Raw genomic sequence first — 72089 nt, 5'->3', positions numbered from 1 at the left:
ATTTAGACATTTTTTCTACATTGTCAATTTCCAGTTATTTATTTATTTTTTTAAATCCCTTCAACTAACAAAAGCCAGGTCCTTTATGACATCATCCAGAAAGCGACATAATGGGTTTGATTTTAGTGGCAAGTTGACTATCAGCAAACATCAGCCGTGCTAAACATAATTAGCATTAGCATCAACCTATTAGCATGGTGTTAGTAGGATAGTCTCAACCTAAATCGGTATGACAATATCAATAATCTCAAAAGCTGATTCAAAATCTCAAAATTAAAGTTTTGTTATTATGGGATTCATCACATAAAGACTGTCCTATTAGATGAGCAACTGCAACATTCTGCACCATATCGGCATTGTCCGTCGTCTATATTTCTTAATCTGATCATTTAAAACATTTGCAGAATTAGTACGTAGTAGGCTGACCAATTTTAATGGTCTCAATACTCTCTCCATTTTACAAAGATGGGGATATCTGAGATGCGATAAGTAGAGAATTTCCGATATACTCAAAATTATGTACATAAACGGCTCAGGGTGTGATTTCTTTTGCATTACACCAAATATTGCGATTATTGGTGTTCAAATGATGATGTTTTTACACACACCAGTTTATTGATAAAAGGCCAATTGTTTGGAAACAGGTTACAGACAGCAAATTTCGCAAATGTTTTTATGCATTTTCAACAACAGAATTGCACAAAAATTGGATGGAAACTTAGGAATTGACACATAATTTCTTGCATTTCTTTTTGCTCTTTCCCTTTCTCCCCAGTCACTGTGGTTTGGAATATAATTTTGCTCATGGAGTTCTTGTCAAACAAACAAATTTCAAAGAGCTGATGAAAATTTAATTACCGCATTTGTCAAAAATCAGTCACTGAGCTCAGTTTGTTGTTTGAGTCATTTCTGGTTCAGTCAGTAGTAAAATCACTAGCTAATGCCTGTAAATGGTGAAATTTTCCCATTTAAAACAATTACTGTCCACATAGACAAAGACAGGACTTGGCTTATTAGCTTTAGCATTTTCCTCAAGCATGTCTCCGGTCCAATCCTGTTCTAGTAAAGGCTCTGTGTTCGGGCCTGGACTCTCCACGGATTGGCAAGGGAACAGACAGAACCAACATGGCTTTGAACGCAGCGGTAGGGTGGGCCGGCTGCGCCAGAACCGGGCCTCTCCTTTTCTCTCATTGTGTCTCTCTCTTGTTCCTGTCCTACTTTTCAGCCATCTGAACAAGAGCTCAGCTAATACAACATCGGTTGACCCAAATCTACAGGGGTCCATCAGGTGATATACATGAAGACAATTACAAAGATTTCCCCAAGTGAAACGTAGTTTGTTATAGAGTGACATATGGAGCAAGGTGCAATTTCACAGCTGAATGTCGACACAGAGGTGTCAGGTTGTCTGGAAACGGAAAACGTCTCAAAATGCAAATGAGATTTTAGCAAACACCTGTACAGACATTTTACAATTGGGGGAATAAATTGATGTGTTATATTTCTAATGGAGGGCTCTATGATTTCTGCGAGGCAGAACCGTGGAATTCAGTCATAAAAATGCCACAAAATTGTGGTTTATGAACCTGCTCTGTGTTTCTTTGTGAATGAGCGGCACAGTTTCATGCATGATACTCATGGTGTCCTCCTTATAAGCAAAGTACACAAGTTGTGTAAAGCCTCCGAACCAGCAGGGGGCCCCCTTGCTCTCAAAGATGATTTAATGACTAGGGTTGTGTGAATAATAGAAATTTAGTTTCATTGTTGACTTTGGCTTCCATTATGAAAACGCGATGCTGCATTCTGTGCGGCATACTAAAAATGAGTTGAAAACATTTTGAGCTGTGAAAGAAGCGCTTTTCCCCAGGTGGCTTTCTGTGCACATGACTAAATTATTATTATTATTTATATTGTATATTTTTTCCTATTGTATTAGTCCTATTGTTTGCAATATGTTTTATTGATTTATTGTATTTATTGTTTTAACTTAAAAACTAGCTCAAATAAATAGCACAAATATCGGAAAAATGCAAATTATCCTCCATATTAACAGTAAAACTTCATTGTGCAGCCCTGACCAACAAGGAAGTGTTGACATTTTAATTTGTTTACAATCCTTTTGAATCCAGAAAAAAAAGTCAAAAAAAAAAAAAAAATATCTGGTGGGAAAATTGATTTAAAGAGCCCAGCTAATTGTACTATATATCTAAATAATGTGTGTGTCCATGTTTAAGGGATGGCGATGTAACAAAACAATGCACGCTTGGTAGATTTTGTTAATGTATGTTAGCAAATACAACAAGCTAACATACTTAAAAATAGGGGTGTCACGGTACGTGTACCTAACTGAAACGGTTCACATGGCAAATTCCAAATGGAAGTGATCATCCCTATCCCCTTGGAGTGAACAGGGCACGTGCGTGCCATTATGTAATCATTTGGAATGCACTTGGTAAAGGGAGAGGCGTAATTTCCTCATTATCTTCAGCTGGGACACTCCTGTGACAACGCAGCACGGTGTGCTTCAGCAGATGTTGCTGTTTTATTAGCATAGCATAATGGCACGCATGTGCCCTGTTCACTCCAAAGTCCCCACTCCAAGGGGATAGGGATGATCACTTCCATTTGGAATTTGCCCCGTGAAGCGTACGGTTCGATACGCGTACCGTTACACCCCTACTTTAAAACGATCTTGACAGCAAAAACCAAAACGCCCGTAAAGGCACAGTATCTGACTGTTAACACTACATACAGACAGTATGGGGGAGGGCTGATCAGTTCTCCACTTTGTCAGTTCTCCATTGCTTGAAGAGTTGACTTTCAAAATATATAGTTAGTTTTGGCACACAACAGCTCGTTGTTGTCTCCTGAGAGAGTGCTGATGGGAAACAAAGGCTCAGCTGGACACTGGGTGGAGATGACGTGTTTGTTGAGCTCGCTTTGCCTGCTGCGTGTCAGTTTGTGTCTGGGCCGTCATTTTATTGCCCCCATCCCCCATGACAGAGTAAACGCCACAGTATGAATGTCACCGCTGGCCACCAGCCCTTTGCCGTGTACGTGTGTTTTTCCAACGAGGGTGTGTTTGTGCCAAAACACCCGGCGTCCCTCTTGATTGAATTTTCACTGCCACTTATGCGTCTCAGCATGGCTTTCTTCCAGATACAATTGACAATGTCTCACTCTTCCTTTAGAGAAGAGCCCAAACATCCCTATCCTTCACCCCTCCTTCATCCTCCTCTTTTTTGCCTTTCCGTTCTCTTACAGTATTGAGAGATGCTTTCGGTCTCATCGGATTGTTTTAATTCATGTCCTACTTCTGCCTAGTTGAAGTATGCAGAAATCCTCCAAATGTAGTGGAATGGCCTACTTCCAGTGAATATAATATAGAAAGAATATGAAGTCCTCCCTCATTGGATCAGAATGTGTTTTTGCAGTATATTGATCTGTACTTGGCTGGATTCATTGAGAATAAAGCTAGTAATAACTGCATTTAAAAGGTATTCAAATGCATTTTTATATATATATATTATATTTCTTACAATTGTTCAAAAGTTTAGAATCTTATCACCAAGGCTTCATTTATTTAATTGAAAATACAGTAAAAATGGTAATAATGTGCAGTTTCATTTCAGTTTTTTTTTCTATTACTCCATTTCTATTTCTTCTAGTCATTATTCCAGTCTTCAGTTTCACATGATCCTTGAGAAATCAGAATGATATAGATTTGATGCTCAAGAAATGTTGAAAACAGTTGTGCTGCTTAATATTTTTTGTGGAAACTGTGATACATTTTTTAGGATTATTTGACTAATAAAAAAGCTCAAAAGAACAGCACTTCTTTGAAATAAAAATCTTTGTAACATTATAGGGGTCTTTACTGTCACATTTGATTAATTTAAATGTGTACTTGCTGAATAAAAGTATTAATTTATAAAAAAATAATAATAATTTTTGTATGTACACCAATCAGGAATAACATAATGACCACTGACAGGTGAAGTGAACAACACTGATTATCTCTTCATCACGGCACCTGTTATTGGGTGGGATATATTAGGCAGCAAGTGAACATTTTGACCTCAAAGCTGATGTGTTAGAAGCAGGAAAAATGGGCAAGCATAAGGATTTGAGCGAGTTTGACAAAGGCCAAATTGTGATGGCTAGACGACTGGGTTAGAGCATCTCCAAAACTGCACCTCTTGAGGGGTGTTCCCGGTCTGTAGAGGTCAGTATCTATCAAAAGTGCTTCATGGAAGGAACAGTGCAAGGGATATTTTTCCGAGTCATTGCAATGGCAAAAAGTGTTCCAATTTATCTGAATTCACCTTTATCTATTCAAGTTATAGAGCCTCAGCCTTTGCAGTCTACACTTTGCCACATGTACTGTTGGGTAATAGTTAGGGTTGGGTATCATTTGAATTTTATCGATTCGATTCTGATTCTACTTATCGATTCCCAGTTTCGATTCCAATGTGATTAAATAATGTTATCAAACATTTATCCTGTGTCTCCTTTTTGCAAACCATTTATTTGAGCTGAATACATGAATAAAAATCAACAGGCTACATAAAAACTTGACTCTTTAAGAGCTGTTTGTGTGCAAAATAGAACATGATTCTGGATAAATTGAGGTTTTCTTTTTTTTCCCAATAGAAGTTGTGGTTCTGTCATGATTCTGAAGAAAAAAATATTAGACAACTAAACAAAATCACATGTAATTTATGAATGACTCACTCAGGATGCACTTGTTTCATTACTGGATGAATCAGCGTTCTTGAACGAATCTCTTGTATGTTTCAAAGACAAATACATTTTAACAGATCCTTTTCGCCACCTACTGGCATAACAATGTAATGATAAATCTTCATTTGAAGCGTCAAATTACTTTCAAAAGGAGATTTTCTCTATTTTATTCACTATCGTACAAACGTATATTGTATAAACTTTTATAAAGTGTTTGACTTTTATAAAGTCAATATTATACTTAGCTTTTTTGGCTTTTGATTGCAAATGTAGCGAAACTTTGGAGCGCTTAGATTAGCGAGCAAGGTCCTGGCAGATCGCTAGGTCACACCGGTTCTCACAGATGGAGAAAAAAAAAAAAAAAGCGCATAGGAATCGATAGGCAGAATCGAAATTTTTATTTGACAAGTATCCGATTCCTGACCTTAAGCATCCGATTCTGGAATCGGAATCAATTTTCGATTCCCAATTCCCAACCCTAGTAAGACTACACACGTACAAAAGGACGAAATATGCATTTTTGAACTAGGGGGCGCTGTGGAGCCGGTGAGGCACATTGCTCCAGAAATGCAATATCAAATCTAAAGATGTCCTAAGACAAATTAAACTGTTAACTTTCATGAGTTTTTAACCATGGTAAGCACCTCAAAACAGTGTGTGAACATTTAAAACTCGCATTTTCCATCCAACATGGCTGACTTCCTGTTGCACAGAGTCAGATAAAACCAAATAAATTTACTTCTAAATGACGTCATCAATGACCATACTGAATTTTGTCCACTTCAAAAAACTTCATCCTGATCACAGCCTGCATTTGGTGGCACTATAGAGCCCTTTGACCACAACCAAACCATTATAACTTTCAAATTTTTCAATTTCATGAGTTTTTGAGCATGGCAAAGGCCTCAAAAATGGGCATATTCTCTCTCTCTATATATAATATTAGCAAAAACATGTCAAAATATATAGAGTGTTAGTACCATAGATGCTTGAACTGAGGAACTGGAGAACTGAGGAAGAGAGTGTGCATTGAGCAATCACAGTGTGCACAGTGGCCATAAAGGGGGCGCTCATGAGCATCCTTCTGAAACCAAAAATGACAAACAGGACATGATGGACATGTGCAAACAGAGGCCATTATATAGCCATTAACTAGTAAAAGTCCACGGAAATGGTGTTTGCAACTCATTTCCTTTTCAAAAATGTATGAAAATGGCCATTACAAACTAGGACAGAGGTAAAATAAGGTGACCTCAACTGAAAGGGAAAGAGTTATTACATTTTGATGAAAGATTTTTCATTGGAATAACATGCAACAATGACTCATTCTCAATATGACTCATTCATTTAACACAAAGGGAACATTTTAGTTGTCCTTTTAAAGCTAATATAACAGCGCAAACTTAAACTAGTGTTCCCAAAACAGCTGGTGTCAAATAAAGACAAAAGCAAAAAACAGCCTCTTACAAAGTGCCTATATTCCTCCACAACTGGGAGATACACAGAGAAAGTTGTTGATAATGTTAGTATTGTTAATGCTAGAATGTATGGCTATCACTTAAAGCAAAGGGAAACATTTTCTGTTGAAACAACATAGCGCTCATGCCGAAAGATGCTTAAAATACAGCGACAAGTCGACTAAAGGCAACAACATAAATATGTATGGTTATAGTAGCAAAGTGGATGAAATTAAAGACTTCTCAATGTAGATTTTTACTGTGGTAACTGTCTAACAGCTAGCACAACACATTATTAGCACACTAACGGTAAGTGTATATTTCAGCTTTGATACTAACCACTGCTCATGTTTTGGCAACATAACAATGATTTAGTTCTGAAATCATTGGGAGTGAATGAAATACTCCTTTAACATTCATGGTGATGTGATGACATATTCTAACAACATTAATATTGCAACATCCTGTAAAACACAGGGTCCCTTTGTGACATCAAGTATTCAATGTACATGAATGGCAAGTTAAAAATCATTCAAGCATTTACTGAAAGCCCTATTCATATTTTTACTCCTGCAGCTGTTCCTGAAATACAATGAAATCAATGCTAATTTCGTTTCCACATCCTACACAAATGAAACATCTTGTAGATTCCTCTAAATGCATCAGTGTTTGAGTCACTCATGAGTCAAATGAGTGTAACTTCTTAAAATGCAAAACAATCAGCAAATTAAATTTCCAGACCCACACAGAATGTACATTTTCACATTTTCTGATTCTCAGGAAAAACCTCTTCATTAGATTTACATTTGCCAAACAAAAAAAAAAAGTTAAAAAAGTGAATTCAAAGAATTGCATTTTGCAAATGAGACAATTATACTGAGGAAATGCACACACACACAAATTACAATAGACGTTTAAATTCTGTTATTTCAGGGTCAGTTGAATTCGGCAAATTTATTTAAATATTTTAATATAATATTTTAAAAAAATATTTAAAACCAAACTGGAAAATTTAATTATAATGAGAAAACAAATAAATAATATATATAAATGATGTTTGAATTCTGGTAATTATACACCATATGCATATTTCTTCCTTCATTTAATTTGAGGTCAATCAGATAAAATGCATGGAAGCTTGTTTCTGACATTTTTTTTTTTTTTTTTAATCTCACAATTCAAACTTTTTCCCCCACACAATTCTGAGTTTACATCTCACAAATTCTGAAGTGAGAATTGATATAAGATAAGATATACATTTATATGAACTGATATAATAAGATATAAAACTATATTTTTTTTTTCAGAATTGCGAGAAACAAAGTCTGAATCTCAGAACTGTGACCCTCAGTAACACTGTCCTCATACCTCCATCATAAGAACTTCTCACCCTGTCCATCTCCAGTATGTTCTTCAGCCTCACACCAGCCAGTCCTGACCTGACCCAGCGTCTGTCGGTTTGAGGGCCATATTTAACCTGTGACGTTCTCCGTCCGATAGCTGCTGTTCCTGGTCCAGTCTCCGAGCTGTCAGCCAGATTCCTCACCACACTTTGAGTTGCTCCACAGACTGTCAGTCACATCTGAAGTTTTACTCTCCCTTCGGCTTATGAGAACAAGCTGATCTTTCTTAAGGACATCTGTACTAGGTTATTCAGAAAATGACTAGTTTAAGTTCTGACTATAAAAGGTGACATCATGACATTTGGTTTCAAAACACTCAAGAATCAAGTAAGTGAATTGTTAGGTGAACTATTTCATGAAAAGTTATGGGTTTACACAATTTGACTTGTGGTATGATTGCCATCATTTTTTAATTGTATGTAATTGGTCCAGTATTGGATATTTAATAGTGCTGCGCATTTATCATATTTTTACATTTAGATTCACCTTTTGCAACACTGACTTAAAATTCATATAAAAATAAATACACATTTTAAAATTACCTACTTTGTTTTTTAATTTTAGATTATTTTTTTAGATTATATATATATATTTTTAAATTTAGATAAAATTTTATAGAATTATTACTCCCACTATCATTTTTGGGCCATAATATATAAACTTTGCATAAAGAAATGATAAACTGTTTTAGACATGTTCCTGTGACATGACAGCCAACAACAAGCTGCTTGACTTGCCATATTCTCCTCTACAAACCTGCTTCAGCTCTGCACACATCTGAAGTGCTTCTGAATGAGAAATAACATGATCTCAACCTCATCTGCAAAGGTCCAGTCAGTGGACACTCTGCCTACATTCAAATAGGATTAAAGTAAACATCTTTTTGACCTTAGACATCCTACAGCTCTTAATCAAGTCAAAGTTATATTAAAAGTCTTAAGGTAAATCACATGAGTCCCATTAAACTACGGCTGCAGCAATTAATCAATAAAAGCGATCATGAAAATAATCGACAGTATCGATTAAATCTGGTCTGTGCGCTGTGCATGGAAAATATCTGCAGTCACGTCACTTTACAGTGGCTTCTGGAAGAAATATGTATGACCCAAGTTATCCTAAACATGAGACTGTGTCATATTAATTACTCGCCCTCATGTCGTTCCAAACCTGCAAGACCTCCGTTCATCTTCAGAACACAAATTAAGATATTTTTGATGACTTACGAGAGCTGTCTGACCCTCCATAGACCCTCCATAGGGTTTGAAACAACATGACATGAGTAATTAATGACAGAATTTTCATTTTTGGTTGAACTATCCCTTTAAGAGATTATACAAATTGTTATTGAATGAATTGAATGAATGTGTTTGTTACGCGTACCAGAGGGCTTTTTAAATCATGTTTAATTTAGTGGTTTTAACTTTTGCTTTTCAGCAATTTTAAAGCAATTTGACTAACTTGAGGTTATGCTGAGTATTTAAAAGGATAGTCCACTCAAAATTATATTTCTGTCATCATTTACTCACCCTCGTTCAAACCCGTATTTCCTTTTTCTATGTAACGCAACAAGAGGTGAATTTCTGAAAAATATGCCGGGCAGTCTTTTTAATACAGTGAAAGTGAATGAGGACTGGGGTTGTCAAGCTCCAAAATGAAACAAGGGTATGTAAATGATGACAGAATTTCCATTTTTGGTGAATCAATTCCTTTCACAAGATTTCCGAGTACTTGCTGATTTCCCCCGAGATGACGTGGGATTAAAAACACTGATAGAGCCCCTGCTTAGTGACCTCACAGAGCCTCTACATTTCAGAGATCCCACCATGACAGTTCAAATCCCACAGATCCTCGCACTACTCCCTCTCAGAATGGCCTCATTCAGGACACCCCATCAAATCTTTAGCTTCAGTAGCAAATTACTAAACAAACAGATCAGTCTCTGAACGGTTAGACTCACAATTGATGCCTACGATTATCTCTGTGAATAGGGGTGAAAACAACAATTTAACGCAATTAACAATTATAAAATCAAGGTCAAATATTAACACTCAGCAAGTGCCACATGAGTGTAAAACAAGCTTCATGGTAAGTAAATAAACAATGCAAACAGCAATACAGTTGGTTTAGGTGTATGTATGTATGTATGTATATATATATACATACATACATACATACATACATATACACACATATATATATATATATATATATAATGTTTTTGGGGGTTTTTTTTGCCAAATTTCTTTTAATTTTTTTTTTGCCATTGGTAGGTGTGGCAAAAAGTTGATTTTAAGCCCTAAAAGAAATGAATCATGAAATCTGAAGTGTTTCTCTTCAATATGATTCAATTGTACATTTTTATATTTTGATGAAAAAGTTCAAAGAAAAAAACAAAACAAATGCATTTTATGTGATAAACATGCACAATAAGAATATGAATGTGTAAAAAACTAAATTTGTATTTTATGGGTACAAACATATTAGCTGTATTATAATTTAATAAGATGTATATTATATTATATTATAGTTTCTGCTTTTGATTTGGCCATATAACTATACTGACAAAAATTTTCATGATTTGTCTTTTATTTTATGTTGACTTTAAATTCTAATACTTGTGCATTTCACAGAATTTTAATTTGAAGTATATATTTATAATAAACACACACAAACACATATTTTATTTACAGTTTATAATTATACAGTAGTTTCTGTGTGGCTTGTGGCCAAGAAACTACACTGGCAAGCTCTTTTGATTTGTCTGGCGTATCTGAGTGTCCATATGCATGGCCTGACAATCAGTATGAACACTAACACCAAGATTAGAGCCAGAGAACATGAATGACACTGATCTCAGGAAATTAAAGTCATCACAGAATGACCCGTCCAATCTAGAAAAGCCCTCTCTGACCTGCGCAACCCTTCCTGATTTTCTCCCTCCTCTCGCTGACTTTTCAATCCCTTCATTCCCTACTCTCTCTCACTTTCTCTCTCTCTGGACCAGTCCTCCCCACAATCCCTTTTGCCCTCTTGGTGACCTCTCTCTGCCTGTGGACAGACCACTTAACATTGCTTCCCCACCTGTGGAGCGGCGGAGGGAGCGGGTCGCACTTCAAAGCTCTGTGCAGTGATTGAGCACTGATTGCTGTGGGCCACTCGACTCATTTCATCTCATCTCATCTCATCTCAAGGACTAAAACTTTTGGAGAATGAGGTGGGAGGCAGATGGAATGCTGCGGAAAAACAGAAAGCTTCTGCCTTTGATGGGATAAGCTTCCTGTTTGAGCAACACTGAAATGGTCCTGACAAGATTTACGTAGTCAAACAATCAAAAAAAGGGCAACATATTACAGTTCTCCACAAGTTAAATCCAGAATACAACTATATTTAAGCTGCTTTCATGTTGATGCTCTAAATATAGTCTAGTCTAAAAATGCAGAGGTTGTTATGCTTTTTTTAAACATTTTCCCTCACTCTTGATTACATTTACATTTGTTATTGGCAGATACTTTGCTACTACAGGGACTTCCCTACTAAAGTGCATACAATGTGTTTATACCAATTAATAGTTCACCCAAAATGAAATTTGTCTTGGGGGGCCAAGTTTGACTATGCAAAGGCAGGGAGAAATGACTAGAATTGAAATTAAATCAAATTGCTTCAGAAGACTTAGAATACAGCAGACAAATATGTATGGACTAACATTTATGGTACACTTATGGTTCATTTTGGGACTTGAAAACATTGTGCATGTGCACCCCGATTTGTGCACTGAAAGATTCATTGTTCTTTCAGGAACTGTTCACTAAAAGGTTCACTGGTTTCCCCTGTCCACGTCCCACTAGTTGTGACCCACCAACCTTGAAACCTCAAAAACCATACAAAAAAGCATCAAAGTCTGTGATCTCTTTTAACATATTAATTAATTTTAAGTCAGATTACAGAGCCGATCTCCAGACTGATCTCAGTAAAGTGCTTACAACATAGACAGAATTCCATGTAAAAAATGATCGGTTGCCAAACATTGTCCCCTGGTGCCCCGTAGGACACAGGCCCTCAGTGGCTTCAACGGCCCGGGGTGTCTGCTTTGGTGTCTTGCCCTGATCATCCCATCTGTCTCCAAATCATCCTCCTTTCTCTGTTTCAGACAAATAAAAAGATGGAGTCTTGCAGACTGGGTCAATAGGGGCATGTCTGATTGTATGACAGCATCTGAAACAATCAGGTCAAGGTCATACGTGTTCATGTGTGCCGCCTACTTTTGAAGCACAACATTTAATAAGATGAAACAACCGAAAGAAAGGTCGTCCGCCTGAAAGAGTGCCGCTTGTCTGCCGTGAAAGTGAAATGCAACTTTACGTTTGTGAGGTCATGTGTCGCATTTATCGCATCTCAGAGGAACCTGTTTGGCCTTTTCTAAATTTCCCCTCAAGGATCAATAAAATATCTCCCTGTCTATTTATTATTTCCTCATGCTTTGAGTTTAACCTTAGGTCCCTAGTAAGATTTATGACTGTCAACTCAGAATGTAGATCAATATTATAAGTTTGCATGAGCCTAGTTGTATTACAGCATCAGAAATTAATAATAATGTTAAAATAATAACTTACATACATACACACACACACACACACATATCAATAAACGCTCTAAGACAAAACAAATGTTTGCACATTGCAAGTCTACCTTCGAACGTGTGAAAGTTTCCTGTTACAGACAAGCTGTTAATAAGAAAAGAAAATATTTTTCAAAGGATTCAGTGCGCCTAGACGTGTCAGCAAGTCAGCTGGCGATCTTGTGGGTGTGTTTGATCCTAAAACAATCGGACAAGTGCGTGATAGCCTGAATTGAAACTTCCTCCTCCTGACTGACATTCTTAAGAAACTACAAGCAGACAATATAAGCTCAATATAAGACTTCACTCAGAAGTCAAATGTCAAAAATCAAAGATACGGTACTCGATTTGACAAACATACTCTTTTGGCCTACAAACATTACAAAGCCACAATATCCCATAAATAAAATGACGATTAAACGTGCAGTCAGTAAGTTTTTGAACCTGCTGATGAACCATAAAAACATTGACAGCCAATCAGAATCCATCCTGCTTTAAAGTGCATTTAAAGCATTTAAAGCAGCAGACGACAAAACTGCAGTGCATACTTATAATGACCAGAAACGTATCGTGCGTTGGTGTGGACCCTGCTATAATAATCGTTGTAGTGTTAGTCTTAATGTAAACGGGCCTTTAAAGTGTTATACAAGAAAACAGTTAATTGTTATTTATTAGTATTACAACTCTGGTCATGTGAACTCAAAATACCTGCTCTGTGTGGATAAAAACAGGAGTTTTTCTTGGAAACAGATCTGAATAGAGCAGTGATTCTCATCCAACAATATTTTGAACCATTCAACAGTATAAACAGCATATATTTCATACCTCCGGAATGAAAACAAAGATGCTCTGTTTCCATTTAAGGAGTAAAATTTAACTTTTCGTACCTTAATTTATTTTAAATCATTATAAGTCATCTTGAAGCCCTCTAGAAGTTACAACCACATGGTTGAAAACCACTAATCTAGAGTATCCAACTCATAATATTACTGATATTTCCATAATCGTTGTGCATTTCTTAACGTTTAAAACGACTGAGTGCACCTTTAAGCTTAATAAAAGAAAAAATACTGAGCCCAACAGCCCGGCTCAGGGCCTAAACGCACCATTGGTGGATAGCTAGTGGATTGTTTACAGGTACCTTCAGCCCACAGCACCTATAAAGTAGGCTATATATTAAAAGCATCTATAAGTTGAATAACCAAACGCACATAAACCAAGGCATGCTGATTTCTGCTTGAGATTTGTGCATACAGAGGCAGTGAACAAGAAAGCATCCACCATCATCCTTCTTCTCACATCAAATATTATATATTTGGTCATTATTTTGTAATCCATAAACGGATTTTCTGTTCAGCCTGTTACGCAACAGTCCCAGCCCGTACTGATATATAGCCATATAATGTGTCTACAGACAAAGAAAATTCAATCCCCAATCATATCGTAATGCATTTGATGATGATGCGCTGAAAAGACGCCCTTACCTCAAATCCACCAAAATAATCGGCTATTTATTATCCCACCCAAGTTTCTTTGTTCAAACCGGACTCGATTGGGCAAATAAATAAATAAAAACACTGTATACCCGCAAGATGCGTTTTATAGCGGTCCAGGCACGTACAGAAGACAGGTGCACCTGGATCTCCTCTTATTGCACACGGATGCTCCTTATGCCAGCAGGCTATTATTTAAGACGCGTCTTACCGTTCCTCAGTCAGTCCTTAGTGTATTCCTCATCGTCCATATAGCAGTCCGTTCGAGAATGGCTTTAAAATCATATGCCCAGCCCGCTGTATTCTTTCACATCCTCATGTCATTCACTGATGCAGCAGTGGCACCGAAGACACGCCCACTTCATCTCTTACCCCCTCTTGAATGACGTAAAGGAGCAACAGACTCCGCCCACAGCCCACTCTCACGCCTATTGAATAACGTTGTAAATGAGCTACAGACTCCGCCCACCGTGGAAAACAGCTGCCTGTTAGGATTGCTATCAGGGTCTGTGGTGTCACAAACTTTTTTAAGACACGACTGAAAAGACGATTTTGTTTTGTACGAAAACAAAAGGCTATCAGAACATACTATTAATTATTCACATTTATTACATAGCCTAATATGAATAATATCGATAAGCGGTTTTCCCACAGTTTTTTTTTTTTTTTTTGCTTTATTTAGCATGTTTTTTATATGTTGTTCATTACCTTTTTATATTCAATGCACATAATAATATTAACATTTTACAAAACTAGTACACATAATATAATTTGAATACATTTTATGATATTTCTTTGAATAACTTCTTACTCGATTTTCATTTCCTCAGTAAGACATTTATTTTAATGGATGACTTTTATTAAATGTCAATCAATAATAAGAGGCTGGTACTTGGCGTTAGTTGGTAAATATTTTACTGTGCAGTATTATTTATTATTTTATTATTAGTATTATTCAGTTGTGTTATCAGATTCTAATTAAAAATGTTCAACAATAGGTTCCTGTTGGATAGTTGTTTTATTGTTATTATTATTATTATTATTGTTATTGTTGTTACAGTTTAATTTTTTTGTTGGCCTATTTTATTATTATATTTATTACTTTTTATATTTTAGATTCTTCTTCGTCTTGTATATTTTAGATTCTTGTTGTTGATTTAATCTTTTTGTTATTTTATTATTATTTATCACTTTTACATTTTATATTATTATAATTATTGTTGTTGTTGTTGTTTATTTTATTTTATTATTATATTTATTATTTTTATGTTTTATAATATTCTTATTCTTATTGTTGTTGTTTTAATCTTTTGTTATTTTATTTTTATTGAGGGGTCTATTTTGTATTTATTACATTTATTTGTTTATTTATTATTATTATTATTATTATTATTATTACTAGACATTCAAAATATAGTAAGTCATCTGTAAACAAAACAAATAAACAAACAAATAAACAAATAAATAAATACATTTCCCTTCGGCAATATGGGCATTGATCATAACGCTACGAAACTGAATTTAACAGGAAGTTTAGATTTTATTTTTTTTAATTTTGAGTTTAGATGTTGAAAAGAAAAAAACAAAAACATAAGACTCTACTAGAAACAATGGAGAGCCTATTGTTCGGTCTGGTGTATCAGCAATAGCACACACTTTGCCGCCCTCTGCTGCACATTTATCTTCATAGGTTTGCACAGAGCTCACTACAGACTGTGGATTTACACCCTGGGAATCAGAATCCTCCAAAACATATTTTTATTTGAAATCCCTATATCAAATATTGTAGCTGTCTACAACATTATCATTTTTATTTTATTTTCATTCCATTTCTTTTAAATACTCTATACTATAGAGTTTAAATACATCGAAATATGGCAAGGTATCACTATGATCCAACAAGAATATTTAGTTTTACTGTATACCTTAGGCCTCTTAGTTCACGATCTGTATATTGATGAGGCCAAAACAGATTCACAGGAGCTGAAGTCCTCTGGAAAAGAAATGAGAAAAACACACGAGACAACAATAACATGCAACATACATTTCCTAAATCTGGAATGTATGAAGTTAATGTATGAAGCCTTGTTTGAAATAAACTCATATCACATCTCATGTAGTTTGTCAAAAGAAATCCGAAGCGTGAGAGGCTATAAAGGGAGATTCTACACTTAAACCGGACTTAAGACCCAAGCATGAGCTCTGGACTTGTAAGACTTCCTTCAACAGGAAAGTGACCCAAAATAGCGAGTAAAAACAACTGCACTGAAGTGGCTTTGAACCAGAAGGTTAGCATGTCCTTAATCCTGTTTTTGGAGTGGCCTGAAAATCCTGCTCACATTTTACTCAGTCAGAGCAAATTTGCCAAAAAGAATGAGCAAATTTTCTTTAAGAAGTTTTTTACAAGATGTTCAACAGAGAGACTCAGGGATGTATTTGCTGACAACTATCAGGCTAAATTTGGAAATAACATATAAACCAATGTGATGAACTGTACAGAGAATTACGGGAATGTCTTTTACCCACTGCATTTTTAAGTTCTTTATTTATTAAAATATTTATGTATTTATTTATTATACTTTTTACTTCAAAAAACGCATTTAATGTAAAATAAAAGTAAAGTCACATTCAATGTCTTCCGTGTTTTTTCTTTCATGTTTTTCCCATACGGTCAGGTAACTAAGTCAACCAAAGAACACTTTTATTTATTTATTAATTATTATTAATCTATTATTATTAATATAATAATAATTGATATTTTATCACTCTAAGTAATTTAGTATACATTATGAGATACTTTGCATTTATGACTGTTAAATAATCTATTTATATAATTTATATGATCACAATTTAAAGATTTTACCAGTAACAAGTCAACCTAATGAAAAGGGTTTTACAGTGGGCTACCAATTTTTAATAATAATAATAAATTGTATTAATAATAATATTATTGAATTGTATTAGTGTTGTTATTATTATTATATTTTTTATTAATTATTAATAACCACCACCACCAACAACAACAACAACAGCAATAATAATAATAATAATAATAATAATAATAATTATTATTATTATTATCATTATTATTATAGCACTGTATATGAAGGTGTTTACTTTTAGAAATAGTTTGTATTGGTTACTGTTAAATATTTTCAGATTTTATTACCAACAACAGCAAAACTATAATTATATTTTACTACTGTATATAATACTGTATACGTTTATATTATGAAATACTTTGCCCTGATTACTGTTTTTCACAGACAAATGAACCTTGAACATAATGTTAGTATGAGTGTTAATAACTTACTTCATGAAGACTGAATAATTTAGCGTTTGCGCATAACCTTGTCCTTTATATGGAATGCGGAATGAAGCAGAGGAATGGGGTGGACCCCGGAGGCCTGTTGACCAATCCCCTCCAAAGCAACTTGTTGGGCAACTTTTGTTATTTAGACGCTCTTTGTCATTGGCAGCGCAGGACTGACCCATTTCAGTGAATGAACTGTGTGTGAGTGTGTGTGTGGCGAATAGATGCGCTGGACAACATCGCGAACAATGAACGCTGGTTCGACGCTCGTTATTTTATCATTATGCTGTTTCAGTTTTATTCGATCCAGATCGCCGTCGCTGTCCTGTACCAGCGGGCATTTCTTACTAAAAAATCAGTGCGTTTTATGTCATCCCACCTGCACGGAGTGTAAGGGTCATGAGCTATTCGAGTGCACCGCTTGCGGTTTAGGTAAGTGATAGTTCACTATTATATTCTGCAGTTTAAAACTGAAGTATCATTGGATCAAACAGGTGTCTCCATTGGCACAATTTTTTTATCCCCAGTGCCAGTGCGCATGCGCACTAGAACAACTCTTTTTATAATGAGGTGATGTTTTCAGAATGTTACCACAACTTATGACATTTGAACTAAGTTATAAGAGTAAAAACGTATATTTGGAGTTGTTTGTGAGTAAGAAGACTTGTCGCTAGCACTGCTGTGAGTAAACAGGACGCTATACTCGATATTTAATTAAAAATGTAAGTCAAAATACATCTTAAAGTGTTTTTGCGTTGTTTTGGCCATTGGGTGGTACGATTCTGTGGCAGCATTGTGCAGGTTCACAAAGGGGAGACAATTGGGAAGGCAAACCTCCCAGTCCTCCATGCACAGCTGCTGCAGTGAAACAATGAAGCTGCTCTCCCTATTTATCAACGTCACAAAGACTGCTTTACCTCAAAAGAGAGTTTGTTTAGTGACCTCAAACATGAAAGTGTCTTGCGCACTTTTAATTACAGGAAGAGTTGAAATTAAGGTCCACTCTGTAAATGAATCTATTATGATTCTGAGCAGTAATCGATGACACTGAGGAAGTTTAAGAGTAGACTAGACTTTAAACTGCCAAACATGGGAGTGGGGAAAGGTGAGGCCACTTCCTTTCCAGCATTGTGAAAGATGATAATGTTTCTGGTTGGAGGTAGTTAAAAAATACCTCAAGTTATGCGAGGTAGCTATTGGCATTTTCTTTAGCCTCAGTCCCAGCAATCCATTTCGGATTGAAAAGCATTCTGTGACCTAAATGTTCCCATTAAGGTATTAAAACGGTATTTCCAAATGCTGTCTCTATGTTATTCTTGGTTATTTAGAATCTTAGTTTTTAGTTTTTGTCAAACATCATAAGAGTCTGATAGCTTCCCCCTTAACAGTTGATGGTAGCCACTGATTTCCATAGTATGACAAAATACTATGGAAGTCAATGGCTACCGTCAACTGTTTACCAAAATATCATCTTGTGTGTTCAACAGAAGGATGAAACTCATACAGGTTTGGAACAAGTGGAGTGTGAGTAAATGTTAACAGATTTTTCTTTTTTGCGTGAACTGTCCCTTTAAATCTGCGACCATTAAGTGCAGGAAGTTTTCCATTCTTTGTTTCATCAGATAAATCAGTGCATCATTTGGGTATTTGAAGAGCACTTCCTAATGTTGGAATTTTTCAGTGTGAACACATTACTTGCACTATTTCTACTACAAAACGAGTGTACAAAAAGTGTAAAGTGCGCATATTGGGACATGCTTTATCGGTATGCTTTTGTTATGGCATTTCTTTTTCAGTGGTTCCAATGGCAAAGAATGCTGGGTAGTTAAAGGGTCAGTTCAACCAGAAATGTAAATCTTTTCCATGAAAAAGCTCCAAAGTAACAAAGCATTACAATGTTTAGTGTTCCATGTAGATTATTCCAAGTCTCCGGAACAGATCGTAATTTAAATCATTATTCACCAATCTTTGCCATCCATTGTTGCTAATGAATAACAGCATATGAGTTTGGAATGACATGAGGGTGAGTAAATAAATAATAACAGAATTTAAATTTTTGGCTGAACTATTCCTTTAGTAGTACAGAATGAATAAGCAAACACTGGTCTTTAGCAAACCAAGCCACTCTTTTGAATTCTGTTTAGTAGGCGTTCATGGTTGCCATCCCTCCTTTTCAACCATCTCAAAGAAGAGCGCTGTAAATCTTAATCTCTCTCTCCACAGCCCGAGGCCTTGCATCTACCAGTGTGTGACAACTATAACATTGCCAAAAGTGCCCGTTCACTCTCTATAGCCCTGGTTTATGTGTCCCGGTCTAGGCAAAACCTGTCAGCCAGATCCCTGCTACTGTTTCTATTTAAAGAAGAGTTCATGATAGACACAAGCAGATGTTGATATCCGAGTTTCAGTTTTAGTGATTGTTTGTGGAAAGAGTAAGCATTTAATGCGGCTTCTAATCTCTCACTGCATTTATTTCACAAAACCTGCTAAGAACATGTCCTGGTTTTATTTCATGTCAAAATCATTTTCTTCAATCAGTGCATAAAGAAAGTGAAACCTATTTTTAAGATTTCAAAGATATGATGCATTAAACATATTTCTCAGCATAAGTTCTCATTACCCTAATGTGGGGTTTGAGAAGTTTGGAGTCAATATGTATGTCTCTGTGTGTGTGTGTGTATCTTTTTTTATGTTTTTGAAAAAAGTATTTTACTGTATATTTAAAAAGGCAGCATTTATTTGTCCAAAAAATATGGTAAAACCAGTAAAATTGTGAAATATATGAAATATTATTACAATTTAAATATATTAAATAATATATTAAAAGGCAATTTATTCCTGTGATGCAAAGCTGAATTTTCAGCATTGATCCTTCAAGGCAAGGCAAGGCAAGGCAAGGCAAGTTTATTTATATAGCACATTTCATACACAGTGGTAATTCAAAGTGCTTTACATAAAAGAAAGTGAAATAGACATTAAAATCAATAAAAACATGGAAATAAAAAATAATAAAAACTTCAGAAATCTTTCTAATACGCTGATCAGCTGCTGAAGAAAACATATAATTATTATATCAGCATTGAAAATAGTTGTGCTGCTTAATAATTTTTGTAGAAACTTGCCTATTAAACTTGAAACTTGATATTTTATTTTCTTCTAAGGATTCTTTGATAAATAAAAATACAAAAGAAAAGCAGTTATTTGAAATGTTTATTAATGAATTATTTGTTTTAAATACATTTTTTAAAGTATTAGGCGCCCATGCTAAATAAAATGATTAATTTCTTAAATAAATTATATATATATATATATATATATATATATATATATGTATATGCAATGTTTTTAAACCGCAAAATATTTATACAACACTGAGAATCCTTGTAATACCTATGTCATACCCATGTCATGATACAAATTTGATACATGATACACACACACACTTCTAAGCAATTCATATTCAGACATGAATCTATCCTCTGATCAGTGTAACTGGATTATTATTCAAATAAAGGTCATTTGGATCACGAGTCCACATGTTAAATGTATTTTGTGTGTGATTTCAGATGAGGAGGGGAAGGAGCGTTTCCTGTATCAGGGCCACTGCAGGCTACACTGCCCACGAGAGTTTTATCCAGACCGAGAGCAGTACACCTGTCTTCCATGCATGCCTAACTGTGAGATCTGTGCTGACGCCAACGTTTGTGCTAAGTGCAGAGAAGGCTACAATCTTCAGAGCGGCATCTGTCTGACAGTCTTGTGTGGAGTTGGTGAGTCTGTCTTTCTATAAAATATACTGACAGGCCGGTTTAGATGACAGAATAGAGCACTGCAGCGATGGTGAATTTTTGTAGGCCAACCTGAAGTTAGCATCACCCTGGTTCCCTCGACAAATATTTAACAGGATTTTCCATTGCCTTTTGGATTTTGTGAAAGAGTGAGTTTCAAGTTTCAAGGTTTTGGCCTACAAAAATGTGTAATCCCTGCAGAACTTTATGCATGTAACTACACAATAGAGCGGGCCATGTTTTCAAGATGCAATTTTATAGCATAGTATTATTTCTCTAAATGTACTTACTCTTCTTGTACATGCTCAAAACTATCTACTTTGTCTTCACTTAAAGAGTGAACTCACAGACATCTGCTTGAACCACAGGTCAGGTTCAGGACCCGGATACACTAGAATGTATAGACTGTGGTATTGGCTGTAAAACATGCTCCACAGGTAAATAACACAATTCAGTGCAATTCATGAATGTAATATTATGACTGATTATTCATTAATACTCACTAATACTGTTGTGTGTCCACAACAGATGGTCCAGAGGTTTGTCACAGCTGCACAGATGGCTACTTCTTGTAAGTTTCCATTGTATTTAAGAAATCGGTCTATTCCCGCTGCTATAATATTTAATTTTAAATGAAAATGTGCTGAAAATGTACTCACTCTCCGGCTAACCAAGATGTAGAGGAGTTTGTTTCTTCATCAGAACAGATTTGGAGAAATTTAGCATTCCATCACTTGCTCACCAATGGATCCTCTGCAGTGAATGGGTGCCGTCAGAATGAGAGTCCAAACAGCTGATAAAAACACTGGAGAAAACAAAATTATGAACAGAGGACTCATATTTTAGTAGGAAGCAATGGGTTGAAGCTAAAAACGTCTTAATGATGGATTCGTTTCTTATAAACACGCAACTTTTCACTTCACAAGACATTAACTGATGGACTGGAGAGGTGTGGATTATTGTGATGTTTTTATCAGCTGTTTAGACTCTCATTCTGACGGCACCCATTCACTGCTGAGGATCCATTGGTGAGCAAGTGATGTAATGCTACATTTCTCAGAATCTATTCAGATGAAGAAACAAACTCATCTACATTTTGGATGGCCTGAGGGTGAGAAAAATTTCAGAAAATTTTAATTTTTAGCTGAATTACGCCTTTAAGCTGTGTTGAGGTATTTTGGAGCGTATTGCAGAGATGCTATGAAGAGAACAGAGGTTTGATTGTGTGTTGCTCCCTGTGTTGTGGCCTCCAGCTATTGTGTGCATCAGATTTCACTTTCAGTTAAGTCTCACGGCCGGTTACCTGAGATCCACGCTGCTCGACATAGAAGTACCTCTTATGAGTTTTTCCCTCTACTCACTCAATCTGTCTTCTTTCTCTCTCTCTCCTCACTAATCTCCTCCTCGCTCGGTTGAAACTGAAGGACTTTCTTTGCTCAGAGGGTTGGAGTGTCTTGTACGAGAGTCCTGACTAATGAATGTCCACTCAGAAAGGAAAAGAGCAATGTTAATCCCCCCCGAACATTCCTCATGCTTTCATTGTGCTTGCGCCATTGCCATGGAAGCTGTTGTCCGCCGTCTCCCTCAAACATTTTGCTTAAGTCTTGAGTTCCAAAGTGAGGCACCTCTGTGTCTCAGACGGAGCACTTGATCAGCCATGCTTATCAACTGCTTAACTACAACAAGTGTTTAACATAGCGCAAACATGTGGTTTTATTAAATTTATCTTTACATTATGATTTATCTTAATTCTTTTTGTGATTTTAATACCTGCAAAATTTTGAAGACATTTACTTATTCTTCTTACTTATATTGCTACAATTTTTCACATTTTAGAATGATAATAAAGCCATCAAAACTATGAAATAACAAACAATATAACCAAAAATGCAAGTCAAAATTTAATATTTATCTCAAAAGTTCAAATAAATATAAATTTTAGTTTCATAAAGAAATTCATACATAAATGCTACTAATTTTAAGTTTATGCATATGCCTGTACAGTACATAAAGAGATTCGTTTTTTTAATCTTCAGAAATATACATTTAGTCAAATGTGCAAATGTTAATATATGAATAAATATTAATAGTGTATTAAATGCTTTTATATGATTTATTTTTCTTTATTATAAGGTTGATATTTAATATAATATGATATTGAAATTATTGGAAAAATTATTTTCCTGGAATATGTATATACGCTACTGTTCTACAGTTTTGGGGTTAGAAAGTTTTTTAATGGCTTTGAAAAAAAATATTTTTTTTTACATTTAAATTTATTCTTTTAACATTTATTTAACAGCATTTTTTTGCATGCATAAAACTGTAATATTGCAAAATATTACTACAATTTAAGATAAGATATGTTTATATTTTCATATATTTTAAAAAGTAATTTATTTATAAATTTTCAACATCATTATTCCAGTCTTCAGTGTCACATGATCCTTCAGAAATCATTCTAATATACTATATTCTAATATATTTGCAGCAGAAGAAATCTTTATTATCAATGTTGAAGATATTTAAGTTCCCTTCCAGGAACTCGAGCTGCGTCGAAACGCTAGGGGAACGTTTTCAGCGTGACCGCACTCTGAATCACATGTGTAATCTGTCCAATGGAAGAGCGAGACGTCAAGGGCGGGTGACGTAATCGACCAGGAAGCATAAAAGCACGTGCGGTGGAACTGTCTTTTGCTTTTTGTCATCCAGCAACCGCTACTCTGTGTGTGTGTGTCTGTCGATTTGTGTTGTGAGTCTTATTTAGTGTTGTTTGTCCCTCCCAATCACTTGAAATAAGCTCCACAATGTGTGCAAGCACTTTGGCTAGAGCAGATCGCATTACAGGCTGTATGTTCCTCCCTGCAAACGCTACATCACTGCTGGGGATACACACAGTCCGTGTGAGGTCTGCTTGAGAGCAGAGCACGCATAGTCAGCTCTCGAGGGAGGTGACTGCCCGCTTTGTGAGCGTTTGTCACTGCGTATGCTTGCTCTCGGAAGGCTCTCTTTGAGGAGGAAGCTTTCACTAGCGTTCCTCGCGGTACCGGTCCTGCTTCTGCCAAAGAAAAAGAAAAAAAAAAGGCGGAGCGGCAGCTGCGCTCGTGGGAATCGCACATGACTGAAGACGGGCGAGCCCCTATCTTCTTCCTTTCCCATCAGATCCAGCGCCCACTCTCCGGGATCGGAAGCCCGCCCCGGGGTTTCTTCCCCCCAGAGAGAGGGCTCGACGCTCCGCCTGTCTTCCTCTGAGGAGGTGGACGTGGAAAACGTTGATGAGCTTTGTAAAGCTGCAGTGTTTGCACAAGCATATTATGAATGACGACATCATTATATTCGCGCTGTCAGCTCTAAAGAAAAGGGGCTGATTGTGCTTCTCCCCGCCGTACGATCTCGCGGTCCCGCCGCTGCTGAGGCACGGCGGCGAGTGAGATCATGGGGATCGCAACATGGATCTGGCGGACGGGTTGGAGACGGGTTCGCCCTATTTCCTCCTGCATTCCCCAGATCTAGCGCTCTCGTTCGGGGCTGGAAGCCCGCAGTGCTTCCCCCTTTGAGTGAGAGCTCGCTGTTGCAGCCGTCAATTCCGTCCTCGTCAGGTACCAGGAGGCCTGTAAACAAGCTGTTCCAGTGGTTCCTGAGCTGGATCTGCGGACCATATTTCAGTCTAAGAGGTCCTCGGCCAAGAAGCCCTGACGAGCGTGGCCGAGGGCTTACGAGGACAGGCCCCTCTGGGGAAGAGCGGGTTACACCGCATTACACGGTGTCCGTCTCTCCTCAGTGCCCTCAGGAGATCACTCTGCCAACCCTGCCATAGTTCCAGGGCGCAGCTGGCTCCAGCGAGTGCTTTTCTCAGTCACTTCCGCCCGGAAACGTAGTGGAGTGGAGAAGCTCGCCACTCCTGCGGGAGTCTCTAGAGCCTGAATGCCAAGAAAAGTGTGCTTTCTCCAGTACAGAGAACCACTTATCTAGGCGTGGTGTGGGATTGGACCACGATGCAGGCACGCATGTCCCCTGCTCGGATTGAGTCGATCCTCATGTCAGTCAAGAGAGTGAAAGAAGGCCTGTCACTCACTGTCAAGTAGTTTCAAAAACTGCTAGGTCTGATGGCAGCTGCGTCCAACGTGATATCTATTGGCCTGCTGTACATGAAACCCCTACAGTGGTGGCTCAGAACCAAGGGGTTCTCCCCGAGGGGAAACCCACTTCGCATTCAAGGTCATGTGGCGATGCCTACGTGTCTTAGACATGTGGAGACGTCCTAGGTTCTTGTCTCAGGGCCTGGTACTGGGAGCTCCTGGTCGCTGCGTAATGCTAGCAGGGATTGTAGGTGGGGGGAGTGAATGTCCAGCGCTCTCTCCACCCTCAATACCACGACTGAGGTGCCCTTGAGCAAGGCACCGAACCCCCAACTGCTCCCCGGGCGCTGCAGCATAAAATGGCTGCCCACTGCTCCGGGTGTATGTTCACGGTGTCTGTGTGTGTGTTCACTGCTGTGTGTGTGCACGTTGGATGGGTTAAATGCAGAGCACGAATTCCGAGTATGGGTCACCATACTTGGCTGAATGTTTAAAAAAAAAAATTAAAAAATCCCTCACCGGTTGGGGAGCGGTCAAGAGTGGCCACCCTGCCCGCGGTCTGTGGAGTGGTCGCCATCTCAGATGGCACATCAACTGCCTGGAGATGCTGGCCGTGTTTCGAGCACTCAAACACTCTCTCGCAGACCTAAGAGACCACCATGTGTTGGTGCGCAAGAGAGCAGACATCCTGTCGAGGCAGGGGCCGAGGCCCGGGGTCATCCAGCTCCACTGGGGCTGAATGCTATGGTACAGACTTGGCCGAGGCTTCGTCTGTACGCCTTTCCCCCGATCGCTCTGTCCCGGGAGTTCTGGTGAGAGTGCGCCGGGACGAGGTCAGTCTACTACTGGTAGCACCGTTCTGGCCAGGCCGAGTATGGTTCTCAGACCTGATTTCTCTCCTCGATGGCTCTCCATGGGAGATTCCTGTCAGGAGAGATCTCCTCTCACAGGCGGGGGGCACTATCGTCCAACCCTCGCCTGCAGCTGTGGAAGCTGTTGGTGTGCCCTCTGAGGAGGCACAGCTCATAGCTTCCGGTCTCTCAACCGAGGTTGCTGAGATCATCCTCCAATCCAGAGCTCCCTCTATGAGGAAACTGTATGCCCTGAAGTGGAAACTTTTCACTTCATGGTGTGGCGATCGCCACCTCGACCCAGTTAACTGCCCGATTGGTACTCTCCCCCTTCTCGGGGATCAAGACTCACTTCTCAGAAGTTGGCCTTTGGGAGGCAGGCCCGCCCACTCGTGGCCCTTTTTCTCTCGACCTTGTTGTGCTCCTGAGGGATACACACAGGGCAGGGACTTGGAAGTCTGGAGGCGTGGGCATCTCGTTCCCCTTTTCGACGCAGCTCAAGTTCCTGTAAGGGAACGTCTCAGGTTACGTATGTAACCCTGGTTCCCTGAAGTGAACGAGACGCTTCGTCTCGAGGCCATACTTCCGGCATCCCTGCGAGTGGTTGCTTCATTCCTAGAAGCAAACGCCGGTTCCACCACACATGCCTATATGCTTCCTGGTCGATTACGTCACCCGCCCGTGACGTCTCGCCCTTCCATTGGACAGATTACACATGTGATTCAGAGCGCGGTCACGCTGAAAATGCTCCCCTAGCATTTCGACGCAGCGTCTCGTTCCCTTCTGGGAACCAAGGGTTCCCAAACTTTTGAATGTGGTTATTTTAATAATTTCAGATATTTTTTTGTCTTGTGGACTATATGTAAACATCTTTTATTGAAAATATCTTACTCAGGACAGTACTAAATAAAAAATAACATGCATTTTGCATGATCTCTCTTATTTTGTTAAAATTATTCACATTTTCACAGATTCTGAAAGGGGTTCCGAAACTTTTGCATGCCACTGTAGCACAATTTGACAAATGTGCTATAATGCTTATTATCTTTAAGAATATGTGCCATAGAGGTTCCAAAGAACCACTGTTGAGCACCATTTTTGTTGAAGCAATAAAGTGCTATATGGCACTTCTTGTGGTTCTTACATTGCACCATTTGACAAAGGTGCTATATAGCACTTTAAGTGGTTCCCCTATGATTATGAGCCAATGGACCACTTTTAGTGCTATTTAGTACCATTTTTGTTTAGAGTGTAGCATAAATTCTAACACACAATATTAATTAATAGCTTCTTGAAATGCTGTTTTTTTGTAATGTAAATGGAGCTTAATTGGCAGTGAGGTTATCAAATATGATCTGAATCCAGGACCGAACTACTGAGTCCAGTCTGTTTTTCCAACTATTTTTAATGGTCAGGGGAAATAAACTAAATATCTGTCCATATTGTGCCTGAAATGTCAATCTGTCTGTATTAATGTCTTGTCAAGCAGCTCTGATGATAGTGTTATAATGCTTCCAGCTGCCATTCCTTAAATAGTCCCAGTTGTATATAGCAACACAGCAGGAAGTGCCTGGCAGGAGTTTCCTTCTTTGATAAGGAGAGACCAAGGAGCCATTAAATGATCTTTTAATCTGTCCCTCATTTCCTCTCTTCCTCTCTTCCTTTAATATGAAAGCTCTCTTATAACTTGACTGAATAATTATCAGTCAGTCCTCATAAACACTGCAGTCAATCAGAAGATTGATTGGTTGATTTAAAGATTGTGTTCTTCTCAAAATGGTCTATACAATAGTTTTAAGATTTTCAATTTAAGAATTTAAAATCAACTACTTTAAACTATGATCTCCCAATATGCTTTCATTTCTATTGTCATATGAAAGCTGAATGGCTGAATAACTGCAGTAACACTGCTGCAGGCAGGTGCGCTGTCGTTTTGGGATGGTGTTCATTTCTCTGGTGTGGTTTGGCTTCTCTGGTTACTCTTTCTGTCAAAGCACTGAAACCTACCGCCCCAGGCTCACATAATCTCAGTCTGCATTATATTCCTCACCCTGAAGGAGGACCTTGTGAATCAGAGCGTCTTTGATTCAAAGGTAAGTCTACAAAGACATTGCTGCTCTGAAGCTGCTCCAAAGTCTTTGTAAGCAAGTTTTCAAACAGGTTCGAGTGATAGGAAAGATAATGATATTGGTACAAGTTAATAGTGAGGCAACACATTTTTCACCAAACACTTTTGTGCACTGTATTTGAGTGTGTTATATATTCAAACCTTACAGTTCAATCAGCCGCTAAGTTCACTAACTTCACTGTGTTGAATTCAAATTAATTAATTAATGTTTCAAAATTATTTTGCAAATTGAACGTTTCCAAAGCACGTGTTAACATTTGTGCAAAATTGAAATGAACAAATTGACACAATTGTGGCACTGTTAATAAATGACCTGATTTAGAGTATGCAAACAAAATGTCAAGATGTTTCCTTTCTTCCTCTGAGCTGATTATTCAATCACATGACTTGTTACAGTTACATGACTTTCAATGCCTTTTTTCAGCGCAAACCAGTGTTATTTTTGTATAATTAAAATACTATTCTGGGTTTGTTAGTATTTTGAATAGATTTTTATATTTATTTTATTTTATATGAATTTCAGTTCAGTCATGACAACTCTCAGAGTGATAATTTCAACCAGCATTTATTGGCATGGACATGAAATATACATATGCTTGATTTGGGCGGACGAGATCTGCTACGCTGCTGCTGTAGAGCAAAAACAATAAATAGTTCAGCTTAGTCAAAATGCAAGCAAGATGGTTGCTGCAAGAAATGTAGAACCCCCTAGCAGATCTCTACAGGTGGTGCTGGGGAGGCGGAGGGGTAACATAAGTTTAATTAGCGATTAGTGATTAGTTAGAGTTTCATGTCTGAACTATGTATTTTTGGATATTTTAGTACATCAAATTAAGCTAAATGAACATGTTTTCTTGGCAACTCAGCAACTTTTTCATATTTTATTTATTTAAATTAACATTTATTTCATTTAACACATTTTATTTAGTTTGTTAGTTAGCTATTTATAGTTCGCAACTCTGTTGCGAACACACCAAATTTCTATGTAAGCTAGGCACAAATTATGCGACTTGTAATTTTTAACGCTTACCAAAAGAAGGCAATAAACATAGTTTATAAAAAAACAATATGGTTACCAATTATCCTAGCTGGACAATCTCAGTAAAGTACGCAAGATTTCGGTCATCTTCTGCATTCCCCACAACCGCACTCACAACTGAGCTGCAAGATCGCGCAAAGCCACATGTTTTCGACATTACCTTCTTACAAAATTCTTCTAGTGAACACAAAAAAGCTTAAATAGCTTCAAAGTTCTGTAATGGCTCATCCATGCATGTTTATTCTATAAAACTGCCCTCAAGGGATATGTTGAAGTCCTGCTTAAAGCAGAGCAATCAGTGTTTAGCTTCAATATGTGACAAGCCTATTGTTTGTTATCTCTGTGTGTAGATACAGACAGCAGTGTCGTCAGCACTGTCCCCAGAGGACCTATGAGGACCGCGGTAGAGGACTGTGCATCAGCTGCCCGGAGCCATGTGTGGACTGCTGGAGCGATAGCCTGTGCCTCACTTGCCAGTTCGGATACTTCCTGAACAGTGCGCTACTTCCTCGCTAAAGTTCACACTCATTTTCCTGTCTGATAGCCATAGCTGTTTCAGTCACAGTACTTTGGCTGGTTAAGTCTAGCCTAAAGCTACAATTTAAAATTAATACCTCTTTAAAGTCATTTTGATTTATCCAGTTTTAGAGAGCTATATCATCTAGAGATGCTTGTGAAGAAACCCTGAAGATCAAAACTCCAATGGGTCATTTATAATGAAACTTAAAGGGATAGTTCACCCAAAAATGAAAATTTTGTCATTAATTACTCACCCTCATGTCGATTAAAAATATCTTAATTTGTGTTCCGAAGATGAACAAAGGTCTTATAGGTTAGGAACAACATGTGTAATTAATGTGTAACATTAACATGAGTAATTAATGACAGAAGTTTTAATTTTTGGGTGAACTATCCCTTTAAATGTTTTTCTGACATAGAAATGCCAATACATTTATTCATATTTAACTATAGAATATTAAATATTTATATACTTTGAATATAATGTTTAAAGGTGAAGCTTTTTCTGCAATAGTTGCATCACAATACATAACTGCAAACCAACCAACAAATAAATAAACAAGTAAAAAAATAAATAGTTTCCCTTGCCATTGGTTGACCAAACGGATTGCCTTTTTCGGCAGGAAAAAAAACACTTCTAAAAATTGTGAGAAAAAAAGTCAGAATTCTGAGATTAAACTCACAATTCTTTGTTTATATCTTGCAAGTCTGACAAACAAAGTCAAAATTGTGAGATAAAAGGTCTGAATTGTGAGAAAAAAGTCACAATTGCCATTTAATCTTTTTTTTAATTTACCTTTTAAATGGCTTCCATACTTTGAATTTAAATTGAGGGAAAATTCATTTATTGTCCATTCATTTACTGAAAGATTAAAAAATGTATATAAAAATGTATATATGGCTTCATAATTTGATTGAATCATTTATGTAATAGTAAGTAATTATGTAAATAAGGAAAAAAAGGTTGGAAACGCCTGACAGAGCACTGCATGTACTTCACAGAAATTATATTGTTCACAGCAGCACTTTTCCCCTCACTAATTTGAATGGGAAATAGAAATGGGATGCAAATATAGTCAATGCAAAAAATCTGCACAGGTTAGTGCTGTGATTCTGAATCTGAGAAGTTCATTCATGCAAATTGATGTTCAAGTTTTTGGGATTATACACACCTATTTATTCTTGAATATTACTATGTTAAAATACAATGAAATATCACAACTGTTTTATCATCTGTGAACAGCTACTGTTCAAACATTTGGGGTCGGAAAGATTTTTAAATGTTTTTTTTTAAAGAAGTCTCTTATGCTCATTATTATTTTATGATGTAAATCATAACACTACAATTTTTTTTTGCCTGATAAAGATGGCACCTGTGTGAAGGAGTGCCCAGCAGACACATTTAAAGACTCCAGAGGCTGGAGCTGTCAACCCTGTCACAGCTCCTGTCTGACCTGCCACGGCCCTGGAGTGAGAGACTGTGACCGATGCAGTGGCTGGAGCCGCCCAGTTTATGGGAAGTGCCCGGTGATCAACTGCCCGGAAGGCCAATATGTTGATGGTGAGAAAGAGCTCCTGCCATTTAATATGAGAGAAAAAGTCTAAACTCTGTTGCTTATGTCTGTTATAGTTGGTGTAATACTGTGCTCTGTTGGACATCTGGTAGTATTACACTTAAAACGCTGGTGATAATTTAGCAGGCATTTTCTATTTTTTTTTACGCTGAAAATGTATAATAGTTTTTGGGGACTGTAAACATTTTACTTAATATATAATTTTTTTTTTTTTATATATAATTTTAACACAAGAAATTATTAAGATTTAAGTTAGGAATTCATCTAATTAGTCATTAATATTTTCTGTTAGTAAGAGCTAAGAGTTATTATAACCTTGTGTTTTTTTAAGGGGAAAGTCGCACTTGCCGTTACTGTGATATATCCTGCTTGACATGTTACGGTCCCAAGGCTCAGAATTGCATCACATGTGCTAACGGTAATGTATAGGTTAGCTTTCCTTTCCCTCCCAACTGAGAAACAGACGGCCAAAGTTCTCCTTTTAATTAAATCCTGCTTCAAAAGCACTTAATGAATAAATAAGACATTTCCCTACTTAATAAGTTCTTCGCACCTCTGTTTGCTTTCTCAACAGGATACATGTTGGAGCAGGAGGCCGTGTGTGTAGATCGCTGTCCTCTGGGTTTCTATGCGAACAGCTCCAGTCTTCTGTGTGAGAGGTGTTCTGCTAACTGCGAGGCCTGTGAGAGCAGAGACGAGTGTGTGAGCTGTATGACGGACACTTACCAGCTCTATCTGTTCCAGGGCAGCTGCTGGTCAGAGTGTCCAGAGTGAGTCACTATGGCTGGAACTTCCGAAACGTGCAGTGGCCCAAGAAAGATTTGGACAGTTATAATATATCTATAATATAATATAATCAAATATTTATATGTTATGGATCCTAAATATTGAAGCGATTTTAGATTTGACTTTGAAGCATTTAATATTGTTGAAATATTTACTATGCACACTACAAAGTGTAGTCCATTACTGATTCCAGATTACATGACAAAAACTGTAGTTAGCAACGTAAGTCATTACATTACACATTTTAGTTAATATAATCAGACTACTTTTGGATTACTTTTAGATTACTTTTGACCTAACTTATTCATAACATTATGTTAAAAAGATATGTCATACCATATTGCTATAAAGATCTAAAGAGAAAAAATTATATTCCATTTGTTATTATTAACAACATGAAGTGCATCAAACACTACATTACATCAAGGTTTCCCAAACTGGGGTTCGTAATGTACTGTATATATAGATGTAAGAAAACGTCTCAGGTTACGCATGTAACCATGGTTCCCCCGAAGGGAACGAAACGTTGCGTCGAAATGCTATGGGAACGCCTCCCGCCTGACCGCGCTCTGAATTACATGTGTAATCTGTAAAATGGATGGGCGAGACGTCACGGGTGGGTGACGTAATTGGCCAGGAAGCATGAAAGCACGTGCGGTGGAACCGGCGTCAGCTTCAGGAATGAAGCAACCGCTCACAGGGATGCCGGAAGTATGACCCCGAGACGCAGCATCTCGTTCCCTTCAGGGAACCATGGTTACATGCATAACCTGAGACGTTCCCCTTCAGGAACTCGAGCTGTGTCAAAACGCTATGGGAACGAGATGCCCACACTGCCGGACTTCCAAATCCCAGCCCAGTGTGGATGGAGCACAGCTAGGGCGAGAGAAAAAAGGGGCCACGAGTGGCTAAGTGGGCGGGGCCTGCGTCTCGAAGGCCAACTTCTGAGAAGTGAGTCTTGGTCCCCAAGAGAGAGGAGAGCAGAGGACTCTAGGCTATTGAAAGCATCCTCATCCACCACAGGCATAAGCTCTCTGGCCTCATGCTCCGGCGAGCGGAGGCCTCTAAAACTCTCTAAGCGAGAGGAGACCTGATGACACTCGCCGAAACAGTCGAGCTCTCGGAGCTGAGACCTCTGCATACCGACTCTCTAAATCGAAAGGAGGTCTACGACGCTCCACACGCTGGACAACCTGTAAGGAGACTCACCTAGAGCCTACCCCTCACATAACTGTCCAAGCGGAGCTCTGGCGAGCAGAGGTCTCTAAAACTCTCTAAGCGAGAGGAGACCTGACGACACTCACCAAACCAGTCGAGCTCTTGGAGCAGAGACCTCTGCATACCGACTCTCTAAATTGAGAGGAGGTCTACTACGCTCCACACACTGGACATCCTGTAAGGAGACTCACCTAGAGCCTACTTCTCACAGAATGTATATGTATATATACATCTAACTTCTCCTAGTTAGATGAAATACATCATTTAATTCCTCAAAATTTAATGCAGAAAGACAACCAGACAAATAAACACGGTCTGATATGAAAAGGATTCATAAAATGAACGAGAATGACATAATGAGTCACCTCGGCAACGCGAGCTGCAACAGCGAGCTGCAACAGCGAGCTCTCACTCAAAGGGGGAAGAACCGCACCGCGCCCCAAGTGAGAGCGCTAGATCTGGGGAATGCAGGTGGAGATAGGGCGAACCTGTCTCCAACCCGTCCGCCAGATCCATGTGCGATCAGCAGCGGCGGGACCAAAACCGCGAGATCATACGGCGGGGAGAAGCACAATCAGCCCCCTTTTTTTTTTTTTTTTTGAGCTGACAGTGCGAACTCCATTCATAATAGGCTTGTGCAAACAATGATTGTGCAAACACTGCAGCCTACAAAGCTCATCGACATCCTTCATGTACATGAATCTTCACGTCCATGAGGAAAACAGGTGGAGCATCGAGCCCTCTCTCTGGGGGAAGAAACCGCGGGACAGGCTTCCGATCCCAGAGAGCAGGCGCTGGATCTGATGGGAAAGGAAGAAGATAGGGGCTCGCCCGTCTTCATTCCCTCCACCTGATCCATCTGCGATTCCCACGAGCGCAGCCGCCTCTCTGCCTCGGTGAAAGCGGGGCCGGCACTGTGAAGAATGCTGGTGAAAGCTCCCTCCTCAAAGAGAGCCCTCTGAGATCAAGCATACGCAGTGACAAAGAGCTCGAGAGCTGACTCTGCGTATTCTGCTCTCAAGCAGATAACACACGGACTGTGTGTATCCCCAGCAGTGATGTAACGTTTGCAGGGAGGAACACACAATGATCTGCTTTTGCCCAAGTGCTTTCTTTTCTCAGCACTCTTAGCTATGTGGAGTTTATTAGATGTGTACTGGGACAAACAACACAAAATAAGACTCATAACACAGAATGACAGACACACACAGAGTAGCGGTTGCTGAATGACAAAAAGCTGATGCTCCACCGCACGTGCTTTTATGCTTCCATTATATCCATTGGACAGATTACACATGTAATTCAGAGAGCGGTCACGCTGGAGCAATTCCCATAGCATTTCGACGCAGCTTGAGTTCCTGAGGGGGAACCTAGCAATACAACATACATTGTTTTTAGTCCTGGAATTCCTGTGAATATGTTAATGAATGCAAGAAAGAAACAAACTTGTTTGTCTTGGGTTTCTTGCAGAGGTTATTTTGAGACTGAACTGGGGACATGCGAACCCTGCGATAAACTCTGTTTGACCTGTGACGGCACAAGCACGCAGTGCCTTTCATGTCAAGAAGGCCTTCATCTGGCCAACGGCCAGTGCAGACAAAACTGCGGCCCCATGAGCTACGTGGCAGAAGACGGCACATGCAGACGCTGTGCTCCTCACTGTGACGTGTGCACAGATTTTTCCACCTGTACAAGTGAGTGATTGAGACAACAGATCATTTAAACGAGTAGTAACAGATACATCCAAATGAGCACTGAAAACCTATCAGTGACACTTTAATGAAATTATATTGAACTCATCTTCCCTCTTATATTATCTTGTGTACTATCTATTAATGTGGAATTATGTGTACAGATCAGTTAGAACACATTTGGATTGCTTTAGAATTTCAGTGGAAATTAGATTACATTGAATTTGTAATCTAATAACTTTGTTTAACTATTTAATTTCAGGGTGCAGTTTTCTCTATTTGCTCTTGAACGGAGCATGCAAGGCGGTCTGTCCGAAGGGTTACTTTGAAGACTTGGATCAGGGCATCTGTGTGAGCTGCCATCCCACCTGTGCCACCTGTTCTGGTCCTCTTTCTGATGATTGTGAGACGTGTTCTGCCCTCAACCCAAAACTCTACGAGGGCACGTGCTTGGAAGAGTGCCCAGCGGGAACTTATTACCAGACCTCTGATAAGGAATGCCAAGGTGAAGTATTAGCTGTAGTTATACTACTAACACACCAAACCAGTTCAATCCTGGTTAGTGTAAATTCTACCTTAAGCTCTAAGTATGCTTCAGTTTTATGTATAATCTAGGGTATGCGCATAGTGTGTGGCATGTTTATTTTGTAATCGGAATAGTATGCACGTAGCCTAATTTTTCTAATTGTGCATACTTTGCACCAAGGGTTTTCCTAGGGGGCGCCAATACCCATTGCAGAGGGACACAAGCATCTAAATTCAGAAGAGTACACTCTTAGCCGTGTGACATAAATTTTATTGTCAGCATAGTATGCACAATCAGATTCTTCCAACAGCACATACTCGGTATGCTCAGTACGCACATATGCTTTGATTTTTTTTTTTGCTCTAATAAGTTTGTCCACTTGGTGGCAATACTGACCTGACTCATTGTTTCACAGTTAAAAAAGAAATGGATAAGACTACTGAAGATGCATCAACAACAGGCACCCCACAATGCTGTGCACTTGTGTTAGGGGATTTAGAACAAATATAAGTACAAACGAATACACGGACACTTTGCTCATAACTTCCGGAGAGAAATAGTGCAGACACTGGACGAAAGTTGGACAAAACAAAGATTAAACTTTCTAGTGCCCATGCACACTTTAATGCAAACTTTCAAATGGAGTAGGCTATACTTCAAAAGGTTATGTGCTCGGCTGTACGTGTACAATAATAATTTGTGTCAAATCTGAAGTACACTGGTTATTTGATGATTTATTTGGTTATTTATTTGCAATAACTGAACACAGTTAGATAATTGTGATAATTTATCTGTCCCATATTTGGCTCCATAGAGTGTCACCAGACCTGTGCACGCTGTGAGGGTCCAGAACCCACCCAGTGTCTGCAGTGTGAAAAGGGTCTGGTTTTGGATCCCAACACCATGATGTGTGGAGTTACCGGGGATTCGGACTGCCCACCTAGAACATTCCTTCAAAACAACCAGTTCACTTGCCAAGCATGTCATCGACTCTGCCAGTCCTGCGAAGGGCCAGGCCCCTCTGACTGCCAGACCTGTGCTCTGCCCAACTATCTCCACAGTACGAATGATTGTATACTTCTACTGTTAAGAAAATAATGACATTGATTGTGATGTTTATAATATGGATTTAAAGTGTTCATCAGTTGTGGTTTGGCTTTTAATCCCTCCTTTGGATCTAAAGTATAGTAGAAAGGAAAAACATGGTCTTTTGTTATAGAGGTTGTACAAGTAACTGGTTTAATGGGAACCTGTTTGTGTTCCAGATGGTTCGTGCGTGAGCAAATGTCCCATAGGAACTTACAGTGCCCATGAGGAGGCTGACGGTGTAGAGCTGGGTTTCTGTATGCCCTGTGATCATGTGTGTGCCACCTGTAGCGGGGCGTCTCCCAGAGACTGTCTGAGCTGTGCACCAGGCTACCTTCATCTGCTCTCTCATCTCTGTGTTAGCCACTGTCCCACTGGGTAAGATATTCCTGCACAGACAAATTTCATCCAGCCTTTGGTAATTAAGAGCTTAGTTAATGGGAAAGCACCAGCAAAACATTGTTTGATTAAACTGTAGCTTCCCAAACTTCTCAGAAATTAAAGTAGTTAAAGACCTGAGTTACTTTGACAAGGGTCAAATTGTTATGGCCAGATGAAACGGTAAGGTTTGTGGGATGTTCCTGGAAAGCAGGCAAAATAACCTACCAACAGTGGTCCAAGGTGCGACACACCCCAATCTGGAAACAGGGTATTGAGCAGCCAAAGCTACAATAGGCATATGAGCATCAGAACTGCAACTTGGAGGTGGGGAAGAAAGTTGCCTGTTCCAATGATTCCCATTTACATTTATATCAAGTGGATGGCTGTGCAAATGTGCACTGTTTACCTGGGGAACTAATGTAACCAGGATGAACTTTGGAAAGACGACTGGTGGAAGGAGTGTGAGGCTCTTTACAACATTCTGATGGGAAACCTTGGGTTTGGCCATACATGTGTATGTCAATTTTGATATGTGCCACCTACCTAACCATTGTATATCCCTTCATGGAAATTTTATTCTATGAGGGGAGTGTCCTCTTTCAGAAGGATATTGTGCCCTGTCCCTCTGCATAGGATCAGGAATCAATTGAGGAACACGATGAAGTAATGTTGTCCTGGCCTCCAAATTCCCCAGATCTCAATCCGATTGAGCATCTATGGGATGTGCTGGACCAACAGTTCTGATCCATGGTGGCTTCACCTTACAACTTCTAAGACTTAAAGGAAATGTTGATTATGTCTTGATGATAACACATGACAGGACTTTCCTGTAGCTCAAACAGTAGAGCATGATGCCAAGGTCATGGGTTCGATTCCCAGGGAAAGCAAGAACTGATAAAATGTAAATGTGTAGCTTGAAAGCAAAATTAGCTGTCAAATGCATGACAAAAGGATTTGCGTTCACTTTATCAGAGCTGTGCCCTAGCATGGTGTTTCTATCTCATTTCCAAGTAATTTACTGCCTTCTTTTCACTGTCTGTATATAATAACAAGACATACATTTCTTTCACTTGATGTGTCTACCTCAGGTACTACAGCACAGGGGAGCGCTGCGAGAAGTGTGACCGTTCCTGTGAGCAGTGCTCGGGCCCAGGGCCGGACACCTGCAGGGTGTGCACACCTCCTCTGCTGGACCTGCAGGGCACCAGGCAGTGTGTAGATCAATGTCCGCAGCGCTTTTATGAGAGTGAGCACAGCTGCAGACAGTGCCACACCAGCTGCAAATCCTGCACAGGTATTTCTGTTATATCATTTTCACATTTTATGAGCTTCCGTAACACCAGTTACGCAACATCAAATACACCATATCATCATTCTTACCATTATACGGCCTCCTTTGTTTGATCACAAAATGTTATATTCACCAGTCAGCAAACGGAACCAAATCTATCTGTCTGCAATAACGTTTCATTCTGCTAAAATGCATGCTATTGAAAGAGCTATGAAATACTTAGCCACCAAGGAGGTATATAATATATCTCTAAGGAAGTTGCTTGGGTGACACAGGATTCCTGGAAGAACAAAATTTGAAGTCTAGTAATTAGTAGGTAATGTGCCACTAGTGTTAACTGACCGTTCGCAAAGACCTTGATTGACAGGCGATCTGACCAATCAGAACGCGGATATTATGTACCGCCGCTGCTATCCGCCATCTTGCCTGACATCTATGGCCGGTCTCCATAGATTACTCCGTGTTAAAACGGGGTAAAGAAAATCGACTGAATTGAAACTTTTTCAGTATAACTAAATATAAATATGCACGGAGGGTTAAGCAATGCTGTTGTTGGCTGCCACAGTAATGCCAATAAGCTAAGGTAGTGGTTCTCAAAGTGGTTCTCTAGTGGTACGTGAGCTTGCTATAGTGGTACGCAGAGGAATCTCTGAATTAAATATAAATTAGACTGCGTGTCCACCAAAGCGTTTTTTTTTTTTTTTTTGAGGCTAGTGAACTTTTCCGATCGTTTTAAATCGGAGCGTTTTTTTCATGCTGAGTGCTTGGGTGTTTTTTTCTCGGCGCCGAGATTTGAAGAATGTTCATCTTTGGGTAAAACTTAGCGCTCATCACTGTCACTTTTTAGTCAGCTAACCAATCATAGTGGAGGAGGGGAGGGACTAACACCATCACACCCTGCTTGTACTAGCCTACGACTGAACAACAATGGAGAAGTTAATATTGCTTGTCTCCGAGTATTTATGTTTTTACCAGATGGAATTGCTGGAATACCATAATACTGTTGTGAAAAATAATGCTTGGAGAAACATTTCATTCGCGATGCGTCTGCCATATTACTTCAGCGGATATTCCATATCATAGCAACCACAGCGTCTCAACCAGAGCCGGCGCCAGGGCACCTCCATCAGGGGGGCATTTAAATTTCTAGGGGGGGCACAAATCACAGTGGGGGGGGGGGGGTGCAATCTGTGATCGCGTGCAGTTGCTGACACTCGCTAAAGCGTGCAATCGCTTTCGAAATCGATCGCGTTCAGCGAGGAGGGGAGAGGATGGAAAGTGGGGGGGCACAGTAACTCGTTTAGGGGGGCTCGGCCCGCGAATACCCTCCCTTGGCACCGGCCCTGGTCTCAACGGAAAAAAAACAAACAAAAATACGCTGCCCTTTTAAGCGCTCACGCGTTTTCAGCTGGCTTTGGTGGACACTGGACACGTGGCATGATTGTAATTACTTGCAGCTACACATACATGTTATTATAATTTTTTTTTAATCAATTTTATTTAAAAGTTAAATAAAACCTGTACTGTACTTAAAGATTAAATTAAAATGTATTGTAGCTACTTAAGAGTTGTTAATAAAAACTGTAAGTTACTGTATTTAATGGTAAGAACGATACATTTTCATTTAATCTTTAAGTACAGTTGTTTAACACTGAAGTACAGTACAGTTTTTATTTAACTTTTAGGTACAATATATTTTAATTTAATAATTACGTTTTTTTTAATTTAACTGGAAGTAAGCACGGTGCAGTGTTAATGTTCAAACTGTGTATATACAATGTTTTAATTGGCTGACAATAATAAATATTATTAGGAATAAAACTTTTTTTTAAAACTGTGCAAAGTGCTATACTGTATTTTAATGTTGATCATAATGGTGGTACTTGGAAAGCCAAATATTTTCTGAGGTGGTACTTGGTGTAAAAAGTTTGAGAACCACTGAGCTAAGGTATTCCTTTAGAGTACTTGTTTTGCGTACATGAAAACCTGTCATGTCCGGTGCTGTATGCATGGCTTGCAGCGCTTAAATTAAAATACTGAGGGTGAAATAATAAAATGTTAAAACGTGTGCTCTTATTCTGTGGACAAAATCCCATGAACTTCACCCCGAATGGGAGCTTTATGCACATGTGCGCTCATCTGTTTACAATGCAGCTAACCTCGCGTCGCTTCATGTCATCTTCCCACTCAAACAATGACAGGTCTTTTACTGCAAAAAGACGGCCATTGCGACTGTCACGGTGCACACAGCAGGGGAAGAATGAGGAACACGAGACGAGGAGTAAACTCAAAATAACAGTCTTTAATATCCAAACAGGGCAAGACAAGGCAGGGCAGACACATAGGAACACCGGGAGTAGTGAGTAGACCAGACGAAAACTAACTGAACAGGCAGGACCTAAATACACAGGCTAATTACAGATAACTAAAACACAGCTGAACATAATTATAAATCACACTTAACAAGGACAGGAAACAAACCAAATAAGGACACAAGAGGCGGGAACACATGACACACACGACACAGGACTGACATGGGGCGGGCGCTCTGGAGGAACAGACAGATCAGAGACCAAGGAGGAGCTGGGAGCTCAGGAAGCTATGGCAGGTGGTCCTTGTGGCCTTGGCCTCGGTCCCCTCGGCCCGGCCACTACAGCCGGAACCCTTCTACCCCCACCAAAAAAAAAATTAATGTGGCAGCTATGGGGTATCAGGAGCCCTCCGGGTCTGTCCTCAGGAACAGGGGCCTTCACTGGGCTAGGCTCAGGAGCTGAGGTCCTTAACTGGGCATGGTGTGGAATCCAAAACCCCTCCTTGGGCTGGACGTAGAGTCAGAGGCCCTCACAGGGTGGACTCAGCAACCGCTTCCAGATCCGCAACCAGTGAAGCAGACGAGTCTCCCTGGACATGACTGACTTGACAAGAAATGAAAACTGTTCCTGAGGACTGGACAAGACTTAAAACCATGTCTCTCTGCGACTCGACGCGACACAATTAAAGAAGACTTGAGACTCGACTTGGACTTGAGCCCTGCGACTCGGAAAGACTTTATGATCAGATCAGCGTCGTTATCACTCTAGACGGGTGCAGCGTGCTTGTGCTTGACTGGCAATAAGCCAGAGACTGTGTTCAGGGAGCACTTGATATACAGTATATGCTATTATAAATTAATGGAGTAATAGCATAACTTACGACAAAAGAACCGATACACGGAAAAAAAAAATGGCATGATTCGTCTAATAGCTATCTCCGCTCGTGAAAAGTGCTGCCCTGCCTGTTTCATCGCCGCCCAGCAGACACATGGAGCGGGCATGAGAAACAAGAGGTGCGACCGCGATCACTGGTGCTCGCCTCATCATCACCGTGACCGCTGCTGTTAAATGCTAAACACTTCTTTTGTTTGTCCAACACCGAAGTGCACCATGAGTGACGGATCTGCATCCCGCCACGACCCTTGCTGCTCTGTCAAATCGATGTGTGCTTTAATTTTAATTTTTATTGGTAAACAACTCTCCGAGACTTTTTTTTTTTTTTTTGTCCGATCTCCACAGTTTGTTCAATCGGTTGCATATTTTAACGGTCACATTATTTTATTTTAATGGTCATGTAGGTTTGTTTACGCATTAAACTTGTGGCCACGAGAAAAATATGTCATTCCCGCAACATAACATCTCGAGGCCACGATATAAGGATGTCGTTACCTCGACAAAACGATCTCGTGGCCACAACATAATACGTTCCCATGACTTAATATGTTGTGGACACAACAAAACTAAGTGAACCGAAAACGGCCCCTCCCGGGCACCGTAGTTTACAGGGGCAAAAGTCATAGTAAATGGGTTTTTAATAGCAGGAAGTGGACATTAAAATAAAGTGTGACTGAAATTTTCTTGAAATTTTTCAAGAAACAAGTGATTTCAAGAATTTAAACTTTAGTCATTGGACAAGAATTATGAATTTTGATACTATGGTGACTTAAATATTTAATAGTGACTTATTAGAGATTAGAATTAGAGATTGAATGTAGTGAATTTCTGACCTCAAAGTAACTCCGGTAACACTTTAGAATAGGGAACACTTATTCACTATTAACTATGACTTTTCCATCAATAAATTCCAAATGTGCTGCTTATTAGCTAATCGTTAGTAAGGTAGTTATTAAGTTTAGGTATTGGGTAGAATTAGGGATGTAGAATAAGGTCACGTAGAATAAGGCATTAATATGTGCTTAATTACTACTAATAAATAGCTAATATTCTAGTAATATACATGCAACTATTTAAGAGACCCTAAAATAAAGTGTTACCGTAACTCCATGTTGCCAAAACAGTTTGTGCTTCACCCTTTCTCTTCTGAGTGATTCTGTGTTGTTTGCAGATAACACTCCTCAGGGCTGTGTGACGTGTGACTGGGGCAGCATCCTGCAGGATAGGGTGTGTTACCCTCACTGTGAAGAGAGCCGATATTACTCACAGAGTGTAAGTGCTGATGACAGATTGTGTGTGGAAGTTTATGCCTTCTTTGATAGTAGCATCTGATCAATAACTGCTATTTTTGTCAAAAGATGAAAACCATTGAAAATATTAATATTTTAATCAAAAAGTTCATTCAGTAGTGTATCTACAAGAGATAAACAACAAGATTTTGTATTTTTCAATGGCATTAGGGAGTTTGTGAACCCTGTGACGAGTCCTGTAAACACTGTTCCGGTGCCGGGCCCCAGAGCTGTCTTACCTGTCACCCAGGTTCCGCCCTACATGCCCCTGACAGTCAGTGCTTGCCCTGCTGCCAGTCTGGGGAGAAGAACGAGAAGTGTTGTCTTTGTGATTCAGGCTCAGGTACTTTATACTTTAAGCCTGGGTTTTTGACAAGGGGGACCTATTAGTTCACCCAAAAAAACAATTTACAGAAAATGTACACACTCTCCAGCCATCCGAGATGTAGGTGAGTTTGTTTCTTCATCAGAACAGATTTTGAGAAATTTAATGTTCTAATTTAATATCACTTGCTCACCAATGGATCATTTGTAGTGAATGGGTGCCGTCAGAATAAGAGTCCAAACAGCTAATAAAAAAAAAAACAACAACATCACAAGAATCCATAACTAGTCCACAGGACTCCAGTCCATCGGTTAACATCTTGTGAATCAAAAAGCTGCGTAACTGTAATAAACAATTCCATAAAGACGTTTGAAACGTCAAACTGTTGGAGAGAAATCTGCAAAGATCAAAGATCACTATTTACAAGCGAAAACCAAAGCAGTTCGAAAGAAACGTGGGTGGATTTTTGACACAGCTTTTTACTTTAATTGATGGACTAGCGTTATGAGGATTACTTGTGGATTATTGTGATGTTTTTATCAGCTGTTTGGACTCTCATTCTGACGGCACCCATTGACTGCAGAGGATCCATTTCAAATGATGTGATGCTAAATTTATCCAAATCCATTGCGTTGAAGAAACAAACACATCTATATCTTGGTTTGCTGAGTAAAATTTCAGCTAATTTCAATTTCTGGGTGAAATATTCTCTTAATAAAGTTTTAGTAAATGTTGAAATTAACATTAAGATTAGTAAATGCTTTAATAGTAGTTTCCACTTTTAATTCATGTTACATAATATAGTTAACTAATGTAGTTAACTAAGGTTAAATAATGGAACTGTTTACTAATTTTACTGAAACTTACAGCCCAAAATGGGCAGTTTTGGGAAATCAGAATAATTTTACTGAATCGTTACATTTGCATAGTAAAAAAAAAAAAAAAAAATTGGTTCAATAAATTAATTTTCCCTTCACAAACAAACACTGCATTCACATGTTTTTTGGTCACACTTTATTTTAAGATCCAATTCTCGCCATTAACAAACCATTAACTTCCAAACTCCTAATTTGCTGCTTATTAACATTTAGTAAGATAGTTGTTAAATTTAGTTATTGGGTAGGATTAGGAATGTAGAATATGGCCATGCCGAATATGTACTTTATAAATACTAATAAACAGCCAATAAATTAATAATACACTCTAAAAAATGCTGGGTTAAAAACAACCCGACTTGGGGTATTTGGCAACCCAGCGTTGGGTAAACATTGGACAGAACACATGCTGGGTTATTTTGACCCAGCTGGTTGGGTTTAACGTTTTTACCCACTATGCTTGGATGTTTAATATATTGTTTAAAAATTATTATATTGCTGGCTTAAAATGGGTGCTAATAGTGCTAATTCTCATACCGGTGTGCCGCCAAAATCTGAGCCATTGAAGGGCTGCTGTTCGCGGGGGAACTGTGAACTTTAGCCTTTCACTCGTAGCTGAGAGATGGCGTGACTGACTCCAAAACATGCCCAAAAACAAACAGTACTGAAATTAGAGAAAATATTTTAACATCAAAGTAAATAACACTCAGTATTATAACGAATAAAATCCATTTATGTTATGCAAGGCAAAGGCGTTTCCAGCGTGAAACGATGACCACCGCTGAAACAGCTGACATCTCATCCTTATGTTGCATTGCGTAAAATAATATAATTTACACCACATTAAAGACTTTATAAATAAAATGTATACACACCTTTATTTCCCTGAAAGAGTGCACCAAATCGGCGGTGGCGCTGACAACTGCTCTCTCCTGTGGACTTTAAAAGCCTGTGCTCTCAGCAGCTGCGTTGTTGAGAAGTTTCACCAGAGATAAGCTCTGCTCAACCCAGTGGTTAGGTACAACCCAGCGTTAAAATAACCCAATAAAATGACCCAACAAGTTGAACCCAGCGTTTGGGTTAAAAAAAAAAACCCAGTATTTTTTATTGTGTAGGCACGCTAATAAGCAACTAGTTAATAGTGAGAATTGGTCCCTATAGTAAAGTGTTACTGTTTTTTAAATTGTTTTACAAAACTCTATATTAATTACGTTATTAATTAATATATTTCTTAATTATTTTTTTCTTTTTACAGTATTGTGTCTTGAGGCGCCTGTATCAAGTATAAGTCAGGACGATGCTATTCTGAGGTCCCAAGCAGTACAGCATGCATCTGCAGCTTTACCTGCTGCTTTGCTGCTAGCTGTAGTGCTAGCGCTAGTTGTATTTGCTTTGGTACAGGCAAGGGCTAAAAAAAGGTTATGCTGGAGACGGACTTATGAACGACTGAGTGGGGTGGCTAGAGAACAGCCCAGTCCTCGGCCTATGCCACACGGAGTACCAGAACCAGAAGACAGCGGAGACGAGGTGGACGTGGTCTACACCAGTCGAGATGGATCTGTATATCGACGCTACGGTTTCATCCACGAGCCAGACACAGAAGAGGAGCAGGACGAGGACGATGCTAATGAGAGCACACACCTCAGCAGAACCTAAAATATGGTCACTAATGAGTCACATTCTACTAATTCTTTATACGCACACTTCTGTGGTCAGAACTCACTGGATTGGAAGGTGGTAAAGACTAATGATAAATCGATACATAATAGCATTTTTCTATGTGCTTTCCTGATACATTTATTCTTATATATTGTATATATTTCAGAATTCAGAATATTGCTGCCAGTGTCTATGTAGATTGCTTTTATGTTATTGTAATATAACCCTTTCCATAATGTAATGTAATATTTGTTAATGCCAGTTACTATAAAGTGGTACCAAACTTTTTTTGGGGGGGTGGTGATTAAAAGGTGAAGGATAGTTTATTCGTATTTTCTTAATAAAGAATATTCAATCACTTTCAGAAAAGCCATTTTCTTTATTAGCCATTCTGCTGAACATTAAGTCTTGATAATTGGCACAGAAGAGGACAGGGCAAACAAAACTGAATACAGATATCTTTAATGACAGGTTCAGGTTTTCAACAGCAAAGTGACTGATAAGTATGGAGCAGCATTCAACAGGTAATGACTTAACTTTGATATGAGTCATAGGATTGAGTCCGTATCTGATGCAGGCTAGCTGGTGAATTCGGTGAACGATAGTGCACAGATGAAGAGGGTAGCTGGTATGAAGGCAAGTAATCCACAGGAGGGTATACAGGTGAGGAGTCTGTTGAAATATGGCTTGTAGTAACAACAACGAGACCAGACAATAAGGGAGTGAAGGGTGACTGATTTTATGAGGTACTGTAGTTGTTTGCAGGTGTGTTGATTGGGGATCAGGTGCAGGTGTGAAGCAGGCGGGATGCTGGGAAATGAAGTCCTTAATGTGGTAAGGTGACTGAGCTGGTGACTGGCTGGCAATTGGGATGGTGACTAGGCTGGCGAACTTGTGACAGTACCTCCGTTTGGGAAGTCATATTGGCAGCTTTAGAAGGCGCTCTGAAGGAGCGGATACTGGAGGGTGCTCTGAAGGACTGGAGAGCGCTCTGGAGCGGATGACCACCCGAATACAGGAGTCGAGGTTAGGGATTTACTATCCATAGGAGGAGGAACGGCTCTCCAGGCTGGAACAGGAAAACTCCTCTTGATTACAGAGGGAATGGCACTCCTGGCCGTGACTGGGGAACTTAATTTCACTGAAGAAGGAAAGGCTCTCCTGGCCGTGATAGGGTAGCTGATTCTTACAGCGAGGGGAATTGCTCTCCTGGCCGTGGCAAGGACATTTAATCTGATTGAAGGAGGAACTGCACTCCTGGCTGTGACGAGGAGCTTTAATCCGACTGAAGAAGGAACGGCACTCCTGGCCATGATAGGGTAGCTGATTCTTACAGTGAGAGGAACGGCTCTCCTGGCCGTGACGAGGGGATTTAATCCAATTGAAGAAGGAACGGCACTCCTGGAAATGATAGGGTAGCTGATTCTTACAGCGAGGGAAACGGCTCTCCTGGCCGTGGCAAGGACATTTAATCTGATTGAAGGAGGAACTGCACTCCTGGCTGTGACGAGGAGCTTTAATCCGACTGAAGAAGGAACGGCACTCCTGGCCATGATAGGGTAGCTGATTCTTACAGTGAGAGGAACGGCTCTCCTGGCCGTGACGAGGGGATTTAATCCAATTGAAGAAGGAACGGCACTCCTGGAAATGATAGGGTAGCTGATTCTTACAGCGAGGGAAACGGCTCTCCTGGCCGTGGCAAGGACATTTAATCTGATTGAAGTCAAGTCAAGTCAAGTCACTATTATTTGTATAGCGCTTTTAACAATGCAAATTGTGTCAAAGCAGCTTTACATCAGCTTGATATAAATCTGGGTGACTTTATATCAGCTTTACAGTATTTAGACGGGGAAATAGTATGTCGAAATAGTGTCATTCTTCTCTGGCCAGACAAAATCAGCAGTTTAAATCTAGGCTAAAGCAGAGTCAGATTGTGCAAAGGACTCATCTGGTTCCTCTGGTCTTGTCCCGATGGCCGTCTAGGAGACAGGGTCTTCACTGGGGATCAGTCTCTGGGGCTCATCTAGTTGTCCTAGTCTCCGCTGACGTTCAGGGCTGTAGAGATAATCTCTAGGTGCTGATCCACTATCTGATCTGGATACGGACTGGATCCGGGTGGCTGCAGTGACCATCTGACTGAAGAAGGAACAGCTCTCCTGGCCGTGACGAGGGGATTTAATCTGACTGAGGAAGGAATGGCACTCCTGGCCGTGATATGGCGGCTGATTCTTACAGCGATGGGAACGGCTCTCCTGGCCTTGGCAAGGACATTTAATCTGACTGAAGAGGGAACGGCACTCCTAACTGTGTGTCTAAGACTGAGATCATTGGCAGGAGCCTTTACTGGACTCTGGTCTGGGACTGAAGCCAGTATTAGACACTGGTCTGGAGCAGAAGCCAACTCCGGATTCTGATCAAGGGCTGAAATGTGCTCTAGATTCTGGTCAAAGGCTGGCTGGGACCTATACTGGATTCCGGTCAAAGGCTGGAACCTGCACTGGACTTTGGTCTGGGCCTGGAGTCTGCACTGGACTCTGGACAGGGGCTGGAGCCTGCACTGGACTCTTGTCAGGAACAAATACCCTCTCTGGGCCCAGCTTGGAAACAGAAGCCCTCTCTGGGCCAAACTCTGGAACAGAGGCCCTCTCTGGGCCAGACTCGGGGATTAAAGACCTCTCTGGGCCAAATTTGGGAACAGAAGCCCACTCTGGGCCTAATTCGGGAAAAAAGCCTCCTCTGGGCTAAACACAGAAACAGGAGCCCTCTCTGGGCTAAACTCAGGGGCTGGAGCCCTCTCTGAACTAAACTCTGGAACATAAGCCTTCTCTTGACTCTGGTCAGGGGCTTGAGCTGATCCGGGGCTGTGCTCTGAGAGGGGTGCATGGTCTGGATGGGTTTCTCGTGCAGGCTTTTTACTGAATTCTGGGGTTGGAATGGACTCTAAATTACTTTGGACTGTAGTGGATTCTGGACTGAACTTGATGAAAGGAGCGGACTCAGGGGCTGGACCTGACACTGGAGCGGACTCAGGGGCTGGAACAGGTCTGGAGCTGTGCTCTGAGACGAGTGGATGGTCTGGATGGGTTTTTCGCCCAGGCCTTTGGACTGAAGGTAAGCTTAAAATTAATTCGCTAGTAAGAGGAAAGTTCAGGGTTTGGAATGGGTTCCAAGACAGACACTGGGGCCGGAACTGGCTAGACGAACTGATACAGACTCAGAAGCCGCCGGCGGGCTTGAGAGTGGAGCGGCCTGCAGGCTTGATGATCGCACAGACATCAGTGGAGGATCTGCCACACTGGATGCCAGGCTTTTCCACCTTCAGATAGATCTAGTGGCATGCATGATAGCTGATCAGAGGCTGGCGGCCATGATAGGTGAGGAATGGAGATCGGCGGCCATGTTGGGTAATGACGGGAGATTAGTGGCCATAACAGGTGAGGACTTAGATGCAAGACCGGATGGAGTGGATCGACTCAGCTGCAGGGCATAATACATGCACTCTGTGAGCGAGCTTATGAGATGGTTCTTGGGCATTTTGGAGTACCACCGATTGTCTAGGCCTCCAAGAAACCAAACTCTCAGATCTGAATCACACAGTGAGGAATTTTTGACCAGCTCCCAGAACTCCAACACAAAATCCACCATTGGCCGGCCATTCTAAGTGAGGGGGTATAGCGAGTGGTCCATGGTGCTCCAATTCTTTCTTATGGTCTGGTCTTCTGTCAAGGAACAGAAGAGGACAGGGTAAACAGAACTGAATGCAGAGATCTTTAATAACAGCTCCTGCATCAGCCCTAGGTCAGAGCTACCCTTGTGCAACTCTTTTAGTGCCATGCAAGGTGGAGGCACTCTGTCCAGTGGCTCTGAAAACTTTGGCTGTAAGAACGGACGAGAACTTGCAGGCCTTGGATGGGAGACGCAGGTTACCCCTCCAGGTGGAAGCACTCCTTGGACACAATTGCATCACAACAGCGCCCTCCACTGGGGGGATTACCACGTACCCCTTGGCTGCCCCACCATCGAGGGTAGTGAGGAGAAGGAGGAAGCAGACCAGTTTGGGGCAGAAAAAGGTGCCATCCATGACCTAGTATCCTCCTAATGCACTTCCGGAAAGAATGGCACTGGGGCGGGGGGCTAAGAACCAGCTCGGGCCACCCCGAGATACCAATCGTTCAACCTCGAAGGCTTGGGACACAGTGGAGCTCCGTAACCCGAAAGTAGCCCTCTTCTGAGGGCCCAGAAGAGGATCTAGATCAGGGCATAGTTAAGGGGACTCCATCTCTTTTGAGGTATTGGAGTTTTGACTGCAGCACTGAGATCGTCATCTTCCTGCAGTGGGAACATGACTCATCCACGAAAGCAATCTTAGCGTATTTGATGCCCAGACATGTGAGACAACGATCGTGACTGTCATCCGGGTAACGACCACACCCAGAAACGCACAGGTGGAATGAGCACTTCTCAAACTCATACAACACTCCTGTAGAGATAGACAGAGCAAAACAGTTGAACCGCTCGAAACTTTTTCCAAGACTTTTGGAACAGACAATCTCACATATCAGTAGTAATGTTAATAACCATCTTCAACCAAATGTTATCTGTTTTAGAACTTTTTCTGAATAATAGCAATTTGGTCCAGCAACTGTTTGGTATGGTGCATGATATAAACTTGCAATTATGACTTACTTTCTCAAAATTGTGAGATATGAACTTGCAATTGCGAGCTATAAAGTAAAATTTTGCAGGAAAAAAGACAATGGACCCTCAAAAGGTCACAATCCTGACTTTATAATAATTCTATTTTATAAAGTCAGAATTGCGAGATATTAGCTCTCAATTCTGAGAAAAAACTCAGAATTGCGAGTTTATATCACGTAATTCTGAGAAAAAAAGTCCGAGTTGCAAGATGTAAACTCGGATGACAATTGTGAGATAAAAAGTCGCAATTACCTTTTTAATTTTTGTTAGGTTGTGAGGATCCTGCAGATCTTTTATACTTTTCTCACAGCAGCTATAATAATTAAATGTATCATTTTGATGGAGGATAATCCAGAAAGGATTGAGTTTATGAAACACATGTGAATGAAATTAAATTATATTCCAGTTTTAAATGTGCTTCTGATTACAGATAGCCTGGGATTACACAGAATTTGTATTTTAAAGACAACCAGTTCGAAGGGAGCATAGTTTGCTTTTTGGGTTAAAAGAATTTATTAATATAAAGTTTGAATGGTATGACAGTTAGATCTACACGCTAATGCACACTATACTCATTGTCACGCAATGCTGATGTTGATAACATTAATAATTTTAATATAGTATAACAATAATAATTTGCAAGGTTTGATGTGATATGAGCTAACCGATCATTAGATTTAATCACCATTGGTAGCATGATTTATTGTAATTCTTTTTTCCTCAGTTGGGCACAACAAACGTGGCAGACTTGTTACTTGTTCAGATGGCAATATTCGGTGAAAATTCTTATTTGGGTCATATATTCCAAGACGTAGGCTAGAATCTGTGATTCCTGAGTACCAGTGTTGGGGGTAACGCATTACAAGTAACGCGAGTTACGTAATAATATTACTTTTTTCAAGTAACTAGTAAAGTAACGCATTACTTTTTAATTTACAAGAAAATATCGGAGTTAATTTTTCAAAAAAGTAACGCCAGTTTATTTATTGACTGACATTTATTGACTGACAGTGGGCTGTGTGAACATGCTGTTACTGTAGTTCTAGACTAAATGTGAATGTGCATTAATTCATCCCATTCGCAAAAAAACAGATTTAGTATTCATCAAAATAAATTAACTCACAAAAGTGAGTACACCCCTAAGTGAAAATGTCCAAATTGGGCCCAAAGTGTCAATATTTTGTGTGGCCACCATTATTTCCCAGCTCTGCCTTAACCCTCTTGGGCATGGAGTTCACCAGAGCTTCACAGGTTGCCACTGAAGTCCTCTTCCACTCCTCCATGACAACATCATGGAGCTGGTGGCTGTTATAGACCTTGCGCTCCTCCACCTTCCGTTTGAGGATGCCCCACAGATGCTCAATAGGGTTTAGGTCTGGAGACATGCTTGGCCAGTCCATCACCTTTACCCTCAGCTTCTTTAGCAAGGCAGTGGTCGTCTTGGAGGTGTGTTTAGGGCCGTTATCATCATCTTTAGAAGAGGCTTCCTTCTGGGACGACAGCCATGCAGACCAATTTGATGCAGTGTGCGGCGTATGGTCTGAGCACTGACAGGTTGACCCCCCACCTCTTCAACCTCTGCAGCAATGCTGGCAGCACTCATACATCTATTTCCCAAACACAACCTCTAGATATGACGCTGAGCATGTGCACTTTGGTCGACCATGGCGAGGCCTGTTCTGAGTGGAACCTGTCTTGTTAAACCGCTGTATGGTCTTGGCCACCGTGCTGCAGCTCAGTTTCAGGGTCTTGGCCATTCTTCTTATAGCCTACACCATCTTTATGTAAAGCAACAATTCTTTTTTTCAGATCCTCAGGGAGTTCTTTGCCATGTTGAACTTCCAGTGAACAGTATGAGAGAGTGAGAGTGATAACACCAAGTTTAACACACCTGCACCCCATTCACACCTGAGACCTTATAACACTAACGAGTCACATGACACCGGGGAGAGAAAATGACTAATTGAGCCCAATTTGGACATTTTCACTTAGGAGTGTACTCACTTTTGTGGCCAGCAGTTTAGACATTAATGGCTGTGTGTTGAGTTATTTTGAGGGGACAGCAAATTTACACTGTTATACAAGCTGTACACTCACTACTTTACATTGTAGCAAAGTGTCATTTCTTCAGTGTTGTCACATGAAAAGATAAAATAAAATATTTACAAAAATGTGAGGGGTGTACTCACTTCTGTGCGATACTGTATACTGAGAGTTCACTGCATTCCCTAAATCTTTTCCCAATATTATGTATGGTTGTTTGGTGAAATCCCTAAATTTTGCATTGAGAAATTAGATTTTTGATTTGTTTGATACATACATCTCATGAAATTTGACACAAAGTGGCTTTGCTGGCAAAGGCTGAGTTGCTCCTTTTATACCCAAACATGATCCCTTCACCTACTACCAATTCACCTGCTTATTGTGGACTGTTTCAAAACAGTTTAACTTGGATATCCTATAACCTCTTAATTTTTATTTTGCCTCTGCCCCCAATTATTATTTTTTTTGAGTGTTGCAACAATCAACATCAAAATTTGTTTTGATGTTCAGCTGAATACAAATAAAGATTTTTTAGAAACAATTTAGCTCTGTGCGTCCCAAGTGTGTGGGACCTCCAAAGTTGGTGCTTTAAAAACCGATTGAGTTTTCTTTTATGCCAAAAATCATTAAGATATTAAGTTGATTTGACACAATTTGCATTGTTAAAAGCGCTATACAAATAATAGTGACTTGACTTGAATAGTGACTTAAAATTTCTCTGTTTGCTGGCCTTTATAGGAGGCTGTGAGTATATTCTCATCCAGAAAAAAAAAAGACATTACCAGATTGTTTATGATCATGCTATTCGATTAAGTTATAGGCCTATAAATATTAGTGCCTTGTTTGCATGAGAATGTTGAGTCAGTCATGTTTGTTAAAATAGTTTTATAAACTATTGTGTCCTAAACTCGTAGCTCAGGTTCATAGAGCAATTCCTTTTAAAATAGCCACAAATAGTTTGAAATACCTTGGAGTTAATATGTCTAGAAACCCTAAGGATATATATAAACTTAACTTTTTACCTATGTTAGAAAATCTTAAAAGCACTATAAAATACTGGAGGACACTACCACTTTCAATGATGGAGCGTGAGAATGCTATTAAGATGGTGATATTACCCAGATTTTTTTTATCCTTTTCAGAATTTGCCAATTTATTTGCCCAAAAAGTTATTTAAAGGGGTCAAAGGATGGAAAATTCACTTTTAAAATAGTTTGAACATAAATGTGTGTTGGAGGTGTGTGTACACATCCATCCTATATTGATAAAAATCCATGCAGTGTTTTTTTTTTAAATCCCTATTTCTCAAATCAGGCTGTTCGGAGGTTCCTGTCAGAATGACGTAGTTCTTGACAAGACCGTCCTACCTTAGACCCGCCCTGAGTGAGCCGAGAGAGCTGTCCTCCATTGTGTCTACTCCGGTGCAGGGGAAGACAAGAATGTCTCAGATTAAGCGATTGAACTGTTTAATTGTTGGATATAATAATGAATATAACAATCGTCATTTACTCCCGACATCTGAGCCGCTGAAGACGCAGAGGATTAACGTTACTTTCATTTTGAAGGGAATGCGCCGATCCCCAATCTACATAAATGGGTCTATGTTCACCCGAATAATTCGTGATCCAGCTTTAACTTCGGAAGGAGTATAATGGTTTTTATGAATCTTTGCAAATCGCCTTTCCTAATAATGTGCTAGTTAGCCAGTTTCTCGGCTGAAGTTTATGCTCCATAGATATATATACCTAGATGTATACCTAGATGTATACCTCTGTGCCTTCGGAAACAAATCCTCCGCAGAGGTGAGAGCAGATCCGTTGCTGGCCGACGAGTTAAACATCTTCTACGGCCGCTTCGATTGCAACGGCGGCAGCGCGTCAGGAAGCAGCAGGCAGAGCAGTGATGATTCTGTAATCACCGTGTCAGAGAATGAGGTTCGGAGGGCGCTAAAGAAAGTGAATGTCAGGAAAGCAGCCGGACCTGATGGGATAACCGGCCGTGTTCTGAGGTCCTGCGCCGATCAGCTCGCTGGTTTGTTCACTTCTATCTTTAATGAGTCCCTTGCTACCTCCGTGGTTCCCACCTCATTTAAAAAATCCGTAATAATCCCTGTGCCTAAGAACAATCGACCCTCTTGCCTGAATGACTATCGCCCAGTTGCCCTCACATCTTTAGTCATGAAGGTTTTTGAGAGACTTGTAAAGAGCCACATTTGCTCCTCCATCCCTGATACTTTGGACCCTCTTCAGTTTGCCTATCGCCCAAATAGATCCACTGACGATGCCATCTCTCACATCCTCCACTCTTCCCTCACACACTAGGACAGCAACAATGGGAATTATGTAAGGGTGCTATTCATTGACTATAGCTCAGCTTTCAATACTATAATCCCCATCAAGCTGGCATCTAACCTCGGCCTAAACTCCTCACTCGGTGACTGGATTCAAGACTTCCTCACCGGCAGACCTCAAGTGGTGAAAGTTGGCCAGTTCACCTCAAACTCCATCACCCTGAACGTAGGAGCCCCACAGGGCTGTGTCCTGAGTCCCCTGCTTTACTCTCTCTACCCGCATGACTGCGTGTCCTCTCACAGCTCCACATCTATTATCAAATTCGCTGATGATACTGTGGTTCTGGGCCTCATCTCCAACAACGATGAGACCGAATACTTGGATGAGGTAGAGAGACTCACATCATGGTGCCAGGACAACTGTCTCTCTCTGAACGTGAGCAAAACTAAAGAGCTGATCATGGACTTTAGGAAGAGTCAGCAGCCGCCCTACACTCCTCTTATGATCAGTGGGACCCCTGTGGAGAGGGTGAGTAGCTTCAAGTACCTCGGTGTAAACATCTCAGAGAACCTGACTTGGACTACACACATCCAAACACAGGTTAAGAAACAACCTAATAAAAGTAAACAATTAGCCATACCAATTCATTTGTGTGTCTGTGAGTGTGTGTGAGTGGATGTATCTGTTTTACACTCTTGATGTTTTAGAGTATAACCCATTCCTTGCTGTCCACTTTTTTACTGCATTGTAGTTGAATTATTGATTTTATTTGACATATTTGCTGTGTTACAGGCACACCAGTTCATAGGGGTGTGTGTGTACAAGTGTGTGTGTGTGTGTTGATTTTGCACTCTAGATGTTTTAGAATTTCACCCCTTCATTGCTGGGCTATTTTGTGGCATTGCCGGCTATTTTTTCTGCATTGTTGGGGATTTGTAGAACACACAAACATTGTACACACAAACATTTTCTGTATTTTTGATTATTTTCTATGGTCGGTCATTTTTGACCGAAGACCATGAGTGTGACTTTTTTTTTACGATCACTTAGCTTTTTCGAATCATGCCCTCAATTTTTTTGTGTGTTCACTGAGTGAACTGAGTTTCGTACCATTCTGGTGAAAAAAATTAAAAATGTAAAATTCTCCAGTCAGAAATGACCCAAGACCACACAAGGGTTAAAAGAGGGCAAGGTAGCAGAGAGTGAACTGTAATTAAAATCCTCATTAATTACCACAAGCAGTTCGATGTTCTGGTCGCAAACAGTCTCCTGCACCGTAACATGGTCAGGATGGCACGACTGTTCATTCACATAGAGGCACAAACCACCTCCTAATTTTTTACCAGTCCTCTCTGAATCTCTGTCCAGTGTGCATAATGAGAATCCATCCATTTTCACATGAGAATCTGGTATCCTATCCGACAACCAAGTGTCCGTGAAATACAGTAAACTGCACTGCCGATAAAGGCGGTCGTACCGCACAAGAGCAGACAGTTCATAGACTTTATTAACCAAGGAGCGGACATTCCCCATTATTACTGAAGGTAACTCAGGTTTATAACTCGGCCGACTATTCCTAACACGGACTCCTCCTCTGGATTTGGGAACAAATCCACCTGAAGCTGAAGGCCGCAACTCCAGGAGCACCTGTCGGCTGTAGGTGATGAAAAGCGGGTCTGATCTGGGGTCCCAGTGTTTGGGTAACCTTCCAAACAACTAAGCCCCAGAGCCAGAAAAGGCACACCAAAGTACAAATATTAAATGCCGCCATATCAACGTCATGGATCTGATCATTTAAAATAGAATTTTAAAACAAAGGTTTTAAAATAACAGAATAAACATAAAAACACAAAGCACATTCACACAGGTGGCCGAGTCGCCAGCAAAGGGGTGGCACCTCTATAACATGTAGGACTTGAACCACTGGAGTGCAGTTCCTGAGATGCCCTTTGCCAATAGGAGTTAACAGGAGGATCTGGTGGTGAACCATGCCAAAAGCAGCGGACAGATCCAGCAAGATAAGTACTGAAGTACTGAAGATTTGGAAGCCGCTCTTGCCAGTCGTAAGGCTTCAGCAACCGAAAGTCCACTTCTGAAGCTAGACTAGTTGCTATCCAGGAGGTGTTTCTGTGCTTCAGAGAGTACCACAAATTAACAATTTGTCTAACTCTCGCATGACATGTTTGCTGGTAAGACAAGTGTTTGACAGTTTGTGGAGTGGAGAATTGTGCACTGATGGTTGTAATTTTATTAATGAACAAAGTCCTCCGCTGTTAGAGTTGACGACGACAAATGAAGAGATAAAATGTTTTAAAGAACCTTAGAGTAACGTGTTACCAAACATATTAATTGCAATCAATCAATCTTACTGACTCCAAACTTTTGAATGGAAGTGTATGTCACACTTTGTAAAAAGGACTAATTGTTCATTTATGTCTTATCATTTATGTAAAGTACTATGAAAAATCACAACACTAATTAAGGGATAAAACAAAAAATAATAGGATAAACAAGACTTTTTGCCTGATAAAGATGGCACCTGTGTGAAGGAGTGCCCAGCAGACACATTTAAAGACTCCAGAGGCTGGAGCTGTCAACCCTGTCACAGCTCCTGTCTGACCTGCCACGGCCCTGGAGTGAGAGACTGTGACCGATGCAGTGGCTGGAGCCGCCCAGTTTATGGGAAGTGCCCGGTGATCAACTGCCCGGAAGGCCAATATGTTGATGGTGATAAAGAATTCCTGCCATTTAACATGAGAAATACTGATTTAAACTTGCCGTTTTGTCTTAGAATTTAGTTTGTTATAGTTGGTGTGATAGTGTCCTCTGCTGGATATCGGGTAGTAATACACTTAAAACACTGACAAATTTGTCCTGTACTTTGTATTTGTAGCATTGATTTTCTAAATGTTTTACACTGAAATTTTTAGACATCATTTAAAATAATTTTGGAAAGCTTCAAAGTTGACGTTTTACTAAATATATTGATTGAAAGTTTTGACATTTTATTTTAACACGATTTGAAATTATTATGGTTTCATTTTATAATGTTATATTTTAGAAATCACTGGATTAATCCTTAAGTCATAAATTGGGGTTTGTGGGACCAATATCCCCTGCAATCCTATATAACTGCTTCAGAACTCTAATAACATATGGAAAAAGATAAACTTTTAAGTTAGTATAATGTGAATATTTTCCAGATAAATTTTTAATAACACCAGCTTTCATTCAATGACAATAAAGATCTAATTATTTATTTTTGCCACACAAATATACTGCTGCCTTTATTTTTTCCAAAGGTCTTTGATCATGTTATTCATATACTGTTATTAATAATTATTATTTTGGATTATCTTTCATTTCATATTTTGTTATCCACTTTTGTCTTTTTTTTTGTATAGCAGTTAAACACAATAGCCATGTCTTTTTTTTTTTTTTTTTACCCCGAAAGGGGAAAGTCGCACTTGTTACTGTGATAGATCCCGCCTGACATGTTACGGTCCCAAGGCTCAGAATTGCATCACATGTGCTACCGGTAACGTATAAGTTAGCTTTACTTTCCCTCCTAACTGAGAAACAAAAGAACTTGCTGAATAAATAAGACATTTGCCTACTTAATAGGTTCTTCGCACCTCTGTTTTCTTTCTCAACAGGATACATGGACCGCTGTCCTCTAGGTTTTTATGTGAACATGTCTACGTCAGTTTGGGCTTTAACCCCAAAGTATACTTTGGTTTTCATGTGTATTCTATGGTATGAGTACAGAGTACGTAATTTTACAGATGTAAAAATTATCAGTATAATACACACAACCAGATTTTTCCAACAGAGCATACTCTGTTTGAGTTTGTAAAAAATATGCCTTTATTTTTTTGGCATTATAAGAATAAATATAGACATATTGCGTATATATATATTTCCCATATTTGGCTCCGTAGAAATGGACCTGTGCATGCTGTGAGGATCCCTGCATGTTGAAAAGGGCCTTGTTGTGGATCCCAACACCATGATGTGTGGAGTTTCCAGGCTAAACAACAAAGTAACTTGCCAAGCATGTCACTGGTTCTGCCAGTCCTGCAAAGGACCCTCTGACTAGCAGAACCACTCTATGTCCAACTACCTCCACAGTACGAGTGACTTGAACTTACCTGAACTTATGTCAGTGCATTTCTGGGGGCATCTCCTAGATAGCCTACTGTCTTGAGCTGTGTACCAGGCTACCTTCATCTGGTCTCTCATCTCATCATTAGCCACTGTCCCACAGGATAAGATCATCTTATGCACACAAACTTCATTCATTGTTTGGTAGTAGGAATGCACCAGTGTTTGATTAAACCGTAGCTTCCCAAACTTCTCATATCTAAATATGAATACTAAAAATAGTTCAAAATAGACCTGAGCAACTTTAACAAGGGACAAATTTGAATTGTCAGATGAAACAACAAGGCTTGTGGGGTGCTAGTGGTGAAAACCAAACAACAGTGGTCCAATCCTTAAACAAGAGCGCAAGCTCATCATGGGTGAGGACACTGAAGGTTATATCATCTGATCCCGAACTGACGGGTCTACTGTGGCACGTGTCACAGAAAATATTAATGTCAGTTATAGGAGGAATGTGTCAAAACATGTGAGGCATTATAGCTGAAAAAAGAAAATAAAAAAATAAATAAAAATAATACTGATGATCACTCCTACCCCAGTTGAAAGCACCTACAATGAGCATGTGAGCATCAGAACTGCACCTTGGAGGTGGGGAAGGTGGTTGTTTGATCCAATGATTCTCATTTATATTTATATCAAGAGGACAGCTGTGCTGTTAAATTTGCATGCGCAAGAGAAGCTTTGTAAAGGTGATAATTACCTTTCAAGCGCAAGAAAAAATTATTTGCAAATGAAAATTCTGTCATCATTTACTCACCCTCAAGTAGTTCTAAACATGTATGAATTTCTTTGTTCTGCCAAGCACAAAGGAATATATCTTGAAGAAAGTTTGTACCCAGGCTGTCTGGGGCACCATTGACTTCCATAATAGGAAAAAAGAAAAAAATAATAATAAGGAAGTCAATGGTGCCCCAGAACTGCTCTGTTTCTCACATTCTTCAGAATATCTTCGTTTGTGTTCAGCAGAACAAAGAAATGCACACTGGGTGAGTAAATGATGACAATTTTCATTTTTGGGTGAACTATCCCTTTAAGACACCCAGCGCTCTGATGCTGATGTTGTTGGTTCATTGTGTAATTATTGCCTGTTAAACATGCTATTTAAAAAAGAAAAGAAAAAGAAACTCTGTAAACTATATGAATTATAAAATGAGTGTAGTCGGGTTTATGTCCCCACCAATGTCGAAAGCATCTCACCTGCACAAAAACAGATTCAATATCCTCAAAATGAATAAAAACAGTCAAATGCAAACTTAGAATATTATACAAACCTGCAATAATTAAATGTTAAATAACAAAAATGTAATTTATGTATTTAATCCCATTTTCTTAATGTCTCTGCTACTAACCTTTGATGATCCAATTCAACCGTATAAAGCAAAAATGACACATTTGTTTAATTTTTGTTATTGCTGAATAGTGTTGAACCTTTTTCTCCTGCGTCACATTCTTCGTGTAATTTGTTTGAGCTGCACCCTCTGTACAGACATGAACATCCATTTCCCTCAGCCTGAGGCGTGTTCATTTCACTTTTGTTGTAAAAGCGCTTTTACATTTGTAAAATAACTTTTTTATATTAAAAACAGTCAAGTAAGCCCTGCCCAGATTGGAACATCACAATATAGTTCTGCACCGCGACTCAACATCACACTTATTTGATGAACTAGTTTTGCCTGCATCCATTTGGAAAAACTCATCACATACCCAATAAGTTTGTTATGTCTGGACACAATTAATATTGCAGACAGTATGCCTGAAAAGATCTGATTTGAGAGAAAAAAAAAACTAGATGTACCACTTCACCACAAACATAAATGGCCCATTCTGGCTTTTTAATGTGCTATGGTTTATCTAGATCACTAATTCTGTTCATTTATATTAAAAATTAAACTTCAAATAATAATTCAAAGCAGAATTATCTTCAGGAAATAGTTTTTCATTAAACAGGACAAAATGCACAGAAGAATAGTGAACTTTTCCGTGATGCCTGGAACAACCTACATTCAAATTGTCCAGTTATTAAGTCTGATGTCATATTTCTAGGTCCAAACACTCTGCCAAAACAACAAACTGCTACTTTTAGAGATGTGAATGTCAAAAACATTGTGTTTATATGTGATCCATTTGAAATACTTAATCTATGATTCAAAGGCAAATAATTCCAGTTACCTTATTCGCTGAATTATTTTATTTTTTTCATCAAATGGTTAAAATTGACAACAAACAGCAGCAGACATGGTGGATGAAACCAGAATTATGAAGCGCATATTGCAATATGTAATAGCCGTGTAGTGCCGTAGATACTGCTTAAAGGTACTGACATGTTAAAGCAATTATTTTTTTTTTAAATGAGTAAATTAGAATGAATGAGAAAATAAAGCACGGGTAACTATTACACTTGCAATGCAGCATTAAAGTCTTTTGCCAGCTCCATGCCTTTAAAGTAAACAAGAATATAATTAAACAAATTACAAGCTAAAGAACAACTGAATATCTACTGACATCACAGCTCAGGAAAACAAATAGTGGTAATCTCACACTGGGAATATGTATTTTTGGACACAGGTTGAATTTGACACCCATTTTAAGGTTTAAATTAGACATGATACTCGCTCATGGATCTACATACATACATCTGCATATGTATTCTCATACACAGTCGGGGTGACAAGAAGACCGCCTTCTAGATTGGCCATTTGTAAGAAACAATCCATCTAGTTACACAATAGTTTCAACTGTCAATGTGCTTTTTGAAAGCACAAGTATGATTAAGCAAAGATATAAAACAATGAAACACTGTATATCTGACAATCCATAGTAGCCTTTCAAGTTCAACAGCATTCCTTTAGTTTCTGGTAATGGACAGGACACTGGAAACTCTGACTGGATTACAAGTGCACGCAATCTATCACTCATCTTTCTCATCAATATTTTTTTAACTTGGCTGAAATATTCATTACTAGTTTTGTTGTTTAAAGTGAGGGTTTAAAAAACTAAAAACTTTAATTGGGCAGCATCTGCTTATCCAATGACAACTGCCAACAGAGTCTACTAGTGATCTCAAAGTGTGGCAAAAGGTTCTAAACTTACAAACTTATAAAGTTAACACTAGAGATGCACTGATTGCAATTTTCTTGGCCGATTCCGATTTCTGAGTGTGACCTGCCGATACTGATTTTTGCTGATTCCGATTTTCTTTCTAAAAACTATAATTGACAGCAAATGCAAACAAAAATCTATACTTTTTTATTGCAAAAAATATATTTTTACATAATAAAAATGATTAAACATTCCAATTCCCCCAATCTGGACAAAGTTACTGATGTTCTCTCTTAAACACCTCTCAAGTGCTCTGTGACTAGAAAAAAGGTAGAAATAACAATTAACTGAAAAGGAGTTGCTGTACTACTATTTAACAAAACAGATGTAATTCCCCACTGTTTCTTAAATGGTCTTTTTTTTCACTAACCTTATTAAATGTGTCATCTTTCGCATCAAATTCTTGCATTGTTTCAATTAATTCAGTTAGAATAATACGAAACTTTAGAGCTGTTACCATTCAAATGAAAGCAGTAACAACAAACTCCATCTTTCCACTGCAGGAGACACAGAAGCTGCATCTGAAGTGACATTAGATGTATTTACACAGACTGTTTAATGAAGTAGAGGTGCCATGAATGCATTTACACTGCAAAATTTCGAATGCATAAAGAATTGTATAGGATTCATGTTTTAGATATTTTTAAACATACAAAAAAAGAAATGTTGGGAAAAATGCAATGATAGTTTTAAATATGAAACCAAACCAGTAGGTGGCGACAAATGACTATTTGACCGAGTGAGTTTTTTGCCCTAAATAATACTGAAAATTACTACTATCACATAGAATTTAGGATGGATAGTATGGGATGTAGGCCTACTGTCTTTATGAATGGGTTACTGAATCATTGACTCACTTGATTCGATCAAAAACGTGGATTCATTCAGTAGGCTAAGGAAACAATGCTGTGTTGCTCGGACACACAAAACAGTTCTGCTGTGGCTTTAATTGGAACTATTTTCATTAGAGAAATTGAGCAAAAACAGTCAATATTGTGTCTAAACTGTAAGTCCCTTAATTTGAACTTCTTGTGTATTGAACTACTATTGTATAAAATCACATTGCAATCATGCTAAAACAGGTTGTTTCTGCAATGTTGCGTACCTAAGGCTATTATAATGTTTTTGTTTTGTTTGTTTTTACTACCGCAGTAGGCTATGTATTTCTGTGGCTATGTAAAGGGCCTTTCGTCCTGGTGCGTAGAGACCGCCCACTGACACACAGCTTCACTCGCAAGCAAAACTTTTCAACTCGCAAACAAAAGTTTAGACCCGCAAAAAAAGAAGGCAGGAAAGAGAGCAACATTTGTGGATTAGTGATGAAAAGTTTTTGAAGTGCACAAAGAAAAATATATATATTTTAAAGATTTACACGCACTGCAAATTATTTTGTTTTCAATTACTTTAATTTTGAACCTTAAGAAGACTTTTTTTTGCAAACTTTTATTTTTTAATTACAAAATAATTAGTTTTGCTCTCAAATACCGAATTTTTGTTTGAATAATAAAGACACAAAAATAATTCCATAATATTCCGCCATGATTCCAGTTTGAAATGAGTGTAGCCTATATGTTCCATTCAAAGGGCATTATAGTGTGCCAAACTTGAATTTAAATTGTATTTATTTACAGAGGTATATGATGTCACACTCGTCTGTGTGTGAAGAAGCTGCAAGCAGTGGCGCAGCGCAAATCCGTGAATGAATGTTCTGAAGTGAAGTAAACTTCAATGGATAGGGAGTAATAGGGATCATATCAATCGGAACACAGTTCATGCACGTAGCTCTCTTCTAACGAGCTGGTTATATGAATCAGGTGTGTTAGAGACATGCAAAATATACAGAGCTTTCCACGCTGTGGTAAACTGATATTTCTTACTTTAAATCTTTCTTAAAGTTTTTAAAAAATGTTTTGTTATTTGCCCAAAATATCTGGTATACAAAGCTTACAAAATGTTTTATTTATTGAATGGTTGACAATCACACCCTCCAGAAAGATGACAACCACACCTTTCCTGTGTAATAATTATTATGCATATTTTGCACTTATGTCTGCCCTTCCCCTTTGAATATGATTCGCTAACTTTCAGTTTTTGCCACACGCTTCTGGTGTGTGAACAAGAGAGGCTGTTTCATACCTCACTGACTCAGATTTCCTCTCCTGCTACTTGTTTCTGGCAGGTTATAATCTTAACTCAACATGGGATTTGATAATCAGAGGATTATGAAAATAATCTTTGTCCTTTCTGTGATTGTAACCATGTCTGTCCTTATGCTGAGTTATCCAGGACTAAGGATAAAATGGCCTCACAAAAAAGAGTCGGTCTTGAATCACTTACTAAAGCAGGATGTTGGAGAACTACAGGCTTGTTCTGCTATTATTCAAGGAGACATGGATGTAGTGGACAAGGATGTTTTCAGGAAGCTCCTGGTCTCTAAAAAAAGAAAAACTTTGCTATCAGAATCATTCTACCTCAACACAACCAAGGATTGTCCAGCCTACATTCGAGACAGAGGATTTCTAACCATTTCTCTCAGTAAAGAGGAAAAAGATTTCCCTATTGCTTACTCCATGGTGATCCATGAGAAGATCGAGATGTTTGAAAGGCTCCTGAGAGCCATTTACACTTCTCACAATGTGTACTGTGTTCACGTGGACCAGAAGTCTCCTGAGATCTTTAAAGAAGCAGTAAGGGCCATTACGTCCTGCCTGACCAACGTGTTTGTGGCCAGCAAACTGGAGCATGTGATCTACGCCTCATGGTCTCGAGTTCAAGCGGACATGAACTGCATGAAGGATCTGCTCAAGTCACCCGTCCAGTGGAAGTATCTGCTCAACACTTGTGGCACTGATTTCCCCATTAAAACCAATGCAGAAATGGTTCAGTCTCTAAAATACCTGAATGGAAAGAACAGTTTGGAGTCTGAGAATGTAGAGGCCAAAAAGGGCCGCTGGCAATATCATTATGTTGTTACGAACGTTGTGACTCGGACAGATGTTAAAAAGTCGCCTCCACCCATAAAGACCCCCATGTTCTCAGGAAATGCTTACTTTGTGGTTTCAAGAGAGTTTGTGGAGCATATCTTCAAAAGCAAAGAGATTCAAAACTTCATGGAATGGGAGAAAGACACATACAGTCCAGATGAGCACATGTGGGCTACATTACAGCGGATGCCTTCAGTGCCAGGATCTAATCCTCCAAACATCAAGTATGAACTATCGGACATGAATTCAATTGCTCGTCTGGTGAAGTGGCGTTACCATGAAGGAGATCTAAAGAGTGGGGCTCCCTACCCACCATGCACTGGGATGCACAGACGGGCAGTGTGTGTCTATGGAGCTGGGGACTTGAAATGGATTGCGAGGCAACACCATCTTTTCGCAAACAAGTTTGACCCAGAAGTAGACGATGTAGCCATCAAATGTATGGAAGCCTTTTTAAGGTACAAAGATATTTATGGTAGATCATTACTAACAGTTCAAAAATCGGACATTGTTTTATAATGCTATCTGTATATTTCAGTAAAAAATGTATCATTCTTTATTATTGATAAGAAATACATTGATATGATATTAAAAATATTTATATTTGTTAATGTTTTATTTAATATAACCTTTTTTTCTTTTAGGATGTTGCAAATTATTAAATAAAATTAATGAATTTTACAAACTATTTGTACACTTCAGAGAAGCTCTCTTTTTGCTACGCATACTATTTCATACAAACCAACACATTTTTTAATAACTTTAAAGAAAAATTAACATGAACAGATCATTAGTCAGTCATAAATATCATGTTAAAAACATAATGAATTTACAGAAAATATAATTTGTCATGAGTTGTCAGTGCATGATATTGTGCTCTGACTTATAACAAGTAATTTACATTTATGTAAAAATGTATCACAAAAATGTGTCTATAAACAAACAGGATATGGTTTTCCTTAAAATGGAATGTGTGGTTAAAGTATCACAGGAATGAGTCAACACACTAACATACTCTTGTATACCTGTATATCATGTCTGAAAAAACAAGTAACTTTTGTTGTAATAAACAGCTTGAAAGTTTGAAAATTGTTGTAGTGTGGCTTATAAAAAGGATTAAAAAAAAAAAAAAAAAAACTTTATACGATAACTTTGTTTATATGTGCTGATCACTTTCACACTGTTGTACCTTATACAATCTTCATATTACATTTCTGCAAAGACAACAAAACTTACTCCAAATTACAGTTCTGCTGCAAAACATAAGGGCAGTTGTGTTTAGACCATATATGGTTACTCCTCACTCTGAAATGCCATCACATGCAGACGAAACTTCTGCAGTGCATACGAAAGAGGGTATTGAGGTATTGTTGGGGGGGATGGGGGTGTGTGTGTGGGGGGGGGGGGAATTGAGAATTAGAATGGAATTGAGAGCCACTGGTGTTCTGTGTGGCATGAGACATTGAGGGTGGCATGTGAACTTCATCAGTGACGGACTTAAAGATTGTCATCTATAGCACCTTTAGTGACTAACTTTAAAAACTGTAGACAAATAGACTATTAAGGAAATATCCTTTAACAGTCTTAATATTTTCCATAGACTAATTTTAGAATACTTTATTTTTACATTCACCACATCCGTATCCTAATGTACACTACTGATCTGTAATGTCTGTTAATGAGCTATTTGTGAAAGCTGTTATGAAGGACTGCCATATTTGTAAGAAAGAATTTAACAAACCAAAAATTATATGAAATTCTCAATGCATATGGCATGATTAAAATGAACATGAAAGTGAATAGGGGAGTATAGAGTAAGAAATCTTCAAAAAAGGATAACATATAGCAGTACAAACATATTCTGTGGAGACCTAACACAGAAACAGAGCATGCAAACAAACAAGAACATGCAAGCCATTTGCTAAAAGGTCTTCCTGTCCAAACCACTGAACAGCAAAGTTGAACAGTACACCACTGCGCACAGAGATTATGAACACTGAACCGAAACTGTGTGGGATACTGGAATTCCACTTGTTAGCAGGTGTACTGGTTGTCTAGGTAAAAATTCAATAAAATAAAGAGGTCAAATGTTAATTTACTATGACCCAGAAAGCACCTTCTTGTAGATACCTTAACCACACTCTACTCTTTCACTTTTATACTGACAGCCATTCAAGTAACTGTGTATTCTCAATAAATGTTTATATTTAAATATATTATAGTAGATGTTTTAGCAGTGCCTAGTTTTGTTTTGAAAGGTAAGAACATGATTAAATAGACCAGTCTGCTGCCTTTCATGCCAAGGAATTTTGCTAGATAAGGTTCTGTGTTTTCTGGCTCCATCAGCCTATTAGAGCCGTACCATTCCAAGCCGAGTCATACCACGCAATGGAAAAGCAACATTACTGTCATCAAGTGATTGATCAGATAATACAGCCCAAGTGATAGTATCAAACACAGTTGTTTTACGGGAATCTGTGCTAACTGAGCAAACACAATTGGGATGAATGTATATGCTAACCTATGCATAAGTAGCCTAAGCCTGTTTGACAAGCTGATATCATGGTGCCCTTTACTGAAGACTCGTTTAAATAAACTCTGACTCTAGTACAGTATGCGAAATAGTGGCATGTAGAACAATCTGTACTACAGAATGGCTTCATGTTGAATATCATTTTGACCAAACTTCATGTGGACTCTAACTTCTGTAACTTAAGCGTATGTAACTTCATTTACAGTAACAGCAATGACATTAACCAAACTCAGCCCCCAATGAGGATTAAATAAATATAATATTGATATACATTTTTTTTAAATGTTTAGGGCGGTATACTAAACTTACTGCAGTATTCCATTGTATTGCATTGAGAATAAGCCAAATACAAGTCTTCCTGATATCTCTCTCTCTCTCTCTCACACACACACACACACACACACACACACACACACACACACAAACCTGTTTACTGTACATACAAAATGATACTGTTTGCATTTAGAACAAACGTCTTTGCTCAAGTACAAACTGAAAAATTTAACCAGAAAACAACATTACTTTAAACTTACTTCTCTGCATATCCAGGGGCGTGTTTTGGGGGCCCTCAGCAAGTGTTCCCGGAGGGGCCCCCCTCAGTGGATTTTGCAATCGATTCTGGGGTAGGGATGGGTATCGTTTACATTTTATCGATACTGATGCGAATACTTATCAATACAGTTATCCATACTACTCTCTATAATTTGGTGAGAAAATAAATTATGTAAAAAGATGTTGAAAAATTGCAAGTTATTTTATTACTGTAGTTTACAAATGCCTCCAAGCAAACAGAAAAGGGCACATAAAGCACATTTTTTAAATAAAAAGGCCCTTCAAAGAGAGAAAGAGAGATTTCCTCAGCATACCATAGCACAACATATTTGAACATCGTGTGCATAGGAGCACAACAGAATGTAATAGAGAATTCTGGCGTCTCTAGCTATTTTTATTAAAGAAAATTAAAATATTGACTTTCTCAGGGAGCGGGCGTGATTTCTCCTAACAGAGAGTGTTTTTTATCTCTGTTTTTATCTAAATGATAAAAGGCTTATTTTTAACATGTAGACTTATTTATAGTGATTCTTCAATCAGGATTTTTACAGACATTCATTCAGGTCCTGAGTTTCATTTTTGAAAATGGGGTGAATTCCCCTCTTAGATGACTGGAGGGAGGATTTTTTTTTTTTTTGAGTGGTAGAGGGGGGAATTGTTTAGACTTTTATTTCCCCCCAAAATATGTAATAAAATGTTTGATCATGCTATGTATTTTTGTTTTTACAATGGGGCAATTGTTGAGAGTGCACACTGGAAAGTGCAGGAGTGCTGAATAGTTTAAATACTGGCAAACTTAAAAAAGAAATGCAAATTATGAACTTTAGTGATGACGCATGTAAACTGTGACAATTCCTGTGTCAATAGTGCAGTGTGCAGCTCGTTTATAGTGCAGACGCGATGTGGTGATATGAAGCCATTTGCGCATTTTGGGAAGGAAAAACTCATGTCTTCTTCTGCCCTGTACTGTGACAATCATATAAAATATGTAACTTAGAAATCTTAACATCATTTGTATTTTGTTTTTTAACTTACTAGACACTTTCTTACCTGGATCATGATCTTGCCTTTTCTCTACTGTGCTTTCTTCAATGTGCTTTACTTCACTCTCTATTTGTTGAATTCTAGTTCACTTGACTGTGAAAGACAACAATTTCTTGTTGTGTCTCAATAACGTCAGAACATTTTTCTGTTATCCTTAGGTGCAATGATTGCAATCAATGTTGGGAACACATGCAGTCGTGCTGTGTGCGGAAGACTGATGTTCTATTCTCACCTGACTGCTGCTCATTTACAGACCTATACTCCCATGTGACATGAAAAAAAATTGTTGTATATCCATCTACAAAGAAATATAAATATCAAAATTTTGATCATCATGTTATCTTGTTCATTTGAGCCTTTTAGCTTCATAAACAATACAGTAGGTTCCACATTAATTCAACTGATGTTTGATTGGATTCCATATAGCCATTAGCTTCATTCAAATTCATTACGAATATAGACAAACCTTGTTTTAATGTAGGCTAATGGTCTAGATTGGCGATATGTTCCATCTGTTTTATATTATATATTTCATTTTTTGTTTCTATTTATTAAAAAAAATAATACCTTTGCCACTTCTCTAATTCAATGTGACATAAAATATAATAATAATAATAAAAAAATATATATAGCCTATATTAAGGTTAAGACAGGCGGTAAGATTTGCCTGTTTCATTTTTAAAATACTTTGTCAGTGATGCGCGAGCCAGACAATTGTATTTACACTGCAATAAATGGCTCACCTGTTTCCACTAAAAATAGCTAAAAGATGTTCACCTTTTCAGCAAAACTACAAAATTTAGTTTGATTTGAGTTGTTTAAAACGATTGAAATAGGCTACTATTTGGTCAGTGGAAAGAATGAGGTCAAGTATATTCTAATATAGGCTATTTATCTGAGAAAAACAGTTGTTTATATGGATATTTTGATATATCCTAAAACATTATGGATGATTTGGCAATAAAATGTAATGTGGCACAAATGGCATTTAGTCTGTATCTCATATTTTCTTAACGTCTTGTATCTTTTGACGGTGTTAAACATGGTGTCACATGGATGGGAATATGCATGGAAATGATATGCAGATGTGGTTATGGTCATTTTGTTTTTGTTGCTGAAAGTCATCCAATATCCTTGTTATGTTTTAGAATAAATATATCAAAATATTCTTAAAAAACAAAACTGTTTAAAATAGTTATCAAATAAATATTTTAGAATAAAGTTTTAAAGTTCTAAAGAATAAAGTTGATCTCATTCTTTTACACTGGCTATTTATTTTTTAGCGGAAACAGATATTTATTGCAGTGTAAATACAATTGTCTGACTCGGCGCGTCACTGGCGTATTTAAAAAATGAAACGTGCAAATCTTACCGTTTACTTCCAGTTGTCTTCACACGATATTAACACGTCTGTGCAGCTGTGGTTGTATTTTCATTGGACCTATTCAAACCGGACCACCGAGTATCCAGCAGTGCCAGAAGTGCGCATCATTGATCATTGTTCTCGCGAAATATATTTTCTCAAAACACGAAATCTGCAGTTTAAAGATGAATTATTGTGCACCTATATAGCACTCCTCGCTGTCATTAAAACATAGCATGCCACAGGAAAAGTGATCAAGCGCATCCACCACAAATTGTCCAATGTCTATATTCATAGGCCTATAGGCTAGCCTAATTTTTGTTTAACTTCTGCATAATGACTTCATGCAATTTCAGTGCTTATTTACATGATGAGAGTGGAATATTTAATGTAAATGTTTATATCGACATGAAAACAGAATTTAAAATCGTTTACTTCATTTTTTTTTTTTTTTTTTATAAATCCCACCTTTTGCGTAGGAAGTGGCGTACGCCTCTTCCAGGGCAGGTTTTGTGCGTACGCAACGTTTATAAATGAGGCCCCTGAAGCGGGTTGGAAATAAACTTTGCAGGACAGTGGGTCCCCAGGAGCAGGGCTCAAGACCTATGGAGTAGCAAATTTGAGTGCTGATGGGATTACAGTTTGCCAGAGTGCGAGCCCGAGCTTTTGCCAAGACTTATCACAGACACACATATGCATTTTATCAAATATTAATTTTACGTTGTAATCATAGTCTGCACTTTTTTTATTTTTTGTTTCATTGTTGTTAGTATTCTGTCATAAGCCTGTAAAAATTGCGGATTTTTTGTGACAAATTGCCCCTCATAATATGAAAACATGCTCTGCTGTTTGCACATAAATCGTAATTTTCTTTCCTTGAAAATACTTGTAAAAATGTTGACGTTTTTTTTGTAGCCATAACTGTGTCTATAAAGAAAATGAACTCATTTTGTTTCTGCTTCTATAGCCCAGGAAATTAACTTTCATTATCCCCATAGAAATGAATGCTTAGTAACCAGGGTTTTCTCCGTGGGTTAGCGATCCCTACCTTGCCTGTATGCACCTGCCTTTTGGTAGTTTCACCTCTAATATATACCAGAGAGGCTGCTTCATATCTTACTGATACAGTGGCAGTAGTTTCTCGCAGGTAGGGTTTCAAACTGAAAATGGGATTTAATAAACCAAGGATTCTGAAAACAATTCCTATTCTTTCATTGGGTCCAACGCTGTCCATCATCCTACTGAACTATCCAAGGAAGAATGCCCTTCTAATGGGAAACTGGAATTGAATCACTTACTAAAGCAGGATGTTGGAGAACTACAGCTATTATTCAAGGAGACATGGATGGAGTGGCCAATGATGTTTTCAGGAAAAAGAAAATCCCTGCTATCCGAGTCATTCTACCTCAACGCAACCAAGGATTGTCCATCCTACATCCGAGACTTCTAACCATTTCTCTCAGTAAAGAGGAAAAAGATTTCCCCATTGCTGACTCCATGGTGGTCCATGAGAAGATCAAGATATTTGAAAGGCCCCCGAGACACTCCTCACAATGTGTACTGTTCACGTGGACCAGAAATCTCCTGAGATCTTTAAAAAAGCAGTAAGGGCCATTACGTCCTGCCTGACCAATGTGTTTGTGGCCAGCAAGCTGGAGCATGTGATCTACGCCTCCTGGTCTCGAGTACACGTGGACATGTGGGCTACATTACAGCGGATGCCTTCAGTGCCAGGATCTAATCCTCCAAACATCAAGTATGAACTATCGGACATGAATTCAATTGCTTGTCTGGTGAAGTGGAGCTACTAAAGGAGATCTAAAGAGTGGGGCTCCCTACCCACCATGCACTGGGATGCACAGATGGCCAGTGTGTCTATGGAGCGGAGGACCTGAAATGGATTGCGAGGCAACACCATCTTTTGGAAAACAAGTTTGACCCAGAAGTAGATGAAGTAGCAATGAAATGTATGGAAGCCTTTTT

At 39.0% G+C, this 72089-nt stretch overlaps 2 protein-coding genes across 3 annotated transcripts; both read left to right on the top strand.

Annotated features, from left to right (window-relative positions):
- Positions 1-17150: 17150 nt before the first annotated feature.
- On the top strand, positions 17151-45698 carry LOC306866412 (cysteine repeat modular protein 2). Of its 2 annotated transcripts, XM_079411612.1 has the most exons (16): positions 17151-17456; positions 20591-20794; positions 21181-21249; positions 21341-21383; positions 29260-29405; positions 30795-30989; positions 31334-31420; positions 31577-31772; positions 34477-34700; positions 34960-35202; positions 36038-36283; positions 36489-36687; positions 37779-37984; positions 42359-42459; positions 42648-42819; positions 44932-45698. In XM_079411612.1, exons 1-16 carry the CDS (start codon positions 17249-17251, stop codon positions 45330-45332), a joined length of 2940 nt encoding a protein of 979 aa, XP_079267738.1. In that variant the 5' UTR covers positions 17151-17248; the 3' UTR covers positions 45333-45698. The 2 variants fall into 2 exon arrangements, with proteins under 2 accessions (XP_079267738.1, XP_079267739.1); XM_079411613.1 differs by lacking the exon at positions 31334-31420 and having other exon boundaries at positions 17169-17456.
- An 18034-nt stretch (positions 45699-63732) lies between these two features.
- Positions 63733-65649, top strand: LOC306866410 (beta-1,3-galactosyl-O-glycosyl-glycoprotein beta-1,6-N-acetylglucosaminyltransferase 3-like). The gene has a single exon (XM_079411610.1). It carries the CDS (start codon positions 63829-63831, stop codon positions 65131-65133), a length of 1305 nt encoding a protein of 434 aa, XP_079267736.1. The 5' UTR covers positions 63733-63828; the 3' UTR covers positions 65134-65649.
- The last annotated feature ends 6440 nt before the right edge of the window (positions 65650-72089 follow it).

The sequence above is a fragment of the Barbus barbus genome, assembly GCF_936440315.1.
Source record: "Barbus barbus genome assembly, chromosome: 48".
In the NCBI taxonomy this organism is placed as follows: domain Eukaryota; kingdom Metazoa; phylum Chordata; class Actinopteri; order Cypriniformes; family Cyprinidae; genus Barbus; species Barbus barbus.
The sequence above is the reverse complement of the archived record's forward strand: the minus strand, read 5'-3'. Positions and strand labels throughout refer to the sequence as shown.

Coding starts and splice junctions, on each gene's coding strand:
- LOC306866412 (XM_079411612.1), top strand. CDS start 17,249: ATGCGCTGGACAACATCGCGAACAATGAACGCTGGTTCGACGCTCGTT. Junction 31,421..31,576: donor TTGCATCACATGTGCTAACG/GTAATGTATAGG, acceptor CTTTCTCAACAG/GATACATGTTGGAGCAGGAG. Junction 31,773..34,476: donor TGCTGGTCAGAGTGTCCAGA/GTGAGTCACTAT, acceptor GGTTTCTTGCAG/AGGTTATTTTGAGACTGAAC.
- LOC306866410 (XM_079411610.1), top strand. CDS start 63,829: ATGGGATTTGATAATCAGAGGATTATGAAAATAATCTTTGTCCTTTCT.